General features: G+C 46.9%; 1 protein-coding gene across 1 annotated transcript; it reads right to left on the bottom strand.

Moving 5' to 3' along the window:
* Positions 1 to 15,410: 15,410 nt before the first annotated feature.
* MED19 (mediator complex subunit 19) lies at positions 15,411 to 31,972 on the bottom strand. The gene is made up of 6 exons (XM_069233065.1): positions 31,695 to 31,972; positions 25,307 to 25,429; positions 24,987 to 25,120; positions 24,123 to 24,219; positions 19,187 to 19,281; positions 15,411 to 16,694 (listed from the first exon to the last, which is right to left on the bottom strand). The coding sequence occupies exons 1-6, from the start codon at positions 31,885 to 31,887 to the stop codon at positions 16,626 to 16,628; spliced, it is 711 nt and encodes a 236-aa protein (XP_069089166.1). The 5' UTR covers positions 31,888 to 31,972; the 3' UTR covers positions 15,411 to 16,625.
* Positions 31,973 to 72,089: the final 40,117 nt, after the last annotated feature.

Raw genomic sequence — 72,089 nt, 5'->3', positions numbered from 1 at the left:
TTCCCCAGCTACACGATGGCTTCACTGAAAATAGGGTTGTTTGGTATCAAACATCTCATATTAATAAATCCTCACTGATGCCAGTGATGGATTTATTAATACATGCACCCAGAGGGTGCCTTAGAGGTGCCCCCTGAAAACCCACCATCTACCAGTCCGCGAACTGACTAGTTTTAGCCAGCCTGCCACCAACAGACATGCTTCTGACCCCCAAGGGTGAGAAACAAAACCTGCTCTGGGAGAGCTGTTTACACATCCCACCCAACAGGATGACCTGCCAATCTGCATTCCAAGGCAAGGGGCTTCAAAGAAGCCCACCGCCCCTGATATGCAGACCTGGCTTCACTCAAAGAAGTGATGCCGACCCCCCTGCCCCAGGGCACATTTGGCATCCGGACAGGTGGGAAATTTAGTATTTAGAGAGGAGTCAGTCACACCCCTAAAGTGAGCTGCCTGAGGTGGACACATTTAGAAATCTGCCATCTCGGTGTTGGCAGATTTAGAGACCCTGGGACAGGGTCATGCCCTCTTCCCACAGGAAGTGGCCATATAGGGAGTGTAGTGACCCAGGGGTAACTAGCTCATTGGTTATTACCCTACAGTTCCCTAAACATCCCTAAATTCAGGATTTAGGGGAGCCCTTGGCACCAGGAAATCAGATTCATGCTGACCTATGAAGCAGAAGGACACTCGAGCTGAGTAAAGCAAAGACTGAGGAAGAAGCACCTGACTTGGCCCCAGCCCTACAGTCCTGTCTGCTGTTCCTACCAATCTTCACCAAAGTTGCCTCATCCTGCAAGCTGTTGTGCCTCCAAAAGCCTGGGAGGACTGTCTGCCTTCAGCAAAGACCCATAAACTCCTGTGGAGAAGCAAAGCTGCTTCCCTGTATCTTGCAGGCACCCCAAGACGAGGACTCTGGACCTTTGGAAACCGGACACCTGAAAGCACCACTGCACTCGTGCCGCACAGCCCGAGTTGAAGTGGACCAACGGTGCCAGCGTGGTCCCCCAGCCCACCTTGGAATGCCCACTGTGGACTCACCACTGCCGCCTGCAGCCTCTGCTGGCAGGCCCCTCAACTGTGAGTGCTCCGGTGGAGAAAACCCGACACATCTGCACTCATCAACCCTGGCCCATGGAGAAGAGGACCTAAGGTATCCCCATGACCCCACGCATATCAAAATTTTAACGCACCTGTTGCTTCACCTCGACTGGACTCCTAGTCCAAACCTGCAGCCTCTTTTCAACCGGACCAATCGCCATTGACTAACACTGGGCACCCAAAGCCGTACTACACCTCTGCACCCTGCTGCCCCAGTGCTGCCCAGTGTGAGCTATTGGTGTGGCCTTGATCCTTGCCCAATACTTACCTTAAGCCCAGGAGATTGGTCCTGTACGTCTCTGTACTATACCTGAATACAGTACTTGTTTTTCCTCCATAGGATAATATTGCTTCTTCTGAAAAATGCAGCAGACTTTTAAAACGTGAAAGTATTTTTCTTGCAAAATGTACTTACCTGATTGCATTGATTCTGGTGACTAAGCATATATTGAGATTCTTGTTATTTTTGTAAATTAGTGTGGATCTCCTCCTTCAGTCATGTGTCTGATTTATTGACTGTATCTGTATTTGCAGCTGTCCAACACTCCTTTCTAATAAGCCTAAGGCTGATTGACCACACTACCCCTTAAAATGGCACCTTGTGATTCCTAGAGCAAGCCTGTGAGAAGCTAGCCTGGCTTACAGTTGGTACCTTGTGGTACTTACACCTTGTGCCAGGTCCAGTTACCCCTTATTAGTAGAATAGAGGTGTGTTTCTAGCAGCTTAGGCTGATAGAAGGTAGCTATGGCAAAGCTTAGGCTGAACTAGGAGACAGGCAAAGCTCCTACCATACCACTTATATCATATGCACAATATCACAAGAAAACACAATACTCAGAGTTACTAAAAATAAAGGTACTTTACTTTTATGACAATATGCCAAAAGTATCTCAGTGAGTACCCTCAGTAAGAAGGTAAGTAATATACACAAGTTATATGTACACAAACCCAAAACAGGTAAGTAATAGTAAGAAAAGTAATGCAAACAGTGTAGAATTACAATAGGATGCAATAGGTGAACATAGGTCTAGGGGCAACACAAACCATATACTCCAAAAGTGGAATGCGAATCACGAATGGACCCCAGACCTATGGGAGCTTGTAGAGGGTCGCTGGGACTGTAAGAAAACAGTGAGGGTTACCAAAATACCCCACTCCAAGACCCTGAAAAGTAGGAGTAAAGTACTCCCAATACCCCAATAGGACACAGTAGTCATGATAGGGGGATTCTGCAAGAACCACAAACACCAGCAAAGCACTGAAGCCGGATTCCTGGACCTGAGGACCTGCAAAGCAAGGGGACCAAGTCCAAGAGTCGAGATAGTGTCCAGGGGGGGCAGGAGCCCAGAAAACCCCGGATGAAGGTGCAAGGAAGCTGTCTCCGGATGGAAGAAGCTTGGAATTCTGCAACAACGAAGAGAGCTAGGAACTTCTCCTTTGGGTGGAAGATGTCCCACAGCGCGCTGGAGATTGCAGAGGTGTTCCCACGCAGAAATACCGCAAACAAGCCTTGCTAGCTGCAAGGGTCGCAGTAGAGGTTTTAAGGTGCTGCAGGGGCCCAGGAAGGACCAGGATGTCGCCACTTGGAGGAGGAGTCAGAGGGGGCGCTCAGCAACTCAGAGAGTCCCCACAGGAGCAGGCAGCACCCGCAGAAGTACCGGAACAGGCACTTGGAATACCTGAGGACAGCGGTCGACTCAGAGTCACAAAGGAGGGTCCCACGACGTCGGATGCCAACTCAGGGAGCTGGGCACTGCAGGACGGAGTGCTGAGGACCCAGGCTAGGCTGTGCACCAAGGAAGTCTTGGAAAAGTGCACAGAAGCCAGAGCAGCTGCAAATCACGCAGAACACAGGAATGTCGTCTGGCATGGGGAGGCAAGGACTTACCTCCGCCAAACATGGACTGAAGGATCACTGGACTGTGAGAGTCTCTTGGATGCAGCTCCACTGTGCCAGGGACCACGCTTGTCACGATGAGAGGGGACCCAGAGGACTGGTGATGCAGATGTTTGGTGCCTGCTTGAGCAGGGGGAAGACTCTGTCAACCCATGGGAGATTTCTTCGGGATTTCCAGTGCAGGGTGGAAGCAGACAGCCCTCAGAGCATGCACCACCAGGAAGCAGTCGAGAAAGCCGGCAGGATTAGGCGCTACAAGGTTGCTGGTAGTCGTCGTGCTACTTTGTTGCTGTTTTGCAGGCGTCCTGGAGCAGTCAGCGGTCGATCCTTGGCAGAAGTCGAAGAGGGAAGTGCAGAGGAACTCTGGTGAGCTTTTGCATTCGTTATCTGAAGAATTCCCCAGAGGAGAGACCCTAAATAGCCAGAAAAGGAGGTTTGGCTACCAAGAAAGGAGGATTGGCTACCAAGAGAGGTAAGAGCCTATCAGAGGGGGTCTCTGACGTCACCTGCTGGCACTGGCCACTCAGAGCAGTCCAGTGTGCCCCCAACACCTCTGAATCCAAGATGGCAGAGGTCTGGGACACACTGGAGGAGCTCTGGGCACCTCCCCTGGGAGGTACTGGTCAGGGGAGTGGTCATTCCCCTTTCCTTTGTCCAGTTTTGCGCCAGAGCAGGGCTGGGGGATCCCTGAACCGGTGTAGACTGGCTTATGCAGAGATGGGCACCATCTGTGCCCATCAAAGCATTTCCAGAGGCTGGGGGAGGCTACTCCTCCCCAGCCCTTCACACCTATTTCCAAAGGGAGAGGGTGTAACACCCTCTCTCAGAGGAAGTCCTTTGTTCTGCCTTCCTGGACTGGGGCTGCCCAGACCCCAGGAGGGCAGAATCCTGTCTGAGGGGTTGGCAGCAGCTGCAGTGGAAACCCTGGAAAGGCAGTTTGGCAGTACCCAGGTTCTGTGCTAGAGACCCGGGGGATCATGGAATTGTCCCCCCAATACCAGAATGGTATTGGGGTGAGAATTCCATGATCTTAGACATGTTACATGGCCATGTTCGGAGTTACCATTGTGACGCTATACATAGGTAGTGACCTATGTGTAGTGCACGCGTGTAATGGTGCCCCCGCACTCACAAAGTCCGGGGAATTTGCCCTGTACGATGTGGGGGCACCCTGGCTATTGCCAGGGTGCCGACACACTAAGTAACTTGGCACCCAACCTTCACCAGGTGAAGGTTAGACATATAGGTGACTTATAAGTTACTTATGTGAAGTGAAAAATGGCTGTGAAATAACGTGGATGTTATTTCACTCAGGCTGCAGTGGCAGGCCTGTGTAAGAATTGTCTGAGCTCCCTATGGGTGGCAAAAGAAATGCTGCAGCCCATAGGGATCTCCTGGAACCCCAATACCCTGGGTACCTAAGTACCATATACAAGGGAATTATATGGGTGTACCAGTGTGCCAATGAGAATTGGTGAAGATGGTCACTAGCCTGCAGTGACAATTGTGAAAGCAGAGAGAGCATAAACACTGAGGTTCTGGTTATTAGAGCCTCAGTGATACAGTTAGGCACCACACAGGGAACACATATAGGCCACAAACTGATGAGCGCTGGGGTCTTGGCTAGCAGGATCCCAGTGAGACAGTGAAAACACCCTGACATATACTCACAAACAGGCCAAAAGTGGGGGTAACAAGGCTAGAAAGAGGCTACCTTCCTACAAAGCCCCTGTCCAATGATAAGATAACCCATTGACTCTTTGCACAATATATCTCATTTTGATATATCGTATAAAGAGCCAGTTTCCTACAAAGCCCACCTTGGAATCACCAACTGTGGACTTCCCAGTGACGACTGAAGCCTCTTCCCGCAAGCCCCTTCTGACCGCAACTGCCCGGTGACAAAGACCAAATGCTTCAGGACAGCGCTGCACCCGGCCGCCCAGGCCCCAGGAGAAGAGGACCAAAGGTGTCCCTACGTCCGCGTGTGTCATGATGCCTGAGTCCACTCATTAGTTTAGCCGGACTGGACCCCCCAGTCCCCACTTGCAGCCTCTTTCTGACTGGACCAATCCCCACTGAATAACATTGGACACCCGACACTGATTTGCACCTCTGCACCCCACTGCCCCAGTGCTGCCCAAGATGACTTGTTGGTGTTGCCTGGGTACTTGTTCCGTACTCACCTTGAGTCTGGAAGATTGGTCCTTTAAGTCGCTGTGAAATACCTTTATGTAGTATATGCCTTCCCTCCATAGGATAACATTGCAGCTTCAGAAAATTGCAAGAAGTGTTGGCTTTGCAAATCTAAATGTATAAGAATTTCTCTATCGAAACGTACTTACCTGATAGTGAGGATGTTGGTGTCTGTAATAGGTGTGGCTCTCCTTCTTGAGTTATGTGTCTGCTTTATTTATTGTGTGTGTATTTGCAGATGTCTAACATACCTCTATGATAACCACACTACCCCCTAAGAGAACACCTTGGGATTGCTAGAGCAAGCCCCTGTCCACTACTGAGGGAACCCCTGGACTCTTTGAACAGTATACCTCTTTTGTGGTATAACATATAAAGAGCCAGCTTGCTACAATGGTCAGACATCCGGCATCATGAGCAGGTCCACCTTTCTCCTGTCCAGGATCTCAAGACTGCACATAACCTTAATCAAGGCAAGCTCTCTTCCACAAAAGGATCTAATTAATCATACATCACCAATCACCGCAGTCTGAATAGAAACACATCAAATCCAAAGAATTAATCATCTAAATTAATTAGCACAAGTAATGAAACCTCAAAACAGATTGAGGTGAACCGCGCCGGATTAGCATTCGTCGTACAGATAGCACGTTTGATAAACTAGGAGGCACAGTGCTAGTGTTTGAGCCATATGCAGCAGAAAGAAATACATTGAGATATGAGAATATTGACTTATATTTGAGGCCCTCGCTGCTGCTGACTACACCTACATCCAGTATTAGTCAACAGTGCAAGCCAAAATGTCCACAGCCAGCAAGAGGGGAGAGGGGCGGACACAGAGACGGGATAACAGCAGAGACAGACACGAGGTAGTGGAAAGTGGACCACTGGTCGGCTGAAGGCACAGTGACACTACATCAGAGCAGAAAGAGAGAGACGAGCAGACCGAAAGAGCAGACAGAGGGATGTGAACCAAGCGGCAAGTGGACAAAAGGGGAAGAAGTGGGAGAAGTGGGAGTAAAGTAGACAGAGAGAGGGGAACTTGGGGAGCACTTGCACTGAACTCGAGTTCTGGCAAAAGAATACAAAAAAGATTGCTACAGTCAAGTAAAATGTCAAGAAAATATGGCTACTTTATATGGAGAATGCAAGTATGAAAAAAATGATTGAATGGTACAAGAAGTATGTTTAAGTGTAACTTTCCCATGTAAAATAGCCCCCCATGCAATGAAAGCGCTGCATACGAAAGAAAATGTTACTCAGCAGGAATTGTAGTTCTCCAATATTGATATCTTTCATAGATTCACGTTGGAATAATCCCAGTCGTCGACCTGGGAGTCGCGAGGCAAACAAAAAGAGCAGCACAAGGTTAAACATAGGTAGAATGCTTTGACACACTCGGAGGAAGCCTATTCACATTATCTTAAAAAGATCCAACGTTCACCTGATTAAACACACAGCACCCTTCCCTCCCCAGGTCATCATGCTGAGTTTTCGTCGCACGTGTGTTGAGAATAGCAGAATGTGGGTGAGCCTGAGGGGGAAGTAGTTTCAGCTGCATGTGAACCTACAGAAGACATTAACATTGGGCAACTACATTTACAAGTAAGTATTTTTTTCTTTCTCCAATACTGGCTCTTTCTTCCATCCACATGCTTGAATCAGAGTAGCAAACAGTACATTTATGTTATGCCTAGCTGTTAATGAATCGTGGGAATAGTGAGAGGAACATTTTGCTCATCTTATTCAAAAAGAGGACGCAGCACTGCTTGGATCACTGCTGCATCTTTATTAAATGTTGAATCCAGACAGTATTGTTGCGTAAGGTGTCAGTTTTTCCAGGTTGCTGCCCTGCAAATCTCCCAATTGTCACTTCTGTAAACAAAGCTATGGAGGTTGACACATTTCTTGCAGAATGCGCTGTAATATTTCCTGGGACAGGATAAGCAGCCTAATTATGAAAAGGTTTATGGCTGCAGAGAACCAGCAAGCTATTCCCTGAGACTGTCCTTCTTGTGTGTTACCACTGGAAACTAAGAGCTGATCACTGTGTCGGAAAGATTTATTTCCATCAATATAAAATTTTGACAACCACTATATTAAGAACTCTTTCTGCTGTTTATTGGATTTTGAAAGAAAGTTATTAATACTACTGGCTTGTTCAAATAAAAGTTGGATGGTACGTTACGTATAAAACGTGGATTCATTCTTAGCATGACTCATCTCTGAACTGGTGAAAAGGTTCTAAGATAGGAATGTTAATTTTTCCTTGTGAATTGGTTTGACAGATTTCTTCATAAACGGAGATGGAATTATGTTCAAATTTCATTGACGTCTTACTAGTGCAAAGTCTCTAAATAGACCTTTAAGGAATTCTTTAATGGTTCTTGTATACCATAGAGATGGATTTTTCAGTGTTCTGCTGTAACATGAAATGGCTTCCAGATGGACTCAGACTGATGAATGACTCAATCCAGATATTGCTAAATGCAAAGGGTACAGCAATATGTTTGTAGCCAAGATGATATTGGGAGCTTAAGTCATAGGCATGGTGGAACACTTTCAGCTAGTATGGTCATTTGTATCTGAAGAGCAACGGTAAATGTGATGGGTTACATATGCTAATTCCTAATGCAAATGACTTTGGTTTATGAGATAAATTTGAATCTCTGTGATCTTATTATGGTTCTAAAGTTGTTTATACACAATGGCAGCTTCGTATAATCCTAACAATGCACGCTCCAAAGAATTGTAAGACAGATTGCACTATACATCATGTGCTACTAAAGTAAATAATATTAAGATTAAAAATAAAAAATAGACCATATTGGATGCAAATTGTCTTTGGCACATCAAGAATAGAATCCTTTCCATTTAGCTACAAAGTTTTCTTTCTTGAAGCTGCCTCGACATTAGAGAGCATTTCTTTGCAGCCCTCTGGAATAGCTAAAAGGTAGAGAACTGATTGATTTCAGGAGCTACGAAGGCAAGTTCAAAGAGCTTCAGTCCAGATGCACAATTTGGCTGCTGCATCGGATTAGTAGATTCCGTTATGGTTTCAAGAGAATCCCGGGTTGCTCTGAGAGGAGAAGTAGCTCTGTGCACCAATGCTGCCTGGGTCACCATGGGCCTATAAGAAGAGGCAAGACAGCTCTCTTCCCATCTTTAACACCATCCTGATCACTGGAAGGAATAGAAATGTGTACGCATATGTTCATGACCAACTGACTGAAAAGACATTACTCCATGCTCCAGGGTGGGCCTGCTTGCATAGTACAAGAATTCTGGTCCACATTGATCACAAGTAAGTTCAGGTTTGGTATGCCTTGCCCCAGTAAAATAAAATGCAGTTAAGTTGTGCTTGTTGCAACCACCATTAAAGACATTCTTTTAGTGGTCTACTGAGGTTGTCAGCCCAGAATTGATTACCCCTGGGACATGTTCTGCGTTTGTATGGAAATGATTTTTAATGGCCCAGTCCCATCTTTTTGGGCCTCTTTGGATAGCTGGTGGGAATGTGTTCCTCCTGGGTTGTTGGTGCAATACATAATTGTGAATTCTGTTCAGTTCAATAGAGAGTTCGTCATCCTTGGGTGAAATTATTACAGGCTAGGTTACGTTATGGCTTCCAGTTCCCGGATACAGATATGTAGTTGTACCTCCTTGGACGACCACTTGCTGCGACTACCATTTCGTACAAGTGTGAGTCCCAGCCCTCCAAAGAAGCATCTGTAGTGCTAACATAGCCTTCTCTTGGAGAATAGACAACCACGTTGTTATAGCTGTGTTGAGTCCAACATGTAACGTTTCCCTCATTATGCATTTCGCCCTTATTTGTAGCTACTGTTTGTCGAGTCCCTCGTGAAAGGGCCTCATGTGAAGGCGGCAATGTGGGATCAAAGGGGTGCAGGAGGACATAATTCCTAAAAATGACTTGAGGATTCTGGCAGTGACTAACTTTTCTTTTTGTAATCCCTTAAACATTATAGTTAAACGTTCCAGTCTCTCTTTGGATGGATGGATGGCCTTGGGCACCTGTGCACCACTGTATCTAGTAGTTCACCTGAGAACTGGATCTTTCTAGAATGGGTTAGGGATGATTTCTTCTTGCTTAGAGTAAGTTCTAATTTGTCGAAGAGCTGCACGCAGTCTCTGGTCAATGTTGTTGTGGCTTTTAGAGGGTGCGGGGGTGGAGAGGGAATCAAGCTTTAACTAGCCAGACATCTAGATATTGACACATTTGGTGGCTTTGCTTTCTAAGACGTGCTGCTACTGGACTCATACACTTTACGAATATCCTTGGGGCTGACTGAAGTCCAAACAATAGGACTTTAAACTGATAGTGGTGACCGGCCACTTCAAAACTTAGGTATTTGCTGTGAGCGAGGTGGACTGCAATATCAAAAAACGCTTCCTGCAATTCCAAAGATGTCATGTAATCCCCTTGGTGGAGAACTTCTTTCAAGGTGACCATGCAAATTGATTGAGAAACTCGTTTTGATTTTCTAGATCTAAAATTGGCATCCTTTCTCTTGATCTGTTTTTTATGAGGGAAAAAGTGTGAATAAAAGCCTAAATTTTGCTGGGATTTGAGGAATTGTTCTTTTGCACCTTTTCGCAAAATAATGCAAATCTCGGCTTGTCACAGATGAAGATGTTGGTAGGGCTCACGGACGGTGGTGCTTTCTGAATACAATGGGGCATGTGCCCAAAATTTGTGAAGTCCAGTACCCAGCGATTGGGAGTTCTATCGGGCCATTGTTTGTAAAAAGATGAGATTCTTCCACATATAGGCATTCCTTGATTCACTGTGACTGTTGCTTCTATAGTACCACTGTACTTTTTAGTGTTCACTGCCCCATGATGGATATGTCGATTTTTTCAGGGGCCTCCTTATGGTTAGACCCGTGGTACTCAGAGTACACCTTCCTTGGTGGCCCGCGGACCTTGCAGTCAATGTACTGGTGTTACACAAAAGATGGTCAGTAAACACAAACAAGCATTTGCAATGTACTAGGGTCTTGCATTTGTCCGAGTTACAGCTACTACCACTTGTAAACTCCCAACCGGATTTTTCTTGCCACGTTGAAAGAAAAAAATAAAAAAACATATGCGATCGTGCTGCTTCAGTACACTGGTAATGAAACCTATCGGCAAAAGTGCAATTATGTACGTAACCGCCAAAAGTGCAATTAACTATGTAACAGGGTCGATATTATGCAAAGCGCTCGACTTCTGCCAAGTGAGATCGCGCTGCGAAAATGGAGAAAAAGTAGTCCACAAACCTGACGGGAAACAGCGAGCCACGCATGTTTTCAGTACTTGGTCTATTTGCTAGATGAGGACTAACCATCGGAAAAGGCATGACGTATGCGTGCCTTCCACTAATGAAAGCAAGCCGATTTTAACAGGCAAGCCCACGAACCAATGAAAGTCACTGACGTGACGTGGACGGGGCACCGAGCCCTTTTCTAACTCCTAAAGCGTCTTGCAAGTGATACTCATGCACAAGCACATGCGACGCAGGCTCAACCCTAAAAAGGGCTGCTGGAGCAATGCGCGATAGCAGCTTCACTGCCTAAGCTCCAGTGGCCCTCTTCCATGTTTACTGAGAGCCTCTGTGATGTCACGCATGGCACTGGCGGGAAGCAGAGGCCCTTTAAAAGTCAGCGTTCACAGCTGACTTATGGCGGCCTTTTGGAAAGCTTCCTGCTGCCTTGTTGACGACCACATCTCTGTCCGCAGCCTGCTCTTTTGATGCTGTCTGCTCTCACCCACACTCTCGGACGCCACTGAGGACTGCAGCAGGGAGCCAGCCTGCTTCCCTCCTCGCCGCCCCCAAACCAGCTTGGTGCTCCATTCAAGGTAGGATTGCTGAGTGCTTTCTCCTTGCTTTCCCTCGTTTTTCGCTGCCATCTCCTTCCTTTCCCCCCCATTTTCTGAGTGCTTTCTCCTTGCTCTTCCCTCTTTTCACTGCTTTCTCCTTCCTTCCCCACTGTTTCCAAGTGCTTTCTTCTTCCTTTTCAGATCTCCGCTAAGCAGTTAGCAACTCCAGCGCTTTATAAATCCTCAATGGATTTGTTCTTGTCAGGTCACTCGTTTGAGACATTTATTTATTTCCGGTATGGTTAAGTGTGATATTTCAATGCTTTACGTGTGACATTTTGAGTGAGACTATTTGGAGCAGCAAATAGCAGGAATGTCCATTGACTTAAATAAATAACAAAGCTTTAAAAAATTACCCCTTTTTGGCACTTTCATGGTCTGGCGCATCAAGGTGGTGATCTTTCTTTTTTTTTTTCTTTTTTTTTTAACTCTAGTGCAGGCCCATCGGTGCGCCCCTCGGCCACAAACCAGACTGTACTTTTGGCCCCTGAGAAAAAAATTGGAGTACCCATGCATTAGACAGTGGTGGTTTATATTGCTGTGCATAACCCTTGTATTTCTGTTGGACCGGCTAATACAGTTGGTACCTATAAGGTTAGTAACCTCCTCTAAAAGGGAATTGACTCCTTCCCCGTGCTTAACAAAAGGGCTGAAGCCAGCTTAGTTGTAGGACACCTAATGATCTAGCAATGTCTGTATTGGATTTGATTCACTGGAGTGTTTTATCTACATGCCTCCAAAAGAGACTCTCCATCGTATGCGGCATTTATACGATTCTACTTTGTACATCTAGGCTAAAAGAGGTCGACCATGGCCAATCTTGCCAGCGCAGTGGAGCGGCACCAACCAACTGACTAAACTCTGTTGGTGTAATGTCTATTGCTAAGTCAATAATAGCCAAAGACGTTTTCTCCTCCTCCACAAGAATTGTTTTCTTATATCTTGCAAGAATTGGCAGGGTTTTGGGGGCCCTGATTGACACTGCTGCAAAAGAAGAAGAAAAAGAATAATAAGGTTAGCGATAGTGTCAAGCCTTTTGCCCTATCAGGTGGCACAGTGCATGGAGACTTTGGATTGCTGGATTGTTACCGTCGCTGGTCACCTGCATTTCCCCGGTCTGCACGGGGTGACCATAGAACAAGCCGGAGACTTTTGGGGTGCTTTAGCTTTATATTTTTCGTGCAGTCTAGAACGACTGCAGTTATTGGGACTGGGTTTTTCATTAAAGTTAGTGCTTCTCACGGCTCAGCAAGAAGAGGTCTGGCTGGGGGTTCTTCTGAGCATGGTTTGGGCATTCGCGAGAAAGACCTTTGTATGAAGATATGGCATTCCTTCGGTGCTGATACATTGCATGTTATGTCCTGTGATCGGTGCGTTTTGTATGTTTATAATTTTATAAAACAATAAACAGATTTGATCCTAAAGTTAGTGCTTCTAACCAAACAGCATTATTGGCATTGTTCTTATTGTCATTTGTGTAGGTTCCTTAAAGTCCCACAGAAAGCAGCCAGTTTCTTTTGTTGGCACTGGCCAACGGAATCCCTTGGACACTTCCACTGAGTGTGGACTTCTCCCTTAATGTTGTCCAGAAGAGAGTCAGCTATTGGAGTGACATTCTCAAATTGGCACTATATTGTTTATTTATTTATTTTGCTTTATTGTTGTGGAAGCTGCCGTGCCCTCACTATTATAACAAACATTGGCAAAAGCAAAAATATGTTTTGGCCTCAAAAAGCACACATTGCCACAGTAGTTCCTGGCATGGAACAAAACTACTTTGTGTACAGACATGCTCCTTGCGAGACATTAAAATGCTGCCACTCACAGGAAAGCCAGCCGATAGAATTTTAATTAAAACAAAAAGGTCTTGGTTAACACCAGGCCTAGTTAGGGGCTCAATTCTTAAAAGGAAGTCACGAAAGTGATCCCATGATATATTTCCTTGCATTAGTGCATATTTACGACTCATGAATTACAAAGAATTTACAGAGGTAGGCCAGGAAATGGGAATCCTAGAAAATGTTTGTGAACTACATTTTACCTCAAGCAAATATGTATGTCTAGATTTGCTCATGCAAAAATATACAAGGTCACTTTCCCTCTAATTACTTAAACCCCCTCTTCCCCCCAGCTGTCGGGAATAAATGTCCAAGCTTTCTCAGTATGTAAAACAATTAGAGAAAAGTTCCCTAAAAAAATCCCTAAAACGGCCAAATTTGTAGGTTTGCACAGACTGAAAGGACATTCCAAACCTGAACTGTTGCTTACTGCTAACTACAGCCTCAGTACGTACATCTGTGGAAAGGTGGCAAAATACGAGATTTGCTGGTATTCAAACGCTACTATAGTATGAGCCCTGGCATAATCAGAGATGCTATTACCAGAGCCCTTTGTTTAAGGAGACTGCTGGCATCTGTCGCCGCACTACATGGCACCAAAGGGACCAGGATATTTTGTTACAGGACAAATAGATTTATGAAGCAACCTATCCCACGGACAGGTAGATAATTTATTAAATTCCACACCCCTGGGTAGGATATAAGCAATATATGCAGTCCTTTTGGGAGGCCCTCAGAAAAAAGTCTGTCACAGGTTCCAAGTGGTCTAAAAATAACTATCCGATTCGACAATAACAGATTTTAAAGATGAATATCTTCTCTTCTCAGAATTCCACAATGAAGAAGGAAGAACCCATTTATCTGTGACTAAGCAGAGTTCACAGGACTCTCTTCACACTCAACGTGCAATAGAAATTGGAGCATGGTGACCTGGAAGGAGAAGGGTGTACGTGCGGAGTGTGGATTGGCTGAACTTCCAATCTTTTTTTAAATGACGCGAATAGACTACTTCTGTGACTATGACAAAGCATTCTGCCTATGCTTAACATTGCACTGATCTCTATGTTTAAAGTGGGACCCTCTCAGCTTGCAACGGGGATGATTCAAGCATGCAACACTATAAAAGATCCAGTATTTGAGAAATGGAATAATACACCACATAGCATTATAGTGAGAGAGAAACATTCTTCTGGGAAGAGCTAATGTGATGGACAATGTCTCTAAGCAATGGATAGTAGGGGTGGACATACAAAAGCCAATGGCTGCAGGAGGCTGATCCAAAGCTCACTTTCACACTGTGCATTAATCAGTAGGACGAGCAGACAGCTGCACTCTCAAGCCAGACCTAACTATGATGTATCAGTGGAATCTGCAGACAGGAAACATCTACGATTAATAGACAGACATTAGCTCTTGTGAAAGTGCTCCAGGATCACACAAACGAGCAGAACTATTCAGTGTTTAATTGTCACGAAGGAGAAGTCAGATTGGTTCGAGAGCACAATCTATAGAAAGTAACTAAGGAAGGAACTAATTCATTCTAGTTCCCAGCTCCTGGGTGTGAAAGGAAGGCGGCGAAGGACCCAAGGGCCAGATGTATCAAAAGGTTTTTACCCATTCTGTGTCTATGGGAAAATGTGTTGGTACATATAGACCCAAGTTCCTTAATTTGCTCTCTGACATAGCACAGGCAGTCACTCTTTGTGAGCTCAGAATATTTGTGAGTCTTTCTAGTACTAGTAAAATGAGCCTAAGTTTCCTACACTAGAGTTCACTGCTTAGCTCTGAAGAGAGGCGAACGCACTCATTGACAGACAAGAGTGACCCATTCTAGATCCAGTGTTTCCGAGAATACAATCCACTGTCTGGCTTCATCCTTAGAAACCCTGAAACCGGTCCCAGGATGCTTGTTTCCAGTCCAGGGAAGACCTGGCCTGGCAGTTCGGGCTGGACTGTTCCCATGAGGAACAGGGTGAAGACTGATTTGCATATGGCTAGGTCCGAACTGGGGTGGCATGGTGAGCAAAAGAACGATGGATTCAACCCAGATCTGTGACTGGGGGTGAATGTTTGCATTGTTCAGCACTCCGTCCATCATCCTTTTGTTTCATCCTTAGTACAGTCAGGGTAAAAGAAGCTGTGGACATCTTTTGTTGCTGCCGCCGATTTCTCTCGGTGGTTACAAGCTATTTATGCAGCAGGCACATCTTGTAGTTTAGTGAAGACTCTTTACTACATGGCTTACAATGGAAATTGGTTACTAACCGAACAACGGCACTTGTCTGCATTTCGCATTAAATGTACCCTCTGCGTTTGTTTCACCGATCCCACTTAATCAAGTCATCATGAGGCTGTACATCCAATTTTAAACAGAAAATGGGCAAATGTCTGTTTTTTTTGTATTCTTTGTTGAATGTTGCCCATCAAAGCACTCAAAGATGAATCTTGGATTTGAAAACGTACGGTGTAATAAAATGAGAGGTAAACAGTATAGGCTTGCCAAGGTATTTATTTAAAATACACATTAAAAATAGCAAAGTGTTTTATAAACATAAATAACCAAAAACATATAAGGATGATGTGAATTTTCAAACCTTCAGTTACAAATTATATATCACAAAATAAACAGAGCCAGAGCTGTTGGCTCAGATTATCACGTGGAATTTCATATTTGTCCACGACTCCTGCAATTCACAATGCCAAGTCCGGCGCACCTCAGCGTTGCAAGAGCGGCTTGTACTCTCTTTGTGCACAGACCACTGTACGTGTCTGGGATCCGTGGAGTTCCACATCCATCACGCAGGCAGTCTTCCTGCTTGTAAAAACAAATTCGCACCATTGTTGTTCTCATACACGGATCTGTGTTCAAGAAACAGCCCCTGTGATTCCTAATCCAGACAACCTGGATTCATGCAAAACATTGCAGGGGCCAAGCTTCACATAACCATGCAGAGGTCTATGACCCTCTAGGACTCACAACCAGGAGAGGTAGGATGTACACAGCCTTACCATTTATAGTCTCAATGCACAGGTTTATGCACAGTTGCAAATCCCCTGGGATTCCTTGAACAGCAGGGTTAGCAGTTCAGTCTTCACAATTGTATCCATGGTCTGAACTCCCTGCAGAGGCAGGTCTACCCATGAGAGGTCCAATATTACAATGACCAGATGTAGACTGTGATGGGGTGTGTAAGCCTGGTTCATACACTCTATGCACAGGTTTATGGACAAGCCCAAAATTCCCCAAAATGTAAGCGATTTGGATATAAACAACTTAGAGGTTTGTACTTCCATGCCCTCGGTCCATTCTGAGTTTTAGGAGCCCCAGGAAATTTCAAGTCGAGGTGGCTAGAATGTCGGTCTTGGCATTTTAACAGAGAGTTCTAAATTTAGGATAGCTTAAAATACTCCAGTATGGATGGCTAGCTTGTAGACCGTTTGGAAGCTCCGTCCAGACTCTGTACACACAAGTCCCACCTAGAATTCACTGCCTCGTGTGGAAGGACGTAGATCATCTTGGCAGGCGAAAGCATGGCTTGTTCTCCATGCCCAGGCTGTCCGCGTACAGTTCCTAAATCAGGCTCAAGCCATCAATAGCACCAAGGTGGTCTAGGAGATCACCTCTGCCTCGCAGGCTCCCTCCAGATAGGGCATCAGCTGAGGATGGCAGAATGGTGCCGGTTTCAACCATCCTTTCACAGGGCCGCTATCGAAGGCTGCTGTTGCTGCTGGCCTGAGAGCTTCCAACACCAGGGTGATCCGGGCTGTGACGGTTCTGCAGGAAACGAGAAAAATAGATATTCAAGTTTAGTGTTGTTATTGTGTCAGTCCGTGAGCACACAGCGGGCCTTTGTCCTTAATGCAAGACAAGCCAGAGGGGAGAGCCATCTGGAGATTCTCGGAGTTCACTCAGGATCAACACTGGCCAGTGAATGTTGTAATTAAGCGACCCACAAAAACACATTATTAAGAGGCAGCTGAAGAGGGAATTTGTGAACTTGTTAAAGATGGAGCATCGTTGAGTGAAGACACAGGGGCAGTACCATAAACATGCACCCACAAGGGCCAAATACAGGATAACAAGAGTGAACAAGATCCTCTTAGACAAGTAGTACAGGGAGAGGAAAACTACAAGGGTGAGTAACCCAGTCAACCCTCATCAGGAAGACACAAGAGGAAATATGGGACTAGGGGAGCAATCCTCCTACAAAACCTGCATCAGGAAAACAAGTTGAAATATGGATGTTTGACCCTCTTAAAGACCTGAGAGGACTCTTATTACCAAGACACGCTTAAGTATGGGCAGAGAGTGTGGTCATGCAGCAGCCCTTCAGGAGGAGAAGTAGAAGTATGGACATAGTGAGCAATTATCACCAGAGAACCCTGGTCAATGAGAAACCTGGTCACTGAGGCAGGGAGGAAATCAGAAATCATCACCAGAGGACCCTGGTCACTGAGGCAGGGAGGAAATCAGAAATCATCACCAGAGAACCCTGGTCACGGAGGCAGGGAGGAAATCAGAAATCATCACCAGAGGACCCTGGTCACAGAGGCAGGGAGGAAATAAGAAATCATCACCAGAGAACCCTGGTCACGGAGGCAGGGAGGAAATAAGAAATCATCACCAGAGAACCCTGGTCACTGAGGCAGGGGGGGAATCAGAAATCATCACCAGAGGACCCTGGTCACGGAGGCAGGGAGGAAATCAGAAATCATCACCAGAGGACCCTGGTCACTGAGGCAGGGAGGAAATAAGAAATCATCACCAGAGAACCCTGGTCACGGAGGCAGGGAGGAAATAAGAAATCATCACCAGAGAACCCTGGTCACTGAGGCAGGGGGGGAATCAGAAATCATCACCAGAGGACCCTGGTCACGGAGGCAGGGAGGAAATCAGAAATCATCACCAGAGGACCCTGGTCACTGAGGCAGGGAGGAAATCAGAAATCATCACCAGAGGACCCTGGTCACGGAGGCAGGGAGGAAATAAGAAATCATCACCAGAGAACCCTGGTCACGGAGGCAGGGAGGAAATCGGAAATCAGAAATCATCACCAGAGGACCCTGGTCACTGAGGCAGGGAGGAAATAAGAAATCATCACCAGAGAACCCTGGTCACTGAGGCAGGGAGGAAATCAGAAATCATCACCAGAGGACCCTGGTCACGGAGGCAGGGAGGAAATAAGAAATCATCACCAGAGGACCCTGGTCACGGAGGCAGGGAGGAAATCAGAAATCATCACCAGAGGACCCTGGTCACGGAGGCAGGGAGGAAATAAGAAATCATCACCAGAGGACCCTGGTCACGGAGGCAGGGAGGAAATAAGAAATCATCACCAGAGAACCCTGGTCACTGAGGCAGGGGGGGAATCAGAAATCATCACCAGAGGACCCTGGTCACTGAGGCAGGGGGGGAATCAGAAATCATCACCAGAGGACCCTGGTCACTGAGGCAGGGAGGAAATAAGAAATCATCACCAGAGAACCCTGGTCACGGAGGCAGGGAGGAAATCAGAAATCATCACCAGAGGACCCTGGTCACGGAGGCAGGGAGGAAATCAGAAATCATCACCAGAGGACCCTGGTCACTGAGGCAGGGAGGAAATAAGAAATCATCACCAGAGAACCCTGGTCACTGAGGCAGGGGGGGAATCAGAAATCATCACCAGAGAACACTGGTCACTGAGGGAAGGAGGAAATCACTACAAGAAGATCCTTGTCACTGAGGCAGGGTGGAAATAACGGAATAGAAGGACTTGTCCCAGAAGGTACCGTAGGAGGCAAAAGGAGAAGCAACAGGTGTCTGAAGTGGGAGCTCCAGACCATACATGCAGCAGACAACTCGAGCTACAACAAGCACGTGTAATGGGATTGTACTGCCATCAGTACCAGGGGCATGTGCAGACAGGCTGAAGAGGAGTACATGGTTTCACTGTGTAGTAAGCCCATTCCGAGACTGGCAGCAACTATGTCAGGAGACACTTGTCACACAGGGAGCCGACTCATTAGGCAAATACCAACAACAATCAACAAGTTCATCGCACAGAAGCAAGTCAACCCAAAAGCACAATATGCCACAGGGAGTTAATCCAAATTTGAGGGCGCAATGCTCACAACGGATTTGTGAAGGCACAAAATCGAAAGGTATGTTTCCTCTTCCCTGCCCCACATGCAGTGCCGGATTATGCCCAGCGGAGGCCCCTAGGCAGTCGAAATTTCACCCCCCCTTCACAAATTATCTCCCAACACATTTTTAATTTTACCAACCTTTTTTTTCTTTTTTTCCTTCTTTTTTTTCTTCCGCTCTGGATCTTCCTCCTTCTTCTTTTTCTTCTTCTTGTGGTCAGAGTCCGAGGGTGTCTCTAGGGAAAGCGTTCATAGAAAGAGATGTTAAGAGAATGAAACCTGACAGCCCTCAACATCCCACCATTACTCCTCTGGCCTTTACACTTATTTTGTGCGCGACTTGTGGTGCTTGTTCTTCAAAGGAGCCACAAGCCAGGAACCGACAAGATGGGCTCTCACACCAGGAAGCAACACTGCAGATTCATCCTCTGCTAGAGACATGCAGTGAGAAAAGCTCTTGTACAGGATATCCCATGCCTCATCATTAACGCTTTAATCAGACACATTTCCATCTCTCCACAGGACATTAGAAGCCTCTTCTTGGTAGGAAGACAGAGGACTTCTACCTGTGACCTGTTTGGGCAATGTTTGCTGGAATTCTACCGGTATTCACTTTATGGTGCCCCAACATCATCGCCTCTCCCTTACAATCACACCTTGGCCAGATTAGATCACGCATGAACTAAAAACATGCTTACGTTGAACTGCTCTAAGCCAGTGCGAGCGAAGATGGAAATAGTCACTCAATGCAAGCATCTTTTTGGACTCCCAAGGATCCTGCCAATCCAGACTATTGAAGGTCCTTAACTCGAGCCTCTGCTAGATTCAGATCTTTTCCTTGTTCCTCCTGTTGCATCAGCTATGAGCGGCTTCTGCTACACTTCATTATCCAATGTGTAGTCCCTCTCGACATTCTTTCGCAAACTGCAGTTGTAAATGCCTAATTTTTCTAGTCGAGAGTCCAGCAGTGCATCTCCAGCCCTGCAAGCGAGCTCTGGAGGCCACAGGAGTGTAGATTACAGCTCCGCAGGTTCAGCGATGTCTGGTGAAACAAGCAATATCTGGAAGTGACAGGAGCGCAGACTACAGCCCTGCAGGTTCAGCCATGTCTGATGAAACAAGCAAGCTCGGGACAAGCGAGCTCTGGAAGTGACAGGAGAGCAGACTACAGCTCTGTAGGTTCTGTCATGTCTGATGAAACAAGCAAGCTCTGGAGGTCACAGGAGTGCAGACTACAGCTCTGCAGGTTCTGCCATGTCTGATGAAACAAGCAAGCTCGGGAAGTGACAGGAGTGCAGACTACAGCTCTGCAGGTTCTGCCATGTCTGATGAAACAAAAGCTCAGCCCTGATGAAACAAGCAAGCTCTGGAGGAGACAGGAGTGCAGACTACAGCTCTGCAGGTTCTGCCATGTCTGATGAAACAAAAGCTCAGCCCTGATGAAACAAGCAAGCTCTGGAGGAGACAGGAGTGCAGACTACAGCTCTGCAGGTTCTGTCATGTCTGATGAAACAAACAAGCTCAGCCCTGATGAAACAAGCAAGCTCAGCCCTGAGGAAACAAGCAAGCTCGGGAAGTGACAGGAGTGCAGACTACAGCTCTGCAGGTTCTGCCATGTCTGATGAAACAAAAGCTCAGCCCTGATGAAACAAGCAAGCTCTGGAGGAGACAGGAGTGCAGACTACAGCTCTGCAGGTTCTGCCATGTCTGATGAAACAAAAGCTCAGCCCTGATGAAACAAGCAAGCTCTGGAGGAGACAGGAGTGCAGACTACAGCTCTGCGGGTTCTGTCATGTCTGATGAAACAAACAAGCTCAGCCCTGATGAAACAAGCAAGCTCAGCCCTGAGGAAACAAGCAAGCTCGGGAAGTGACAGGAGTGCAGACTACAGCTCTGCAGGTTCAGCGATGTCTGATGAAACAAGCAATATCTGGAAGTGACAGGAGCGCAGACTACAGCTCTGCAGGTTCAGCCATGTCTGATGAAACAAGCAAGCTCGGGACAAGCGAGCTCTGGAAGTGACAGGAGAGCAGACTACAGCTCTGTAGGTTCGGTCATGTCTGATGAAACAAGCAAGCTCTGGAGGTCACAGGAGTGCAGACTACAGCTCTGTAGGTTCTGTCATGTCTGATGAAACAAGCAAGCTCTGGAAGTGACAGGAGTGCAGACTACAGCTCGGCAGGTTCAGCCATGTCTGGTGAAACAAGCAAGCTCGGGAAGTGACAGGAGTGCAGACTACAGCTCTGCAGGTTCTGTCATGTCTGATGAAACAAGCAAGCTCTGGAGGGGACAGGAGTGCAGACTACAGCTCTGCAGGTTCTGTCATGTCTGATGAAACAAGCAAGCTCGGGAAGTGACAGGAGCGCAGACTACAGCTCTGCAGGTTCTGTAATGTCTGGTGAAACAAGCAAGCTCAAGAAGTGACAGTAGCACAGACTACAGCTCTGCAGGTTCTGTCATGTCTGATGAAACAAGCAAGCTCGGGAAGTGACAGGAGCGCAGACTACAGCTCTGCAGGTTCTGTCATGTCTGATGAAACAAGCAAGCTCTGGAAGTGACAGGAGAGCAGACTACAGCTCTGCAGGTTCGGTCATGTCTGATGAAACAAGGAAGCTCAGGAAGTGACAGAAGCGCAGACTACAGCTCTGCAGGTTCTGTCACGTCTGATGAAACAAGCAAGCTCTGGAAGTGACAGGAGTGCAGACTACAGCTCTGCAGGTACAACCATGTCCGGTGAAACAAGCAAGCTCTGGAAGTGACAGGAGTGCAGACTACAGCTCTGCAGGTTCAGCCATGTCTGGTGAAACAAGCAAGCTCGGGACAAGCGAGCTCTGGAAGTGACAGGAGTGCAGACTACAGCTCTGCAGGTTCTGTCACGTCTGATGAAACAAGCAAGCTCGGGAAGTGACAGGAGCGCAGACTACAGCTCTGCAGGTTCAGCCATGTCTGGTGAAACAAGCAAGCTCTGGAAGTGACAGGAGTACAGACTACAGCTCTGCAGGTTCTGTCATGTCTGGTGAAACAAGCGAGCTCTGGAAGTGACAGGAGTACAGACTACAGCTCTGCAGGTTCTGTCATGTCTGGTGAAACAAGCGAGCTCTGGAAGTGACAGGAGTGCAGACTACAGCTCTGCAGTGTCTGCCATGTCTGATGAAACAAACAAGCTCAGCCCTGATGAAACAAGCAAGCTTGGGAAGTGACAGGAGCGCAGACTACAGCTCTGCAGGTTCTGTCATGTCTGATGAAACAAGCAAGCTCTGGAAGTGACAGGAGTGCAGACTACAGCTCTGCAGGTTCAGCCATGTCTGGTGAAACAAGCAAGCTTGGGAAGTGACAGGAGCGCAGACTACAGCTCTGCAGGTTCTGTAATGTCTGGTGAAACAAGCAAGCTCGGGAAGTGACAGGAGTGCAGACTACAGCTCTGCAGGTTCAGCCATGTCTGATGAAACAAGCAAGCTCTGGAGGTCACAGGAGTACAGACTACAGCTCTGCAGGTTCGGTCATGTCTGATGAAACAAGGAAGCTCAGGAAGTGACAGAAGCGCAGACTACAGCTCTGCAGGTTCTGTCACGTCTGATGAAACAAGCAAGCTCTGGAAGTGACAGGAGTGCAGACTACAGCTCTGCAGGTTCAGCCATGTCTGATGAAACAATCAAGCTCAGCCCTGATGAAACAAGCAAGCTCTGGAGGTCACAGGAGTGCAGACTACATCTCTGCAGGTTCTGTTATGTCTGATGAAACAAGCAAGCTCGGGAAGTGACAGGAGCGCAGACTACAGCTCTGCAGGTTCGGTCATGTCTGATGAAACAAGGAAGCTCAGGAAGTGACAGAAACGCAGACTACAGCTCTGCAGGTTCTGTCATGTCAGATTAAACAAGCAAGCTCGGGAAGTGACAGGAGTGCAGACTACAGATCTGCAGGTTCAACCATGTCTGATGGAACAAGCAAGCTCAGGAAGTGACAGGAGTGCAGACTACAGATCTGCAGGTTCACCCACGTCTGGTGAAACAAGCAAGCTCGGGACAAGCAAACTGAGGAAGTGACAGGAGCACAGACTACAGCTCTGCAGGTTCTGTCATGTCAGATTAAACAAGCAAGCTTGGGAAGTGACAGGAGCACAGACTGCTTTAAATAGAGCGCCAATTCTAGTTACAAAAATGTAAACACCATAATATAACCTTTTACTTTCTTTGGATTTTACCTTTTCGCCTTTTGTTTTGCTGACCCTTTGCATAAACCCATGTGTTCTCATTCTAACATAACGACCTCGGAACCCCGAACTTTCATCCTGTGCGGATACTTTTTATTCCTGTGGTTCAAGTAAACAGCTCTGCTTTTGGCTGCATTCAGTCCAGGCTGCTGCCTCCAAGACCACTTTCCATCCTCATTACATTACTCAATTCTTCCTCTTCTTTAGGGTGATCAACCCTCATCACCTGCTTTATTCACAGAGCTTCTCTGAAATATGAAAGCACCGATGAGTGCAGACTGAGGGCGAGCCCTGTTTTCAGCCCCGTCCATCACCTCTACCCTCAGACTGGACTCCATTCAGCAGCACAGCAAGTAAACCTACAACTTGATACAGCTGACCGATGAGTGCAGACTGAGGCTGGGCCCTGTGGCAGTCCATCCATCATCTCTACCCTCAGACTGGACTCCATTTACCAGCACAGCAAATAAACCTACAACTTGATCCAGCTGACGCAGACTGAGTGCAGACTGAGTGCGAACCCTGTGGCACTCCATGACCTCTACTCTCTGAGTGGACTGTATTTACCAGCATCGTAAGTAAACCTACAACTCAATCCAGTTGCTTGAGGAGTGCCCAGCCCATGCTGTACTGAAGACCAGCAGTCGCGTCACGCACTCTGCTCCAACTTCATTCAGATTACAAGGCCATTCGAAATGAACAATTCTGATAAATTGGTCTTCCATGGAGTTCAGTATGAAGGCCCAGTGTTTATCAGGACACCCGCATGTGTCCATCTCTATGCGCTGGTGCTTTATCTCCCCCCAGTAACGAAGTGAGACGGAGGAACTCACTGAAGGTCCGGTCACAGTCTACTCCACATATTACCTGGTGGCACAGGGTCTTGCGTTCGGCTCTGCTTGTGCTTGTGTTTGCTCTTTTTCTTTGGCGGCTGGATGTGCATCAAGCGACACTGCTCTGGTAACTGCAAAAAAACAGAGGCAGAGATGCCAAATGGTTGAATCACGAAGCAGCAGTGCATGCTCCCTCTACAACCACATATGTTTAGGTCACCCAGACAAGCTGCGATGACATCTGAAAGAGCCTCCCCTCGACTCCCAGCAATTGCCAGGCCCCATCAAGCTACCCCCACCTACTAGAGAGTGACAGCAAACCTGTTCCACCATGCCCCTGAAGCAGAGGAAAAACAACAGCGGTCCCATCAAAAGTGCCACATCTACGTGGCACCTGCTCTTTTCAAACCACCAAAAGACTGAAATCTAGGGTGTACCTCACTTAAAGAATGGTGGCCAAGAGGAAAGATCATGATGTCTGAGAATCTCACCCCTGGGAGGATCAAGAGCTTGGGATGTCTTTACTGCCAAGATGGCAATCGTATACAATGACCGGTGGGATGCACGTTGCGCCCACATCCATGATCCAGCTGCACAGAGGTCATGTGTGTGCCCCAGTTACGTACGCGTCTGGTGAAATGTAACTGCATCAGTGCAGGTCACTTTTCTTCTACAAAACACATGGCAGTAGGTGGTATGATTAATACTGCAATCCACTGGCATGTAAATTCTCTGCTGCGCTCACCTGCTTCATGGCACTTACTCCAACCCACAACCAGGAGCCCATGCAATCATTCCACACTGTCGCCTGAACCCCCAATAAAGGCTCCTCAAGCACATGAAAGAACCAGTGGCTATTTGATGAATGAACCTGCTCTGACAGAAGCAGCATTCTTACCGGGCCTGGGTGAAGCCGGAAGCCGGTCAGCATGGTCCCCGTAAGGGGATTGAAGGAGTTCCCACAGATGGGAGGTTTCTCAATCAGGGAACGGAGGCTACTGTTATCATGCGATCCTGGCATGTCAATCGTACCTGTACAGGAAGTGAACAATACACATCAATACATCTGCAGTAACCCTCTTCCTGTGGAGGCAATACCGGTTCATGGACCTTCCTCATGCCCATTGGCCCAGTGCCCCCTCACATACCACCCAGCGTCTCTCCCTCTGACAGTAGCTTCTGCCAGGGTCCCATGGGTGGTCCTCACCCTGTGCTCACCTGGCAGGTCCGGCAGGAAGTTGCTCAGCTTCTCCTTCACCTTCTTGCCACAGAACTTCATGAAGGCATGCTCCAGGTTGAAGTGTAATATTAGGTTTGTGCTCCCAGTCAGCTCGGTAGCCCCTGTAACAGGATAAGAAGAGCCTGGTTCAGCTTCCAACCTACAAAGCCTCTCAGCTTAGACCATATCTGGGGCCCAGCAAGACGACAGAGGACCATCAGGGGAATGTGGCGAGCTAGGGACGGGACAAGAAGACCTAGACACTACACTGGGTGTAACCAGACAAGAAGCTTTAGCAAATGTAGTGCTTTAGAAGTAAAGCACCACAGACGATAAGCCAATACATTACAGCTCTCACAACTAACAACATGAAGGGGAGGGGGGGGCCCTAATGATCAGGCAGGAAAGACCTCAAAAGTGAGGGGTGCCTTCCCCTCAGCTACCACAAATAAATAATGTAAAGACCAACTTGGTTTGAGGTCTAGAGACGAGGTGGTCAAGCAAAAAAAAAAAATCATTCAGCTCTTTTTTTTTTTTTTTATGAAAACTGGCCAACAGCTGTTTCACAACATCAAGGTAGCTTTATCAGGGTCAATATATAATCCATTGCTATTTAACATCAATATTTCAGAGCTACAAAACTTAATCTCTGTGGTCTCATCAAACAAAAACTCAATGACATAGAAGCAATAATTTCTGCTAATCAAACTGTTACAATGGACAGAAGTTGATGTGATATGTTGAAAAATCAGTCTCTCCTTTAATACCCAACGGCATGATAATCAACGCAAGTGTATCCTGATAATATCAAGGGCATGCGTTTCCTTACCTTTTGTTAAACATACATTGTTCAAGCCCTAGCGTTCTAAGAACAAGGTAAGTTACAAGCTATGGGAAGTGGGGTGGGGCTAGGGTAAAAAGGATGATCATAAAAGAGAGAATAAGAGGTAAAGAAAACGCAGATAGAGAACATATCATGACAATATACTAGAAGTGTACATGAACGTTGGAGCAGAACACCCTAGAGGGCTAGCAGGCTAACTGCACCTTCTCTGGAGGATCCGACGTTACATTCCTGAAAAGACCTAAAAACTCTTGTCCACTTCTTGGTACTCTCCAGACAGGACTACTGTAATCCTCTCCCTGCAGACCTAACCAAGACCTACCCATCTCCTTTAAAATCCATCCTCCACTCGGCTGCGCGTTTCATCTACAGTGCCAGAAGAAACAACCACATCACACCTATGCTGCTGTTTGCTGGCTTCCTATAGAAGCCAAGACTATATTCAAGACTGCTTGCATCACCCATAAAGCCATTCACACCTCCACCTCTCGCTACCTAGCCAACAAACTCAAGGTATCAGGTGGCTTGAGACCCTCACGAAATGCTGAAAATCTGCTGCTGGAATCTCCAAGCTTCAAAAGGGAAAGATTCATGGAGCAGTCATTCTCAAGCAACGCGTCTAGAATTTGGAATTCGCTACTTCCAAACCTTCGCACCATCACCTCATTTTGGATCTTCAAAAAGGACCTTAAAATTCTTCTCTTCTAAAGACATTTTTCTCAACAGTACTCCTAGCCAATGCTCCCAGCAGGCAGCTTAACCATGACTGTTACATGACACCTTTGAGAGCTATAATGACCTTTTGCTTCAACTTTGTATATATGTGTGTTATTTTTATTAACGTAACCACGACTGTTTTATCCTTTCCATTATGTAATTTGTTTTGATTATCTACATATGTAACTCACCAGGAGCAACTGCAGTAGCTCTATGTATTGTCATATACTACCAAGTTTCTTAAGATGTTTTTCATGTAACGTTACTTCATTCTATTGGGAAGTGCTTTAACACCTGTAGGTGATGTCTGCGCTACATAAAAACACAAAAATAAATAAGGCTACCTGTGGGTCAGCTAGGTGTGGGGTCTCCTGGGGAGCTCCCCGACCACTCCAGAGGGCTAGCACTGAGATTACTACCGGGTCAGCTAGTTGTGGGTCCCCAGGCGAGGTCAGCTAGTTATGGCGTCTCCAGGATGCACCCCTATTACCCCAGAGGGGTAGTGCGGAGGTTAGTAGTGAGTCAACTAGTTGTGGGGTCCCCTGTAATTATAACTGGGGGCCAGCTAGTAGTGGATTCCGCCGGGGAGCCCTTTTATCACAGCTGAGGGCTAGCACTGAGATTACTACCGGGTCAGCTAGTTGTGGGTCCCCAGGGGAGGTCAGCTAGTTATGGCGTCTCCAGGATGCACCCCTATTACCCCAGAGGGCTAGTGCGGAGGTTAGTAGTGGGTCAGCTAGTAGTGGATTCCGCCGGGGAGCCCTTTTATCACTGCAGAGGGCTAGCACCAAGGTTACTAGTGGGTCAGCTAGCTGTGGGGTCCCGTGGGGAGGTCGGATAGTTGTGGGGTCCCCTGGGGAGCCCCCCCCTCACCCCAGAGGAACAGCACTGAGGTTACTAGTGGGTCAGCAAGTTGTGGGGTGCCCTGGGGAGCCCCCTCTCACCCCAGAGGGCTAGCACCGAGGTACTACTAGTTGGTCAGCTAGTTGTGGGGTCCCCTGGGGAGGTTGAATAGTTGTGGGGTCCCCTGGGGAGCCCCTTTCACCCCAGAGGGCTAGCACCGAGGTTACTAGTGGGTCAGCCAGTTGTGGGGTCCCCTGGAGAGATCAGATAGTTGTGGGGTCCCCTGGGGAGCACCCATCACCCCAGGAGACTAGCACCACCGGGGTTACTAGTGGGTCAGATAGTTGTGGGGTCCCCTGGGGAGGTCTGCTGGCTGTGGTGACCCCTGGAGCCCCCCCTATCACCCCAGAGGGATGGCACCGAGGTTACTAGTGGGTCAGCTAGTTGCGGGGTCCCCTGGGAAGCTGATAGTTGTGTGGGTCCCCTGGGGAGATCAGATAGTTGTGGGGTCCTGGGGAGATCAGATAGTTGTGGGGTCCCCTGGGGAGATCAGATAGTTGTGGAGTCCCCTGCGGAGGTTGTAGTGAATCCTAGTTCGTTTTAATGGGATAACAGGAGTTAGGTTAGCCTCTGGCTTGCAGACTCGTGCCCCGTCACCTAGTGACTTTTAACCTACTTAGCTTGCTCTGTCTTAGCCAATTTAAATATTTATTTCTTCTAAGATGGCTGCCTTGTTTATAGTTAGGCCACTTGTTATGGGTAACATTTATTAGTGTCACTGCGAGAAGGCGTCAAGATCAAGCACCAAAGACAAACAAACAGTAGGTGTTCACACTTAGGGATTTTCCCCTCTCTATACTTTCGAGGGATTGTTGATAATAATTGCCGTCCCAAGCATGTCTGTTATCTATTGTTTAGGAACACACCTACATCAGGGGTCCTTGTAGATCTGTATAAATACATCACACTTTAGATAGATAATCAGAGGGATTCCGACCAGAGGGCATCGCCACCATCGCTGATACCGATGCTGCAGTCGTCTTGACGCTGACCCAGTCTTCGTGTCCCTGCGGAGTCTGAGATAGAGACCTCATTCCAAGGTAACGAGGGTTGGGGGCTCCTCTCATGGACACAGCTTTGGCAGATTAGGTTTAACAAACCCAGCTCTCCTTTAGGTAGGAGGTTAGGCCTTTCGCATTAGGGTATTAGGGCATATTACATCTCGTATGTCTTTTCTACGTATTGCAAGATGGTGGGGGTCTTTGTAATAATGACTCTCGTTTTCACAATTCTGTTTCTTGCATTATTCATTATCCTAATCATTGCAGCCCATGCAACTTATCGCAAATTGCAGTTATGTTAAATAAAAACTATTTAAACTCTACTGCATCTTTGTCATTGCCTGTGTTTGTATGAAACATGATATATCTGTGAGAAAGGGGTAATCTCCGTTTAACCACGACACTCCCTGAGATGTCCTACTCTCGAGTCCATGCGTAAAGGCTGCCACAAATCACCTTTTACTATTGTGTTTCTGGTGAGGTGCAGCTAGGGAGCCGGTAAGGTTGGGACAACAGTTGCGACCTGTTGTAGGATAGGCATAGTCGCCTACAAACATAAGTACTGTCATCCGTTAACCAGCAGTCTTGCTCAGAGCAAGAGTCCAAACTACGACTGGTCGGATAGTTGTGGGATCCACAGGGCCCCCATCACCTCCTCACAGGGCTAGCACTTATTATTGGTCAGCTAGTTTCGGGGTCCCCAGGGAGATTCACCTATCACCCCAGTGGGCTGGCACCGAGGTTACTAGTGGGTCAGCCAGTTGCGGGATCCCCCGGGGAGGGCGGATCGTTGCGGGGTCCCCCTGGGGAGGGCGGATCGTTGCGGGGTCCCCCCGGGGAGGGCGGATCGTTGCGGGGTCCCCCCGGGGAGGGCGGATAGTTGCGGGGTCCCCCGGGGGGGGGGGGGGCGGATAGTTGCGGGGTCCCCTGGGGAGGGCGGATAGTTGCGGGGTCCCCTGGGAGGGCGGATAGTTGCGGGGTCCCCCGGGGAGGGCGGATAGTTGCGGGGTCCCCCGGGGGGGGGGCGGATAGTTGCGGGGTCCCCCGGGGAGGGCGGATAGTTGCGGGGTCCCCTGGGAGGGCGGATAGTTGCGGGGTCCCCCGGGGAGGGCGGATAGTTGCGGGGTCCCCCGGGGAGGGCGGATAGTTGCGGGGTCCCCCGGGGAGGGCGGATAGTTGCGGGGTCCCCCGGGGAGGGGCGGATAGTTGCGGGGTCCCCCAGGGAGGGCGGATAGTTGCGGGGTCCCCGGGGGAGGGGAGGGCGGATCGTTGCGGGGTCCCCCGGGGGAGGGCGGATAGTTGCGGGGTCCCCCGGGGAGGGGCGGATAGTTGCGGGGTCCCTGGGGGAGGGCGGATCGTTGCGGGGTCCCCCGGGGGAGGGCGGATCGTTGCGGGGTCCCCCGGGGGAGGGCGGATAGTTGCGGGGTCCCCCGGGGAGGGGCGGATAGTTGCGGGGTCCCCTGGGGGAGGGCGGATAGTTGCGGGGTCCCCCGGGGGGGGCGGATAGTTGCGGGGTCCCCTGGGGGAGGGCGGATAGTTGCGGGGTCCCCTGGGGGAGGGCGGATAGTTGCGGGGTCCCCCGGGGGGGGGCGGATAGTTGCGGGGTCCCCTGGGAGGGCGGATAGTTGCGGATAGTTGCGGGGTCCCCCGGGGAGGGCGGATAGTTGCGGGGTCCCCCGGGGGAGGGCGGATAGTTGCGGGGTCCCCCGGGGAGGGGCGGATAGTTGCGGGGTCCCCCGGGGAGGGGCGGATAGTTGCGGGGTCCCCCGGGGGAGGGCGGATAGTTGCGGGGTCCCCTGGGGGAGGGCGGATAGTTGCGGGGTCCCCCGGGGGAGGGGGGGGGGCGGATAGTTGCGGGGTCCCCCGGGGAGGGCGGATCGTTGCGGGGGGGGGCGGATCGTTGCGGGGTCCCCCGGGGGAGGGCGGATAGTTGCGGGGTCCCCTGGGGGGAGGGCGGATAGTTGCGGGGTCCCCCAGGGAGGGCGGATAGTTGCGGGGTCCCTTGGGGGGGGGGCGGATAGTAGCGGGGTCCCTTGGGGGGGGGGCGGATAGTTGCGGGGTCCCCCGGGGGAGGGCGGATAGTTGCGGGGTCCCCTGGGGGAGGGCGGATAGTTGCGGGGTCCCCCGGGGGAGGGGGGGGGGCGGATAGTTGCGGGGTCCCCCGGGGAGGGCGGATCGTTGCGGGGGGGGCGGATCGTTGCGGGGTCCCCCGGGGGAGGGCGGATAGTTGCGGGGTCCCCTGGGGGGAGGGCGGATAGTTGCGGGGTCCCCCAGGGAGGGCGGATAGTTGCGGGGTCCCTTGGGGGGGGGGCGGATAGTAGCGGGGTCCCTTGGGGGGGGGGCGGATAGTAGCGGGGTCCCTTGGGGGGGGGCGGATAGTTGCGGGGTCCCCCGGGGAGGGGCGGATAGTTGCGGGGTCCCCCGGGGAGGGGCGGATAGTTGCGGGGTCCCCTGGGGGAGGGCGGATAGTTGCGGGGTCCCCCGGGGGGGGCGGATAGTTGCGGGGTCCCCCGGGGGGGGGGCGGATAGTTGCGGGGTCCCCCGGGGAGGGCGGAGAAGGATAAAACAGCCACACAACGCGCAGGTAAAAAGAACTATCGGATCGTCCAAAACTTAGACACAACTCTGCCCGAGCACAGGGGCAGTACAGTGCCCTACAGTACTCGGGCGCCGCCACTGGGTACGTTTAGTGCCCCCGAAATGTACAAATATCCGCGACTCATAGAGTTCCTGTCCGACTCGAACCCCTCCGAGCCCCAGCCCCGCCACAGAGCAAACGTCGCCCTAATTGGCCGATGCACACGACACTCAAAAGATTGTTCCTTTGTGTCCGGTCAGTCTCGACGTCACTCAAAGGTCTCGTTTCAAAACCCTCTCATGACTCGCTCATCGCGCCCGCCCTCTGTTCTGATTGGCTGTTACCTGGCAGCTCACGCATCAGATAGAAAGCCCCGCCTCCTCCAGAGCCCCCCTTTCGAGCGCCGTCTTCAGGTCCGGGAGGAGGCGGCGGTCCCGGTCCTCCTTGCGAAGGGGGCTTCCCGAAGCCTGAGGAACCACCGCCGCCTGGCGAGGGGTCCGACTGCGGGGACCCGAAGAGCGTAGAGAAGTGGTCCATGGCGCTGCGACTCCGGCAGCCCTGAGCTCGTGCACCGTAACAGAGAGGTTCCCGTGACCAATCACCACGAGACGTTCACACAGTGGCTAAGTTGTCCAGCCAATGAGAGGATTCAGGAACAGCCTGCAGCCAATCATCGGGAAGAATTCTTACTAGAGGCGGGGCAACTGCTCCAGTCGCCTGAGCTCGACTGCGCATGTGCATGGTCAGCTCTACACGGCGGACACCTTAGGGTCAGGCAAATAACTCACAGCAGGATGCTCTATGGGGACATTTAGTAACTGGTATATTGACAGGGTATTTGTACAGTACATTTGTTGTACCTAGGGAGTCATCACTTATAACACACACCAACACTGGCATAAAAGCTGGACCAAAAGTTATTAGTTACTATGAACAGCAGGAGTACTATACCAACAGCACTTATCACCATGGAAAAGTTATGATATGTGTATTTATCCATAGCTGCCAAGCTTTCCAGGTCCATGTTTGATGTGAGGCTTCAGCCCAGGTGTTTTCCTTTGAATTCTGGGACTTGTAGTCCTGTTTCATAATGAAATAAACAAGACTACAACTCCCAGAAATCAAAGACAAGACCTGGACTGGAGAAGCACATCATGCATGAGCCTGGGAAACTTGTCAGGATTGCTTATAAAGCTTCCCTATTCACCAGCAAGGGTATACCGACGTTCTCCAGCCTAGTCTACATTTATCAAGGACAGAAGTTGTGTACATAGCTCCTTTTACTATTAATTTTATATTGTGTTGTAGAATTCTCGACATACGTGCGTATGTTGAGAATACTAAATTCCGAAGAGGGATCGTTGGAAGAAGCAGAAAAGACGGAGGTGGGCGAGGGAGCGTTTCCGTTGCTGCGTTTACAGAATAAACTTATTATTGACAACTTTCTTCTGGAGCAATCACCATTATTACATTGGCGACGAGCGCCTACCTCCACCTCAAAATTACCGTGGCACGGAAACGTGAGAGTGGACCCGCGATCCTGGCGGTGACCGATGAAAGCGACTTCCTCCCTGATTGAAATTTGGAGGGCACGAAGGAAAGGAGGATCGACGCGCATGTATTTTGAAGAGTATTGAGGCTAGTAAGCTGAACATTTATTTTCTAGAAAAACAACCCCTACCGTCTGATAGAGCGGTCCGTAGTAATAATTTTACCTGTGTTCGGACGCTCTTTAGGCCGATGAATCTTTTGACTTAGTGGGAACTCTCTGTACTCTTATATCGATCAATCCATCAAATCAATAATCAATAACGTACATAAGCAATACCCTGCTCAACATAACACTTAACAATTAGTCCAGAATACATTTCGGCGAACCCTGACCTTTCAGTCAGGAATAACCACACCAGTTTATTCAAAGTTAGTGAATTTTATTTCCCTATATTAACAAAGCTAGCACAATATAGATGTGTCTCAACACCAAATGATAAACATATATGAACATTAATAGCTGTCCATAGCGGCGAAACAAGTGTAATCTATGTAGCATTTGAATCACAAGGCATTCGATAATAGCTATGCAAATCACTAATACGATAATCTGTAATGAACTAATTCCATACATTTAGTCAGCATAACAAGATCTCAAACTGCATCGTGCGACATATGGAATCCTCATCTAACCTCAAATTAGCATCGGCATGTGGGACTTCATGCAAAAACAATTTAGCAACATTAATTTAGAAAAACTCCTAACTAGGGCTCTTATCAAAATCAGCAGTTGGTTACCTAAAAGAAACACAATGCAATTTTACAATTTCCTTTCATATTTACCAATTACGATCAGCATTCAAGGAAGTCTTCGTCTCACAGGTACCGTTTTTCGGTCAGCATGGGTACCGTTTCGATCGGCATGGGACGGGGCAAAGGGGCAGGGGTGGACGGGGCAATTGCCTCACGGCGGCAAGGTAAAACTACTTCATGCAAAGGGAAAAATCAAAGTTAAAGTCTCTAGGGCAAGAATCATTTAAAGTCTCTTTCTCTCGATTAGAGAAAGCATCAAAGTCTCTCTCTCAGAATGGCGTCGCAGCAAAGTGGGCCATAATAGCTACGAAGTCAAAATGGCGGGTATCGAGCTGGTAATGTCTGTAAAGATCTAATATCTTCTCGTGCACCTGGTTTTTATAGACAACAGTTCAAATCCAGTAGGGTCTTCCATTGGAGGGTTCATAGGTTAGCTTCAAATTGTCCAATCAAAAACGACAGTTCTCAAGCTTTTACTTAAGCATACATTATCCTTGGAGATGGGTACGCAAGTTGCAACATTTTATATTAATTAGCTCACTTTCAGAGCCTCCATTGTCCGCACCTGCAAATCGACCTTGGAGTAAAGAGAAAATATGCCAGGCTGGCACGAAACCTTAAGATAAGCATGTGAACAGTTTCTGTGGAAAAGTACAGCTTCAAGCAAAAATACACGTTTATTAGCACAGTGGAAAAATACGAGCATCTAAACCGTGAGACCAGGCAACTAGGCCAAAGCCTCCACTAAAGTCATGCTAAGCTAAAACATTTCAAACAAGCAAATCGTAGCACACGTTTACGATTATGTCGGATTAGTGCAATTCTAATACACCACGTTATATAAAGCACGCTTATAATTGTTGGCAAACTACTCTGAGGGCACATTTTGTCCCCGTACAATCTTTATTAGTTCGGTTAAAGTCACACATGATTATTTCACACTACGTTTACGCGTTAATAAAAGCTAAACCTTCATTTTCTGCTTCATCAATCCCTCCTCTGATGACTACTTGTCATCACACCAAACCATGCCCACAAATTTTATTCCATTAAAATTCTGTCAGTTCTCTTTTCCTTTTAATTCCCCTAGTTTGCGCTTTGTATTCTTCTGCCATTCTTTTCATAATTTTCTCTTCTTTTCTTCTTTTAATTCTTTCCATAATCATTATTATTCCCCTTTTTATTCCCCAAATTCCAAATACACAAATTATTACTATTAAAATTCCCTCTATTATTTTCATCAATATTCCATTCCAAATTCCCCCAATCCAATGTCCCACTGAAGCAAGTCCTTTTCCAACCTTCTCCCACACTCCTGGTTCTTTCAATTCCTTCAAATCTGCACTTTCTTTTGTTAGATTAGCAAGCATAGTTTTAATCTTCACACTGTTGTCAGGAATATATGTACAACAGTGGCGCGCACCAAGCATTTTGCAAACACCGCCATCCTTTGCTAAAAGAATGTCTAAAGCAAGCCTATTTTGAAGAGTCATAGCTCTTTCCGCTGCAAGTTCAGCATCTATCAGGATTATAGCACCTGAAAACTTTGTCAACATGTTATCCACTATAGTAGACAACTTTCTTATTTTGATGGAATTCAGCACAACTCCCAATGAAGGAATCATTGCTCCAAATATATCTCCTACCACAGCAGCTGCGGTCTCTCTTTTCTGGATACGATGGGATCCAGATGTCTTTTGAATCATCGATAGGTCATCCAGTTGATAAACCTTTGGGAACACTATACACAAATAACATCTCCCCCACCATCCCTTTGGAAGACGATAATAGGCATTATACCCACAAATGTAATATACACCTGGAATGACAGGGTCAAGTCCGTTCATCATGAATGTCCATTTGGCCTTAAAAATAAACGTATGTTTACACTCACTTGCTCCTACAAAAATATTGTCATAATAGAATTCACCTCGATATATACAAAATTTCCCTACATGCCAGGCATCTAAAGCTATTTTCCCTTGTGTCTTTATTGCAGCAAAATCATAATTATCTACTGAAGTCCTCTTATGTAACTCCTTTTCTAATTTCGCATTCATTTGTGCCCTTCTATCATCTGTGCTATCTAAAAAGCTTATTTCTACTGCAGAGAGCGAGCAGGTAATATTTTCCCTATGAGCGTGAGCCGTTTCAAAAGGTTGCATTGGCTCGAAAAATTCTCTCATTATTTTAGCATCCCAATCTTTAGCAATCTGGCTTAGCTGAGCTATTATAGGAACATAAGCAAAGGTAACATCATAATTCGAGTAAAAATACTGTATGTTAGTTTGACCATAAAACCTAGACATTACTATACTACACGTAATCCCGTAGGTAAGAGGCATGTGGTGATATGTCACCCCTTCCTTCACTGATGTCGGTATCTGTGTACACACATAACAATCTTTCGCATCCATAGTCTCAACATATTCTGTTAGCAAGCGATAGAAAACGTTATACGAAAGCTCTTTCTTATCGTGCAAGAGCCTCTCATCCAATGCTAGTCTTTTCAATGCGGTTAGTTCGGTAACAGTAACAGGAGCAAAAGTAGAAGCATCTATTCTCTCATCCTCACCCTTTCCATGCATTCCAAGCACTATTGCCATTATTATTAGTACGCATGCAATTACCAAGCCTATACACACATATTTACAATATTTCTTTCTATTGTTTTGCGTCATGATCTGTATAGAATCAGAGAGCTAGAAGCACCTATAAAAGAAACTATTTAGCAATTCAGTTACAAAGCTGAACGAGCACAATGTTCACACCGTCTTGTTCAGGAGGGCAGTCACTTATCGGTTAGCAGCATTTGTCTCAATTCGGCAATAACTCAGTCTTTATCGGTTTAGCAAATGTCTCATCCAGTTTAGCAATGTCTCAGCTGGTTTTATCACTTTAGATTGTAGCAGGCAATATCATTTATCACCCTTTCAATCAACAGAGTCCATAAAACTTTTCTTTTCTATTGGTATCTCTTCCTCTTCTTCGTTCTCGATGCTTAGAGATACAAACTCGTCAGTCCAATCATCATTGACTACATATGCCCATTCTGGACCGGAATATCTCCTGTTTGGTATCCTTTTCCTTTTCAATTTTGCTTCTCTTTTCGATTCTGCCTCGCTGGTACTTTCCTCTTTTGTCAAGTCTTTTTCTTCACTCGAGGTTGGTACCACGAGAGACACTTCTTTTCTTTTCTCCTTCACTTTTGGCCTTTCCCCGTCGTTCAAACCTTCTTCGGTCCTTTGTTTTACTGGTGATATACTTAGTCTTCTCTTCGCACCATGTCCATTTGATGGACCTGCGACCCTTTCTGAGGAAGCTTGAACTTTTCCGTTCTGTTCTGCCTGGTACTTTCCTCTTTTGTCAAGTCTTTTTCTTCACTCGAGGTTGGTACCACGACAGACACTTCTTTTCTTTTCTCCTTCACTTTTGGCCTTTCCCCGTCGTTCAAACCTTCTTCGGTCCTTTGTTTTACTGGTGATATACTTAGTCTTCTCTTCGCACCATGTCCATTTGATGGACCTGCGACCCTTTCTGAGGAAGCTTGAACTTTTCCGTTCTGTTCTGCCTTTCCTTGTCCCCTTCTTCTGGGGAATCGATCACGTTCTCTTTTTCCTTTTCTGTATCGTCTGCTTCTGGGAAAGCCCTCCTCTGATCAGGCTCCCCTGCCTTTTCACCTTCTTCGAGCCCTTCGTCACCGTTACTTTCGTCAGGCTCTTTATCACTTTCAGCTGCTTCAAGTTCTTTGTTACCTTAAGCTGCTTCAGGCTTTTTGCTACCCTCAGCTGCTTCGGGTTCTTTGTCACCTTCAGCTTCTTCGTCGCTGTCTGAACTTTCTCCTTGGTCTTCCCCAAGTGAGTCGGACTCTTCGCCCTCCAATAATATCTCTCTCTGTCCTGCTTCTGCCTGTTCGCTTTCAGTTCGGTTTTGCTCTGTCTCAGCACTCTGCACTGCTTTGTCAGGCACTGGCAGTTTCAGCGCTTCAACTTCCTCATCTGTGGGACACAACACCTTCTTTGTGTGACTGGCGTGAATCCAGTTGGGAACCCCCGCACACTTCACAGCGGTAGTTGTCGTCAGGATCACTTGGAAAGGGCCTTTCCAACGGGGTTCCAGACACGACTTCCTCACGTGCTTCTTTACCACGACCCAGTCACCTGCTTTCAGTGCGTGTCCTGGACCTTGGATCGGTGGCAAGGTGGTCGCTTCCACCTGGTGAGAGAAAGAGCGAACCACGTCAGCCAGACCCTTGCAGTAGTCTAACACCATATCATCTGTAATATTCAAAAGCGCGTTTGCGGGAACTGCAGGAAGTCTCATAGCCCTGCCCATGAGAATTTAGTGCGGAGACAATCCAGTCTTTCTATCAGGGGTGTTTCTCATTGACATTAGCACTAAGGGCAATGCGTCAGGCCATTTCAAGTTTGTCGATGCACATATTTTCGCCATTCTTTATTTCAGTGTACCATTCATTTGCTCCACCAGTCCTGATGCTTCAGGGCGATAGCTACAATGCAGCTTTTGCTCAATGTTCAGCGCATCGCAAAGTAACTTTATCACCTCGTTATTGAAGTGACTTCCCCTATCTGATTCTAAAGAGATCGGGAATCCGAAACGTGGTATTAACTCTCTCAACAATAGCTTTGCAACTGTAAGGCTGTCATTTCTACGTGTGGGGTATGCCTCAATCCAGTGACTAAAAATGCACACAATCACCAACACATACTTTAGACCTCCATGCACAGGCATCTCAATGAAGTCCATCTGCATACGACTAAAAGGCCCGCTTGCCCTACCAATGTGGCTCGCGTTCACAACTGTTCCCTTTCCAGGGTTCATCTGCTGGCAAGTGACACATCGATGGCAAACTGCTTCTGCAGCTTGACGAAATCTGGGGTTAAACCAATCAGTTTTGAACAATCTTATCATGGCATCTCTCCCTAGGTGAGCTTGCCCATGATAGAACCGCGCAAGCTGTGATAAGAGACTGTTTGGCAAAACAAATTTTCCCTCATTTGAAACCCATAACTCGTCTGGTCTCTTTATACTTTGTGATTTAATCCAGGAATCTCTTTCATCCTCCCTGACATTATTTTGCAATGCTTTTAATTCATCTATTGTATCTACGACCTTCAAGGCAAATGCTTCAGCTGGTTCGAGTTCTGGTTCACTTATCGAATTCCATTCATCTCTGAGTAATATACAATTCAAGGCACAAAATCTTGCGACTTGATCCGCATATGCATTTCCCAGAGAAACATAGTCCTGTCCTTTTGTATGAGCACTGCACTTTACCACTGCAACTTCGGCTGGCATTTGAATGGCGTTTAACAATTCCCTTATTCTTTCCCCATTTTTCACTGGGGATCCTGAAGAAGTCAGGAAACCTCTCTGTGACCATAGTTGTCCAAAGTCATGCAAAATCCCAAACCCATACTGACTATCAGTGTAAATGGTGACTTTCATCAATGCAGACAGTTGACATGCTCTTGTAAGAGCTACAAGTTCTGCTACTTGTGCAGAATAGACTCCTTGGAGCCATCCCGCTTCCAAGACACCTGTTACAGTACATACAGCATATCCTGCTTTCAAAATCCCCATCCCGTCTCTTAGACATGAACCATCAACAAAAAGAATTTGGTCATTTTCATCAAGCTTAGTATCCTTAATGTCCGGTCGGGGTTTTGTGCAAAATTCAGTCACCTGAAGGCAGTCATGCTCGACGTCTTCAGCGTTCTCAATTTCAGCATTTTCTCCAGGAAGCAAGGTTGCTGGATTCAACGTAGTGCACCTTTTCAGCTGCACATTCGGTGAGCCCAGAATTATCGTTTCATACCTTGTGAGTCTTGCTCCAGTCATGTGCTGCGTTCGGGAGCGGGTCAAAAGTATCTCAACTGAGTGAGGGACCATGACTGTTACTGGGTGTCCCATCACTATTCCTTCACTCTGAGTGAGGCTGATACCAACTGCTGCTACGGCGCGCAAACACCCTGGGAGTGCTGCTGCGACCGGATCCTGTTTACGCCACCATGGGCTTGGGTCAAGACAGACAAAGAACATGCATCACGTTCATGGCAAAACAATGTGAAAGGCTTTGTGTAATCAGGCATACCTAAAGCTGGAGCCCTGCACATGCATTCTTTCAGTTCAACAAAAGCATCCATCTCATCTCCTTTCAGCTCAATTTCATCCAAGGCATCCTTCTGGGTCAGTTTCAGTAAAGGCTTTGCTAGAGTCGAGAAGTTGGGAATCCACTGGCGACAGTAGCCCACCATTCCCAAAAACTTCCTCACCTCCTTCCTTGTCTTTGGTGGACTCATTTGGAGTATACTCGTTATTCTTTCCTTCATTATTCTCCTTGACCCTTTCTCTATCTGGTGACCCAAGTATTTCACTTTCTTCTGACAAAACTGCAATTTGGAAGGAGACACTTTATGTCCATTCCTTCCCAAATGGTTCAACAGAGCAATGGTATCGGCTGTGCAGCCACTTTCTGTCTTTGATGCAACCAGTAAGTCATCAATGTACTGTACTAGAGTTGACTCGAATGGCAATTCTAAGGCTTCCAGGTCTTTCTTTAGAATCTGATTGAATATTGACGGTGACTCAGAAAACCCTTGAGGAATTCGACACCAACTGTACACTCTGTCTAAGAATTTGAAACAAAAGAGGAATTGGCTGTCCTCATGAAGAGGCACCGAGAAGAACGCTTGTGACAAATCGATGACTGAGAACCACTCAGCATCGCAAGGGACCTGGAACATTATCACAGCTGGATTCGGTACTACTGGGCAGCATTTGACTATGATGTCATTTATTTTTCTCAAGTCCTGCACAAGTCGGACCTTTCCACTCGGCTTTATTAGTCCCATTATTGGTGAATTACATGGACTGCTCAACACTTCTTTCAGTACTCCCTGCTTTACAAATTCGTCAATAAGTTGGGCAACTCTCATGAGGGTGTCTTGTGGCATGTGGTATTGTGGGGTCTGGGGAAAGATTGCATTGGGCTTTACAGTCACTTTCACTGGTTCCACTCCTTTCATCAATCCCACCTCTTTCCCTGTCATATCCCACACTTCCTTTCCGACTGTCTCCCGTAATTCAGCTGGAATATCTTCTTCAGTTATCATCGGGAAGAGACAAATCAGAGGATACTCTTCATCGACAGTTTCCATCTCATCCCCCTCTACACTGTCCTCTTCTTCCCCATCACTGCTCGTTTGGATTGTTATTCCTTCGTTCGAACACATGATCGAACAACCCAATTTGCACAATAGGTCTCTCCCTAACAGTGCTATTGGGCTTGAGTCACATACCACAAACTGATGTACCCCTTGATAGTTACCGATGCTGACTGGTACCGGATCTGTAATTGGGTTTGTCAGATGCCTGTTTGCTACTCCCACCACTTGAACTGCCCTCCCTGAGAGTGGCAAATTCGGTACTTCACTACTCTTAACAGTTGAACGTGTGGCTCCTGTGTCAACCAAGAACGAGACACGATGACCCATTACTCTTCCCTCTACGTACGGACCCTTTTGATCAACTTCCAAGGATGCTGCAAGCACACAATCTCCTTCTTCTTCTGAGCTCTCACTCTCCCATACATTGTTTATTCCACTCTCACTGTGTAATGGGAACTGTTGTACGGTGCCATTTGTACTCATTACCTGACCCGAGACCTGTGGAGGAACCATCACTTGCTGCTGACTCATTGGTGCCAAAGGTATTTGCATTTGCTGATTAGGTACCATGGGTAACTGCTGTTGCATTGGCTGCATTTGCGTCATCTGCATACGGGGCATCTGCATCTGCTGCGGCTGCATAGGTTGCAATCCCTGCAATTGATTTACGGTCTGAAAATTTGGGCTTGGACCTCTCATTTTCGGTCCTTTCATTGTCTGAAATGCATTGACATCATTGTTTTGCTGACCAACACCTACACTTACACCTGCACCTGCACCTTCCTGCACCACCATCGGGCACTCGCGTTTCCAATGACCTACGATTCCGCACACGTGACACGGCATCACCTTCTTCATTGCCTGCACACCCGTCACAACAGTGTTCAAATCAGGATCATTATTCACAAAACCTCCTCTGCCTCTGCCTCTCGCCTGTGGCTGAAACGCCATGTTTCCTTGCAACTGCGGCTGCGGTTGCGGTACCTGCTGTTGGAACCCTTGCATCCCTTGCAAACCTTGCAGACCTGTCTGAGCTGCCTTAAGCTGCATCATCATCACCTTCTCTTTCAACCTTTTCTGCTTCACTTCAATTTCGTCGCTACAGTATTTCGCATAAGTCAACACTTCGTCAATCGGTTTCGACTGCCAGCAAATCAAATGCGACTTTATCATCTGACTTATCTCCGGTCTCAGCCCTTCCACAAATCTGAAGACAAAATGGAGCATGTCCTTCGCCTCTATTGTTTCCGTCCCACTGTAGTTCTTAAACGCCTTCAACAACCTCTCATAGTAACTATGAATCGATTCTTTAGTCTCTTGGGCAGTTCGATCAATCTTCTGCCAATCCACATTTTTCGCGGGTACCTTAGTCTTCAAATGCTCAATCACCTTATAGTACAAGCTCATCACCATAGGTGATGGTGCACCCGTCTCCCTGTGTCTCTCTGGTTCACTTGTCGGCCAACCTACAGCTCTTTTGCAATCCTCCCACAAATCTGCCGGAACCACAATTTCAAAGAGCGTATTCAGGTCTTCCCAGAGACATTTTGCAAGCTTCACAAACCTGTCAGTCTGCTGATACCATTCAATCGGCTTCTCTCTTAGTTTGGGAAAATCGTCCGTAAAAGACTGAATGTCACTTCTGTGCCATGGTACATGTATTAATTTTCCCCCTGCTGTCTCCCTCATTGGTAACATGGTTACTGTCTCGCTACTCTGTGGTCTTTTCTCATTATGCTCTGTAGCACTGTCCCTCCTCTTTTCCTTTCTCTTTACCCATCTGCTTTCCCACTTGTCTAGACACCTCCACACTTGGGCACTCTGCAGCAATTCTCTAAGGTGTGTCTTCATGCCTGCTGACCTCATGTGTTCAAAATCTGTGGTCCCAAAATCCAACCTGTAGCTTCTGCTCAAGTGTTTCATCTTGTCTATGTCAACCCCGTTTCTGTCAGCTGCTTCCTGCAAGCTCTTATGTACCTTGTTCACTTCCTTCGTAATCCTGGGACATAGATACCTCAGCTCTTCTTCTGTGTAGGACTCTAACCTATTCACAACCATAGTCCCTTCCACCAATTCTTGTGCTTCCATGTTCAACCTGACCCTATTCATATAGTCTTCTCCTTTCCCACTGGCTGAACTTTGTGTAGAATTCAGACTGTTGAACCACTGTGTCAGCTGTTGCGCATTCAACCCCATAAGTGTAGCATTCACATCGACTGCCATTGATGGTTGCGGCAACTTTTTAGTGTTCGATGTTAGAGGTATTATCAGTGGGGGGCTCGACCTCACCAGTGTTGGCTGAGCACATGTGGGGCTAAACTCCATCAAGGATCCGGGTCCATTTGGCTGAACCGCTATCGGAGTTATCCCTGGAGTGTTTTCTATGCACCTCCTTTCTGTCCCGTTCTGTAGCATTGGTCCCTGACTGCTCATACCTAAGTTAGGCTGACTATACAAAGGTACCGGTGGACCTACAGTAATGGGTAGTGATATCGCATCCGGGTTTTGTCCATTCTCCATGTTCTGAGGCATGTTCATTCCCACACCATGGGTCATCATTGCCGGCATGCCCATCTGGCTCCCCGTCATCTGAGTATGTGCGTTTCCCCCTTGTATCTGCTTTTGAGGCATCAAAAACTGGGTTGATTCGGCTTGTGACAATGTCTGGTTGTGACCATTCTGTCCTCCCCTTACGGTTGGATCTAGAATCATTCCTACACTGTTATCACTGTTGTAGTACCCTGGCATCTGCGGCTGATAATTTTCTGCTGGTTTCAACACGGGCACATCTGGATATATTCTCCTAACCTGCGGTATCTGCGGGGTGAGCAATAAACTCGGGTCCTTAGACCCCGATGATGCTCCTGAACTCTGAGTTTCACTGTTCTGTACCGATGCCGGAGGGGCAGAACTGGTACTTGGACCTTGTCCATTCTCCGCATAAGGTGGTGGACGGTCGTTCAGCAATTGCATTATTAACTCCTCATCCTCTAACTCCTCTTCTCTTCTCAACTTTTCCTCGTCCTCTCTATCCTTGGAACACTTTCTGTCTGTCTTACAGGTAGCTTTCTTACCTGTCTCCTCTTCTTCCTTAGTAATTGCTGGAAACAATTTTATCCCCTGCAATACATCTGACCTCCACACCTTTTGTGCATTATCCCACCTAGCATCCGCTAGTGTCTTTTCTACCTTTCTCATCCTGGTCTCAAACTTCTTCTGCTGTTGCTGTCTGGCCATTAGTTCCCAAATCGCTAGAGCCTCAAACTGGGCTGGCCTTGGAGGCACCTTCATGTCGTACATCGTGAATCTCAAATTCTCGAGGATCCTTATATTGAATGTCCCATGTATCGGGAACGCTACGCTCCCATGTTTCTCTGTCAACTTGTGCCATTGCTTTAGCCAAAGACACGGAGCTACCCCTTTTTCCTCCATTACAATGTAAGCTGGTGTACCTTCGGGCGGCGTCTCCTCTCCTACGCTCGCTTTAATATAAGACTCCCCCTTCATCGCACTCCTGAATGCTTTAAAGAATTTCATTTTGTCGTCCTTTATTTCACAAAGTTTGTAATCAATAGGTGACTTTAATTCCCGGAATACTCTTCACCTGCCTTTCCCCTTCCAATCGAGCCCCACGGACTGCGTCCAATCCGTGCGCGACCCTTCTCTGCAACCAACCTATCCCAGCGCGGCTCCTAGTGACGTCACTCTCACACACACTGCGGCTGACAAAGCCTCGCGGCTAGTCTTCCTTCACTCACCTCCTCTCGTAACAACTTCTTGCATGTATCGCGAGCTACCAAAAAATAAAACAGATCTGTCGGTTTACTACAGGAAGGGTAACACAGTCGCTTCAGGACCTTAGGGACCTTTCACTAGCCTCGGCCGCTATTCCGTCTTTCTCGGTCCCCACGTTCGCAAGCAAATCTGACCCGCAGACCTACTCTCAACTTGTCAATGATCTGTTCTAGTGCACTTAGAATCTTGTCAAAGCCCGAAGTCGAAGTTTCTTTCACTCCCTAACACACGTACCGACTCGTTGACCACGCCCGATCAACCTACTAAACCGCCCAGACCACAACATGGATCAACATACTTCGGAGTCTCTTGACCTCGCAGGGCCCGTCTCAACAACAACAACCACGTGGACCTTTTTATGCACAAAGCGCCACACGCACATGAAGTTCGACGACTTCCCTACTCTCACACTCGGAGTCGCACCTCCGCTATTTCTATGAAGTTCGACGACTTCACTACTTCTACACTCGGAGTCGCACCGCCGCTACCCTCTAAAATAGAAAAAATCCTCACAACCTTTTCACACACCCTGCGGCAATAAGCTGTGCAAGCGCAAAACCCTAACTTCACTCATACCATCACTAGTACCGCCAACGCTGTTTCCACACCTCCGTTCTCTCCATTCGCAAGCTCCGAGATCCCGGGAAAGTCGCGGTGGACCTAGCCCATCATCATTCTGTCAATCTGTTTTACCCAAGAAAAATCTAATTCAACTTGTCAAGTGGGGTCTCAAAATGCATAACCGTTAATTCAACACCATGTACTTTAAGAGTACAAGGTCCCAAAAGACGTAACCGTCCTCTGCTACCATCTACTGATAGAGCGGTCCGTAGTAATAATTTTACCTGTGTTCGGACGCTCTTTAGGCCGATGAATCTTTTGACTTAGTGGGAACTCTCTGTACTCTTATATCGATCAATCCATCAAATCAATAATCAATAACGTACATAAGCAATACCCTGCTCAACATAACACTTAACAATTAGTCCAGAATACATTTCGGCGAACCCTGACCTTTCAGTCAGGAATAACCACACCAGTTTATTCAAAGTTAGTGAATTTTATTTCCCTATATTAACAAAGCTAGCACAATATAGATGTGTCTCAACACCAAATGATAAACATATATGAACATTAATAGCTGTCCATAGCGGCGAAACAAGTGTAATCTATGTAGCATTTGAATCACAAGGCATTCGATAATAGCTATGCAAATCACTAATACGATAATCTGTAATGAACTAATTGCATACATTTAGTCAGCATAACAAGATCTCAAACTGCATCGTGCGACATATGGAATCCTCATCTAACCTCAAATTAGCATCGGCATGTGGGACTTCATGCAAAAACAATTTAGCAACATTAATTTAGAAAAACTCCTAACTAGGGCTCTTATCAAAATCAGCAGTTGGTTACCTAAAAGAAACACAATGCAATTTTACAATTTCCTTTCATATTTACCAATTACGATCAGCATTCAAGGAAGTCTTCGTCTCACAGGTACCGTTTTTCGGTCAGCATGGGTACCGTTTCGATCGGCATGGGACGGGGCAAAGGGGCAGGGGTGGACGGGGCAATTGCCTCACGGCGGCAAGGTAAAACTACTTCATGCAAAGGGGCAAATCAAAGTTAAAGTCTCTAGGGCAAGAATCATTTAAAGTCTTTTTCTCTCGATTAGAGAAAGCATCAAAGTCTCTCTCTCAGAATGGCGTCGCAGCAAAGTGGGCCATAATAGCTACGAAGTCAAAATGGCGGGTATCGAGCTGGTAATGGCTGTAAAGATCTAATATCTTCTCGTGCACCTGGTTTTTATAGACAACAGTTCGAATCCAGTAGGGTCTCCATTGGAGGGTTCATAGGTTAGCTTCAAATTGTCCAATCAAAAACGACAGTTCTCAAGCTTTTACTTAAGCATACATTATCCTTGGAGATGGGTACGCAAGTTGCAACATTTTATATCAATTAGCTCACTTTCAGAGCCTCCATTGTCCGCACCTGCAAATCGACCTTGGAGTAAAGAGAAAATATGCCAGGCTGGCACGAAACCTTAAGATAAGCATGTGAACAGTTTCTGTGGAAAAGTACAGCTTCAAGCAAAAATACACGTTTATTAGCACAGTGGAAAAATACGAGCATCTAAACCGTGAGACCAGGCAACTAGGCCAAAGCCTCCACTAAAGTCATGCTAAGCTAAAACATTTCAAACAAGCAAATCGTAGCACACGTTTACGATTATGTCGGATTAGTGCAATTCTAATACACCACGTTATATAAAGCACGCTTATAATTGTTGGCAAACTACTCTGAGGGCACATTTTGTCCCCGTACAATCTTTATTAGTTCGGTTAAAGTCACACATGATTATTTCACACTATGTTTACGCGTTAATAAAAGCTAAACCTTCATTTTCTGCTTCATCACGTCCATAAAGAAAACGTTGAATGACGTGGCGGCCATCTTGGGGGTAGGAAATACATTGGATCAAATTGTACATTAATGTGGCAACCATCTTGGGAGTATAAATCGCATTTCTAATAACGTGGCGGCCATTTTGAGAGTAAAAATTCGGATTTCAATCGTCTATTGGTGTGGCAGCCATTTTGGGAGTACAAAATTGGATTTCTCATACGAAGTGGCCATTTTGGAAGTAAAATTCGGATTTCTATTTTAAAAGTAGACAATTTAATCTTGAAGGACATCAAGATTCTACACAAAAGTGTGACTGTCTATCAACAATATTTGACATTGTTTAGATTTATGTTTTAAAGACTTATTGGGCTGGTCTTATAAAATATATATATTCAACGAAGGGAAAGGTCCAATATTTACATTGTGAATTACCATGGCTACCAATACTCAAGGTATAGTACCACCTCCCCCGTTCCTTGCACAATCAGGTAATCCACCTATTCCTTGGAGTGAATAGATTGACATTTTTGAAAATTATTTGGTGGCACTTGATGGCCAGGATTTGAGACCAGCGAGGAAAAAAGCTATTCTTTTGAGTACTATAGGACAGGAAGGTCAGCGCATATTTAAATACTTACCTCAACCATTAGTAGAAGAAGGTCAACCGGAAATGGATGTGTATAAGGAGGCGAGGAAAAGACTGGAAAAAAGATTTTCGAAAGAAGTCAACATTGTCATGGCAAGACATACATTTTATACCCAACCACAAAGATCAGAGGAGAGCATTGATGAATTTGTCACAAGGTTGAGAGAGTTATCCACTAAATGTCAATTTGGTGCGATGACCGAAGAATTAATACGAGATCAATTAATCGTTCAGTGTCATAGCAAAAAAATGCAAGAAAGATTATGGGCAACCAAAAATCCGTCGTTGAAGGATGCTATCGATATAGCAAAAGTTGTTGAACAATCTGAATATTGTATGAGAGAGATGGAAAAGAAAGAGAGAGTGTCCAATGGTAGTTCTGATACAAATACCACTTGTGTTATAAAAGAAGGCAATGATGTCTTGGCAGGTACAAAAGGTGGGCGTGTGTTCAAGGGTGCAAATAAGAATAACGTCAACAAGTCTTATAGTAAGGTGTGTACGAGATGTGGGAGTAAGTTTCACAATGCAGATTCAAAATCATGCTTTGCCTTGGGTAAGGATTGCATGAAATGTGGTAAAAAGGGGCATTTTGCACGCATGTGTAAGAATAATGGAAAATCTAGAGTGGGTATCATACATCAAGATTATATGGAGGAGGCCGAAGAAGTAGATAGAGTTTTATCCATAGAGAACACTAGACAGGAGGTGAAAAGTATACATAGACCTCCCAGACCAACGGCAAATTTTATAGTACGTGGGAGAAAGGTACGCCTAATGATTGATTCTGGTTTGCTATACACAATCATACCCAAAAGTTTATTGGTTAAAGAATGGCTCAATGTGCGTCTTCTACCAAAGGATATCAATCCGGGTGGTTATCAGGGTGAGAAAATAGATATAATTGGTTACATGTTGGCCAACATAAATTTTGCTGAGAGACAAATTGAGGGTAAGGTTTATGTGGCTACTAATGGTCCTCCAATTCTGGGTTGGCATCACCAGTATGATTTACACATAAGATTGGACCCCAGGACAGATGATAGGGTCATGGCGTTGCAAGACGATAACATTGGTAAAGTATTGGAGGAATACAAAGAAGTTTTCACCAATAAAGTAGGAGCACTTAAAGGGTATACACACAAAATAATGTTAAAGAAAGATGCAGTTCCTGTACAGCACAAATTGAGGAGAGTTCCTATTAAGGCAAGGAATGAGGTAAAGAAAATGATTGGTGACATGGTACAAGAGGGCATCATAGAACGTATTGAAACATCAAGTTGGATATCCCCAGTGGTCATCACAAGTAAGTCTGATGGGTCTTTGAGATTCTGTGTCGACCTCAGGTCACTTAACCAGAATATAGTGGTTGATAATTACCCATTGCCCAATATTAACGAATTAGTTTTACTCCTGAGAGGGGGGAAATATTTTTCCAAGTTAGATGTTAGGAGTGCGTATCATCAAGTCAGATTGCACGAGGAAACCAAAGAGTTAACAGCATTTATTACTATGGAAGGGGTCTATCAGTTTAATAGGATGCCTTTTGGTTTGGCCTCTGCGGCAGGGGTATTTCAGAGAATAATGTGTGATGTATTTGAAGGGGTTGATAATGTGCTGTACTTTCAAGATGACATCTTGATTTTTGGTGAAACGTTGGAAAAACATAACCAAGTATTGAAGTGTGCATTAGAGAGAGTTATGAGGGCAGGTCTTACACTAAAAAAAGAAAAATGAAAATTTTTAGTTGAAGAAATTGAGTATTTGGGATATACCCTCTCTGAACATGGAGTAAAACCAATGAGGAAACTGTTGGATGCCACTGAAAAAGTTCCATCCCCCCAGGATAAAGAACAGCTGAGATCATTCATGGGACTCATTGAGTACTACTCCAAATTCATAAAGAACTTTGCTGATAAAACGGAGAGTATAAGAAAACTTTTACGAAAAGGGCAAAAGTTCCAATGGGGGGATGATCAGGAGTCAGCTTTTCAAAACATAAAAAAAGAAATGTGTGAAGCTAAAGTGTTGGTACCTTTCAATCTTGAAGTCAAGACTATTGTAACAGTAGATGCGAGTGCAATTGGTCTAGGAGTTGTGCTTTCACAAATCTCTGACAAAGGAGAAGAGACTGTTGCATTTGCGTCACGATCATTGACCAAATCTGAACGGAATTACTCGGTCATTGAAAAAGAGACATTGGCTGCATCGTGGGTCATTGAGTATTTCAGAACTTACATTTGGGGACATAAGATAATATTACGCACTGATCATAAACCATTGTTGAGGGTACTGTTACCTGGGGGTGCCAACAAAGTGTCTCCACGCCTGGCTAGATTAGCTGCAAGGTTGCAGGAGTATCAGTTTACTATTGAATATATTCCTGGATGGCGTAATGTTCAGGCGGATTGCCTATCTCGCTTGCCTTTGAATTGGCAGGAAGTAGATAAACAACGCATACAAGACTATGAGAGTGAAGGTGCTGTTGCAAGTGTTGAGGACGTGCTTGAATGCACTCAGGGTGTGGTGTCATGTGAGGAGTGGTGTGAGGAAATGGAGAAAGATGAGGTGATGAGAGACGTTATTAATTTAATTGTTAGTGGAGAAAGGAGAGAGAGTACATCAAACTCTCAGGTTCGACCCTATGCAAAGATTCTAGAGGAATTGTCTATTGTCACTAAGGGTATCGTGGTGAGGGGTGACAGGTTTGTTCCTCCGGTAGGTGTGAGATACAAACTGTTTTGGTTGGCTCACGAAGGCCATTTAGGGCACACTTTAACGAAAAAAAGACTAAAGGAAAATTTTTGGTGGCCAGGGATTGATGGTGACGTTTGCAATTGGGTTGAGAGGTGTGTTGATTGTGTGGAGAGTGAGAAGAGAATGAAAGTGGGCAGACAAGCTTTATTGGGTTCCATACCAGATCCTGGCATAGTGTGGCATACATTGTGCATGGATTTCATTGGACCTTTGAATGGTGTTCCATGGGACTTAAGATATGCTTTAGTGATGATTGATGTGCATTCAAGATGGTTGACAGTCAAATTTTTGAAAGAGATTACTACCAGAGCAACTATTAGGACAATGCAGGAAATATTTCATGAAGAAGGTTTTCCAACGAAACTCATTACAGATAATGGGACACAGTTAGTTTCCCATGAGATGGAACAATTTCTCAAACAGACAGGAATACATAATTCCTGCACTGCATTATACAATCCACAGGCCAATGGTATTGTAGAGAGGTGCAATCGGATGGTAAAAGGTGTTATCAACATGGCTATTAGATGTGGTAAGAATATACGTACCATGGTGGACGACCTTGTATGGGCGTATCGCACCACAGTGCACAGTGTTACGGGTAAAATTCCTTTTGAGGGGATGAGAGGCAGGAAAGCATGTACAAAAGTTTACTGACCATGGTTGGTTTCAGTTTTAGAGGAAAGAGACGTGATACATAAGAGTGGAGATACATCACAAACTATTTGGGAAAATAATATTAAGAAGGGAGATTTGGTTAAAATCAGAGCAGTGAATAATGGAAATAGTTGCATGAAATTTCGGGGACCCTACTTAGTTAGGAATGTACATGAATTTCATGTTGTTTTGGAAAATGGTGAACGGTGGAATAAGAGGAAAGTAGCACTGTATTGCAGAAGGGATGGAAATGAGAAGAGGAAGTTGGGCTCTGAGAGATGGGTTTCTGATGAGAACAGTGGGTTTTTACTTATGAGTGATGAAGATATATTAGATAAAGGAAGAGTGGGTGTATAGGGGAGAGATTGTTTGCAAAATGAATGTCAACAAGAGACAGAGATGGAACCACTTACAGATATGAATAAAGGGAATGTTCAAAACAAAAGAGTAGGGTTAAGACCTCGTAAACCCCCAAAATATTTACGGGACTATGTTGCGTGAAGTTGTCTTTAAGTTATACTATTGATGTTGTTTATTTTGTACATAGTTTTAAGTCATATAGAATTTGTGCATGTCATCCACTGTTTGTAAAGGGGGTGGATATGTTGTGTTGTAGAATTCTCGACATACGCGCGTATGTCGAGAATTCACATTCCGAAGAGGGACGGTTGGAAGAAGCAGAAAAGACTGAGGTGGGCGAGGGAGCGTTTCCGTTGCTGCGTTTACAGAATAAACTTATTATTGACAACTTTCTTCTGGAGCAATCTTCATTATTACATTTTAGTATCACAAATAAGCACTAGCTGTGATTTTCCCATATCACACATTAGCAGCTCATTAAATTCACAATGTATTTATATCAGTGTTTCTCAAACTTTATAGAACCACAACCAAATTTTTGAACAACAAATTGTCACAACCCACCTATCTCCATAGATATGAGGCGAGGGGATTGTTGTTTGTAATTGTCATGTCAATCCACTTCAATATGTATTTGTCAGACTGGCCAAGGGATTGATCTGCCAATAAAAGTGGTAGCTGGTGAACTGCACTGGATTATCAAGCTGGAACACTTTTCAGAATGGTGTGCTGGCCTCTGCATCCGTTCGCTAAAACCACAAGCCTTCTGAAACACCTCGATGTTGATATCATTGATTTTAGCAAATTTGAGAAACCTCTTCTCCAGCAGAGAAAGGCCTCGTATCTATTTTTGTAGTATAGCAAGCATAGCAAGATTTTAGACTATACATGTGTATTGCATTTTTAAAGAGCATAGGCATGGCTAAGGGCGTTGGAGCATTTTACTTGAGTCCTGCATTACATTACACAAGGTCAGATTCATTTTCACTATAAACACAGGCGATTAAGTCATTTGCCCAGAATCAATGGGTGTTGAGCCAATGCTGGGATTTGAACCTGTTTACCTTAGTTCAAAGTTGTCAGCTTTGGCTGTTAGGCCATATCAATATTTCTCAATTTATGTGTGAAAGTCATACACAAGTGGGATGGTGGTGTATGATCACGTATAGCAAGTACATCTGAAGGTGAAATGGATTTGTGAAGTAACAAACACAACAGGACAAATACTGGAAAGTTTACCCAGAGTTTTGCTTGGGAATAATTGCAAGGGTATGTTTTGGAACTGGACTAAGGGACATTGTTCAGCATCTTTGCACAGGTGCACGCACAGGGCTAATCGGTTTAAACAGTACTTACACATAGGCCATGGGCCTCATTTACCAGTTTTTGCAGCAAGTCACTTTGCTGCGCTGCGCTGCGTCAAAAGGAAAGGGCAGGAATGCGCAGCATTAATGAAATCCAGCGCATCCCTGTCCCTTTTTCCTGCGCACAGATTGGTGCCTAGCACCAATGCAAACACCATGGTGCAATGGTGTCTGCATTGTTGGCACAATTGCTTTTGTACAGGAAGCGACACCTTCCTGCAAAAAAAACAATCAATGGAGGTGTTTTCCTCTTTCTAAAGTTATTTTTACTTGTTAAGCTCCCCCTGGGGAGGCGCACAGTTTTGACACATTCCCAGGTTTTCAGATCCTTGTAAATCTGGGAATGTGTCAAAACCCATGAGTGTTCATGATTGAGTTTGGCTTAGGGTCATTTTTTCTCCAGGAAAATCTGGATCTTGTTGTGGAGCTTTATGTTTTTAGTAACCTAGGTTAATAGTTGCAGGTGTCAGGAATGTTCCCTGAGCTGTCCACAAAGCACAAAGTCCTGGTACCAAAGAACGCAGGGTGTTTTCAGTTACTATGATCTGGAGAGTATTCAAAAGGTGAGAAAACCATAGTTAAAGTATCCACCAGAAAAAATGTTGCGAAAGGAAGTTGTTATTCCACAGCAAGCCACAATAATGACGTTAAAGTTGAGAAAATCATAGACACCATTCTACACTGACAAACCTTCGTCCCTAATAAGTTGGCCAGATGTTGGTGGAAGGCGTGGAGGGTATAGTCCTGACAGACAATTTGCGGGACTTGTCCGAAGTGATTGACTGCTACCCTTAAAGAAAATGCTAGAGCTTGCCTCCAACACAGTGACTGTGTGTCTGAAAGGGCATATTAGAGTGTTTTTGTGGCTATAGCACTGGTGCGGTGGAGTCCTGGGCCTCTACCACAAGAGACAATAGGACATCGCCTGAAAAACGAGTGGACCCCAACCAAGCAGGGTGGCGAATGGTGATGCTGCTGCCAATGGTCCACCTGATGGAATCAGTTGTGTCCAAACCACAACAAATTGTGAACTCGGCCAGATGTGTTCTAGGATACCTTGGAGACAGCAAATCCTAAAGTGTGTTGGAATAGAACCCCATTAGGCAGCAGATTTAAGGCTCAAGCATGTGGAAAAAAAAGTCCCTCTTCCCTGAAGTTTCCACGTTTGGAATCTATCTGGGGAGATTAGTCAGAAATTATTTGGGCTTGTCCAACTTGTAGGTACCTGCACCACCAAGCTATGGGGGTGAGGGGACGGGTGCTGAAGTAAAAACACAAGGTTGCCGGGACAGGGCATTGTTTTCCCTCAATTTGGCAATTGACTAGGGGCCAGAACAAGGTTTGCCCCAGGCCCATAGCAGGGTATCTGTAAGTTCCTCACTGAAGGGCAGGAGGGGCTTCTCGATGTTTGTTCCAGCTGGAGCACTTCCATTAAGACATTTGTTTTTGCCTCTAAAATGGGAAGCTGGAGGTCAAGAACTTTGGCAGGACTATTGCAAAAGAAGCATTCTCCTCAGTGACAGGACCTTGAGGGGAGAGAAATCCTGACTAAGAGGAAGTGTCAAGGCCACTGACTTTTTGAAGGTCATCAAACCAGCTTTTCTTCATGGTGTGGTTCCCCTTTTTTATCACCTGCATTGTAATCATTGGGCAAAGCCGTACCAAATAATGAATGCAACTGACGTAAAGTCCCTAAGATCTGACTGCATTTCATGTAGGCCCGACTTCATCTTGACTAATGGAGGTTGGCATCTTCTTACTCTCAAACAATGGAAGTTGCCCTCTTTCCAATTTATGCAAAATGATTGTCATGTCTGGCATTAGACCCAGATGTCGTCTGACCTTATTTTCTTAAGTACTGTGAAAATGTCAAGTCATTCGATTAATAACATAGATACAACTCGTAATGCAACATTTGTCTGGGTCAGATATCTACTCTTTACCATACCACGGTTAAATAAGAACACATGCAGACATATATCCAAAATAGTGTAGTCTGAATTAACGTCCTTTTACCGTATATGCTCATAAGAAAACTTCTGGGAAGCACACCTTGATGCACATGATCTATATCAGAAATTTCTATTTTCTGATAAGATTTAGTTTTTAAGGACTGCCACTTGACCACGTCAGGAGAGGTCCTTCATCCATTTTATTTCCCAAGTTTCTGCCAGAGACGACCTTACCTACTGCCAGTACACTTTGCAGATGCTACATCTCGCTTGAAGCTGATAAAGCTGAGTCCCGGAGGAAGAACGTCTGACTGCTACTGTAGCGTGTTTGCTCCCTTCACAGGGAACACTGTCTTAACACCCCCACTGATAAGGACAGCCTTTGCTGTCAACAAAGTATGCAGTGCATCTCTTCTCCCTCGGAAACTCCAGATTGCATGTTGCGCAGCCTTCCAAGCTTCTAGTGTAGCGCATAGAAATAGACCTTAGGGTGTTAGGTTTTAGATGACATTTTAAATGTGCTAGAAATGTTCATTTTATTTTTGTTACTTATAATGTGTCTGCTTGCAGTTTTTATAATATTTTGTGCAGTTCTTTTAGATGTACTGAGAAAATGATTATTCCTGTAATAAGAAATACTTTTTACTGAAAAGTGTGCATTCTTCTTAGTACAGTGTGTGTGAGATAATGGGAATAACAAAATAAGGTTTGTTACTGTTACCACGGTGCCCCGATTCCCTTATGGGATTGTTAGTAACCCAAAAGCAATACTTTTATGTCAATTACATATTGAATGGCACCTTGTGGGGCTATAATAACCTGTCTTTCACATTCATCGCTGGTGCATTTGAACCAAGTTCACCTGTGTCACCAGTGGGAGGGATAGCACACCTTGTAGAGTTATGCTAAAGCCATAACTTAATGTATGTGCCCTTCCATGCGGAGATGCAAGTGTCGCTTAGAAGAAAGTCCAGCTGGACTTCGGCCGATGTAAGAGCGCTGACTCAGACAGCACAATGGGCACCCTGCCTTCCAGCATCTATGAAGTCTGCATCAGAACTAGCATGGAATGAGTCAGTGTAGAAGCCGGAAGGAGCCCAGTGGTTGATCCGGAGGATCCAACTGGCACTGAGGGCGAACCTGTCACTGGTATCCCAAATAGGGGGTCTCTGCTTCCTTAGGCACGCCAGAGGAAGTCGGTAAGGATCTGAAGAATCGGAGCATGCTCTTGCAGAACTGTTCAATGTGCCTCAGCATTGCAGAGAGTCCCAGAAACTCAGGTTGTGCCAGTACAAATTGGGGGATGGGCAATGAGTTCTACCGACTTTGGGAGCAAGATCGAGAGTTATGGCAATGTCCTCGGGCCCTCTTGGGGCAATATGAGTGGTGGGAAGGGGGCGAATCCCGTTAGGATTCTTTAATGTTTTTTCATCAACTTACATGAAGACTTGGCGTGCAATGACACCCAACCTCGGGAACAACTTCTGGACCAGGACCAACCTCTTGACTTTGACCAGTTGTTTTGCAGAGTCTTCTTGTACATGGCGACAGAGTTTTGCTTTGCAGTCCCATATGGCCTTCAGGTTCATCAACACACATTCACTGAAGCTCTTAGACACATGGCTTGACCTAACGCAAAACTGATGAGTAGCGGTCACAGACATTTGTTTGCGACAGTCCTTACAGGGTTTGAATCCTGTTGTCTCAGGTGGTGACATATCGCTTTAACACTGTTAAAATTTTTGTTGAAAAGCTGTCTCAAAGAGAAAAGGCAAGCAGTAGCTCAGAATAAGCATCTGGGGGCGCAGAAAGGAAATAACTGATGTCAGTGCACAGGAGATGTGCATACAAGGGCCTCACGTCATTTCTGGAGTGGAACAATGTCAATGCAGAGCCGCACAGCACCACCCACCAGTGCGCAGAGGTAGTGCAAAAAAGTTTCCAGATCCAGTCTGACACCTGGTGAATATTCATAACATGAATAATCTATAGTTTAAACTCTCGATCAGAGATTCTCCCTTAAGCATTTTTACAAAGCAGCCACATTTCAAGGGCCATGACCTGATGGGGTAAACAGAATTTGTGTGAAAATGCTCAGTATTTGTTGTGACTGTGGTGACCAGTTATTATTTTCATTATCACTTCATAGGCCACCCTAATGTGTCGATTCATTGCAAACAGGGATAAACACTGTGCATGCATCAGATGATGCTTGGGAGCTGGGGATGAATTCCCACAGCCCATCTTTGGGTTTCATTCTAATCCCCATCGTCTGCATCAGTCGTAACTCAGCTGACCATTGGGCTTCTCAGGTGTAAATATTATTCATACTGTATTATATTTGAATTCTAATCTCTTAACCACATTCAAGAGCAGTGGCTCTTAACCTGCAGTCCGTAGACATCTCTTACATTCACATTTGGATTGCTTCCCGTATGTATTGCGCAGGTTTAAATGAACACTGCAAAGGTTAGCCTTCACCTCGAGATAAAAAATACCAGCAAGTTGGCAACCATAAGTACCTCTTCACCGTCAGCAGTCATTAGTTTATCCAAGGCCACCCTGTCAACATGTTTAGTTTGCTCTATTTATTTCAGAGCAAGGTTTGAGGGCACGTAGGGTGTCTTTATGTATTTACTAACTGTCAAGTTGCAAACATAACTGTACGTATACCTTTTTAGAACATGATTCTCTGATCTTTGTGAACGGATCAAGGCCAGTATGTGTGTTAACAACTGAGTGCTTAAAAGACATGTGCATTCCTCACATTTATCACCATTCTTTATTTTTTAACAAATAGCATCACTTGGATGTTGCTGTATTTGTTGTGTGCAGAAATCTAGAACCCAGGCGCCCGGTCATGTTAGTTAGCCTATAAGCATCTGTTCATGGCATATGGTGCTGTAGATTCACATGTTGGTAACATTTTCCATTTGTGGTATGTGTAATTGTAAATACACATGCTGTGCAGTCCTCCTAAAAGCAGTGGCGTAGCCAGAGGATATTGCAGAAGACAGAAAAAGTGTTTGTAGGACAGCTTGGCGAACCCTGGCTTGCTGTCTGGCCAGAACATCCACACAGCAATATTTTGTGATGGTTTGTGGGGTGGACCAGGTAGTCTTTGCAGATGTCAGCTAATGGTATGTTACACAAGAAAGCCAAAGAAGCCCCTTTCTTATGCATGGAATGGGGGGGGGGGGGCAGAAAGGGTACTCTTAGCTTTGGCATAACACGTTTGCATGCATTTGACTAACCAATGTACTATGCCTGCTTTGGAAAGAGCATGTCCTTTGTGAGGCTTGTCGTATGACACACACAGTTGCTGGGTCTTATGAAATGGTTTTTGTTCTATCAATATAGTACATGAGTGCTCTTTTGACATCAAGAGTATGCAGAGCATGTTCTGCTACAGATTGTAATTGCGGAAAGAAGACTGGCAGTTCAATCATCTGATTAAGGTGAAACATGAAGACCACCTTTGGAGAGAATTTTGGATTGGTTTTGAGGACCACTCTATCTTGATATACTTAGAAAAAGGGCTCATTTAGAGTAAGAGTTTGTATTTCACTGACTCATCGTAAAGAAGTGATGGCCACAAGGAAGGCCACCTTTCAAGACAAGAATTACAGTGGGCAAGAGTAAATGTGTTCAAAGGGAGGACCCATGAGTCTACTGAGGACTATGTTTAAGTTCCAAACTGGAGCAGGGGGTGTCTGGGTGGAATAATTATTTCAAGGCCTTCCCTGAATGTTAATAATAGGTATTCTGAATAGGGATACCTGTTTTCTGTTCTGTAAATAGGCAGCTACAGCAGCCAAGTATAAGTAGATCGAGGTATGGACCTGGCCTGATTTCTGCAAGTGCAGAAGGTAAAAACAGTATTCTGTACCGGTGCTGTGAGGGGATTAATGCATTTTGGGAGGCAGTAATGTGCAAAACATTTCCATTTGGCTACGTAACAGGCCCTAGTGGTTGGTCTGTGTGCCTCTTCAAGAATAGACATACGTTCCTCTGGAAGGTTGAAGTAACCAAATTCTAATCACTGCAGGAGCAGAATCGCAAGGTTGTGTTGCTGAGGGCTGGGATGTCTGAGAGAGACATGGTGCTGTGTGAGAAAAGAAGGGGGGTGGGAGTACACCGCCTCACATCATAGCATAGTTTGCCCCTTTGTATTGTGGTAAATCCAGTACAAAGTTAGAGCTTACTTGAATATTAGCTGTAGTTTTTCACCAGAGTTGGTGCAGATAGTGCTGTACATTTCCAGAAACATGTTTCTGGATTTTAGCCTTCATCGGTAGAGATCAAAAAAACAAATGTTATCAGGGGTTGCTGAGAAAGATCTGTGTGAGACGGTCCAGCCTGTTGGGAAGCTTCTCATGTGGGACTAAGGGAGTTCTAGCAGGTTTGGCATACCATGACCGGAGTACCCGGTTGGTCCACTAGAATGAGCGTGAGGGATGCTTGTCGCAGTCTCCTCCCCATGGAGGAGTGGGAGAGGGGGAAAAGCGGAGGCAAAAATCTCTTACCAACTCCCCTAGGCGGTTTAACACAGGAGTGACAAAACCCTTCTGTGTCTTCAGACATCTGGGGCCAGTGAAAGTGTCAGACAAGTCTGTCCCAAGTCTTTCTTTGCTCAAGATGTCCTACAAGTGGAATGTCATGGGCTAAAGTCAAAAGGAATTCCCTAAACGTCTGAGGTATGACCAACCTCCTGGTGGCACTAGGTCTGGGCTCTCTAGCCTCAGAGTAAAGAAGCCCATTTTCCCAATAGACCTCGTGGGGTCCACTGACATCGCCGTGTCTGAGGCCTTCAAAAGAAGGGCAGGGTGTTTGCTCCAAACTCAGTTTTTCCCTGCAGGCCCCCCCTGCATCCAAGAGCTCTGCTGTGTCAGCACCCAGCTAATCTGATGCAGGTTCCTCAATAGGGGTGAGATCATCTCCCTGAGAAGATTGATCATTAAGTGAGTCATGGGCAGAGGTAAGTTTTTACCCTTCCTACCTCTCTTCTTGGGAGCTGACTGGTCCATACTTTCAGGCTCCAGTGCTCCTGATTTCTCCCTGTTTCCTGGCCTGTGCTCTTGTTGACACAAAGACATTGGCAGAGATACCCAGCATTGCTGCAAGGGTCTGCAGCTCCACTTCACCCCAGGCTGAGGTCTCCAAATCATTGCCCATCAGACAATCAACAGGAATGGAAGAGGACACTACAACTCTTTTAGGGCAAGTAACATCCTCCCCCCCAGGTAAAGTTAACAATTGCCATGGGGTGGCACTTAGTGATGCTGTCTGCGTTGATAACTCTGACCAAGTAGGATTTGCTCAGGGGTCGCCAGTTTTTCAGTCACCATGGTGACACTAGCACCTGCATCCCTGTAAGCTTCTGCCTCAATACCATTAATCAAGGGGTGCTGCTAGTATTTCCTCATATTAGGAGAGGCCAGGCAGCCAGAGTGACAAGGCGAATGCCACCCTCTAATACTGCCTCAGTAGTTTCTCTGACCAGGCCAGAGTACACTGCACTCCCTAGGGTGAACCCAGCTAACCCTTGGTTGAAGTACTGCCACCAGTGCTATTGTTAGATCACTTGGAGGAGTGGTAGTAGTGGTCTTGGTGCCTTTCTTAGGACAGGTGCTGTCACCTGTCACATGGCCTCTTTTTTTTTTTACACAAAAATCACCATTTCTTTTTAGAGGGGGGAGTGAGACGGGGGGAGGGAAGAGGGTTGGGACCCACCCCCAGAAGAATTTTGTGAGCCCGATGAAGAATCCTTGTTCTCGTCAGTATTTATCTCCCCATCTTTCTCCTGGTTTTGAGAAGAAGAACCCTTCTTTTTCTGGTCACCCCACTGTGAGTTTTCTTACCCATTTGTCTGCCTTCTTTCCCAAGTCTTGGGGAGAGGTCAGATCTGAGTCCACCAGGTAGTGATGCAGTTACGTTAAGGATGTGCTGTCTTGTCATAAGATTGGACATCCCTTCATAGTCATGCATATTACCACCATGTAAACAGCCTTCCAGAGCCTTAACTGCAAAGTCCACAAAATCTACCCAGTCTTGGGAGGACTCTTTCTGAGTTTCTCTGAACTTAATCCGATACTCCTCAGTTGTGAGCCCAAACCTATTAATCAGAGCCTCTTTCATGACCTGGTACTTATTTGCATCTTCCTCCCTCACAATAAAAAGCTTGTCTCTGCCTTTGTCAGGAAAGGAGAGCCACGGGATAGCTGCCCACTGCCTCTGAGGGACCCTCTGTACTTTACAGCCCCTCTCTAAAGCAGTGACCCACTTATGGATGTCACCCCCAGACTTGTACGGAGGGACTATCCTGCTGAGATTCCTGGAATTGAAGGAGACTTCCCTGACCCCAGACTCTCCTACAATGCCACCAGGGGGCTTTAACCCCAAACTGTTTCTTATTCCTCTACATCTCCAGGACCTCTCTCTCTAGAGCCAGCTGCTGTTGTTTCAACTTGAGCTTGGCATGCTCAAGTCTCAGCAAACTGAACCCTCTATCCAGGGATCCCTCATCAGGGCTAGTGTATGGCACCCACAGCAAAAGCTGAGGCAAGGGAAGCGGAGGACGAGGCAGATACACTCCTCCTGGGGATTCTCTTTACTAACCCGGGCGGGGGGGGGGAGAGTAAAAGTGGGCCTGCTGCTTCAACCCTCTCTTGTGCTACCAACACAGCTGCCTGGAGTTTCAAGGTTTACCCCAGCATCATTGTCTTGCCCAGTGTTTTCAGAGGAAGTACCTGGTACCTTCTTTTCCATCACTGGGGGTTTACCCTCATCATCTAATTCTCTCTCTCTGGATTCTGTATGTCATCCTGAATAAGGAGATTCAAGAAAATAGTTTTGTTAGGGGTACTACCGGTCTTAAGTTTACTAGCTGCACACGGGGCCCTGAGTTCTTTGAACCTAAGGACATCAGACCTAGACTCCTGAGTCTGCTCAGCTCCCTCGGCTAAAGACATGGTGTTATGGTAGTGTATGTGATGCACCTACGTACTCTAAATCTCTAAACTTTTAAAAGGCTTGGAGAAAGAGCTATGCTAGACCCCTAACTACCCAGGCAAAAGGTTAGTGTAGGAAGTTGGCTCTGTATATACTATTTCAAAGTAAGAAATAGTGTGCACAGAGTCCAAGGGTTCCCCTTAGAGGTAAGATAGTGGCAAAAAGAGATAATTCTAATGCTCTATTTTGTGGTAGTGTGGTCGAGCAGTAGGCTTATCAGAGGGTAGTGATAAGCATTTGTTGTACACACACAGGCAATAAATAAGGAACACACACTCAAAGACAAATTCCATGCCAATAGGTTTTTATATAGAAAAATATATTTTCTTAGTTTATTTTAAGAACCACAGGTTCAAGATTTACAAACAATACTTTAAATGAAAGGTATTTCACTCGGGTATCTTAGGAACTTTGAATTATCACAATAGCATGTACAGTTTTGACAAAAATGGCAATAAGCTGTTTTAAAAGTGGACACTGCAAAAATCAACAGTTCCTGGGGGAGGTAAGTAAATGTTATGTTCACAAGTAAGTAAAACACTTACAGGGTTCAAAGTTGGGTCCAAGGTAGCCCACCGTTGGGGGCTCAAGGCAACCCCAAAGTTACCACACCAGCAGCTCAGGGCCGGTCAGGTGCAGAGGTCAAAGTGGTGCCCTAAACACATAGGCTTCAGTGGAAATAGGGGTGCCCCGGTTCCAGTCTGCCAGCAGGTAAGTACCCGCGACTTCGGAGGGCAGACCAGGGGGTTTTGTAGGGCACCGGGGGACACACAAGCAGGCACAGAAAGTACACCCTCGGCGGCACAGGGGCGGCCGGGTGCAGATTATTATTCATTCAAACAGGCGTCAGGTTTTCAATAGGAATCAATGGGGAGACCCGGGGGTCTCTTCGGCGATGCAGGCGGGCACAGGGGGGGCTCCTTGGGGTAGTCACCATCTGGGCTAGGCAGAGTGTCGCCTGGGGGTCGCTCCTGCACTGGAGTTCGGTTCCTTCAGGTCCTGAGGGCTGCGGGTGCAGTGTGTTTTCCATGCGTTGTGTTCCTTGAAGCAGGCAGTCGCAGTCAGGGGGAGCCTCTGGATTTCCTCTGCAGGCGTTGCTGTGGGGGCTCAGGGGGGGGTCAACTTTGGCTACTCACGGGCTCGCAGTCGCCGGGGAGTCCTCCCTGTAGTGTTTGTTTTCTGCAGGTCGAGCCGGGGGCGTCGGGTGCAGAGTGGAAAGTCTCACGCTTCTGGCGGGAAACGTGTGGTCTTTAAAAGTTGCTTCTTTGTTGCAAAGTGTTGCAGTTTCTTGAACAGGGCTGCTGTTCTCGGGAGCTTCTTGGTCCTTTAGATGCAGGGTAGTCCTCTGAGGCTTCATAGGTCGCTGGACCCTGTTGGATGCGTCGCTGTTGCAGTTTTCTTCGAAGTAGGGAGACAGGCCGGTAGGGCTGGGGCCAAATCAGTTGTTGTCTCCGTCTTCACTGTAGGGCATCAGGTCAGCAGTCCTTCTACTTCTTTAGGTTGCAGGAATCTATCTTCCTCGGTTCTGGGGGCTCCTAAATACTCAATTTAGGGGTGTGTTTAGGTCTGGGAGGGTAGTAGCCAATGGCTACTGGCTCGGAGGGTGGCTACACCCTCTTTGTGCCTCCTTCCTGTGTGGAGGGGGGCACATCCCTAATCCTATTGGGGGAATCCTCCATCTGCAAGATGAAGGATTTCTAAAAGTCAGAGTCACCTCAGCTCAGGACACCTTAGGGGCTGTCCTGACTGGGGAGTGACTCCTCCTTGTTTTCCTCATTATCTCCTCCAGCCTTGCCGCCAAAAGTGGGGGCAGTGGCCGGAGGGGCGGGCATCTCCACTAGCTGGAATGCCCTGTGGCACTGTAACAAAGGGGGTGAGCCTTTGAGGCTCACCGCCAGTTGTTACAGTTCCTGCAGGGGGAGGTGTGAAGCACCTCCACCCAGTACAGGCTTTGTTCCTGGCCACATAGTGACAAAGGCACTCTCCCCATGTGGCCAGCAACATGTCTGGTGTGTGGCAGGCTGGCAAAAACTGGTCAGCCCACACTGGAAGTCGGGTATGTTTTCAGGGGGGCACCTCTAAGATGCCCTCTGGGTGTATTTTGACAATAAAGTGCACACTGGCATCAGGGTGCATTTATTGTGCTGAGAAGTTTGATACCAAACTTCCCAGTTTTCAATGTAGCCATTATGGTGCTGTGGAGTTCGTGTATGACAGACTCCCAGACCATATACTCTTATGGCTACCCTGCACTTACAATGTCTAAGGTTTTGCTTTGACACTGTAGGGGCATAGTGCTCATGCACCTATGCCCTCACCTGTGGAATAGTGCACCCTGCCTTAGGGCTGTAAGGCCTGCTAGAGGGGTGACTTATCTATGCCATAGGCAGTGTGGGGTTGGCATGGCACTCTGAGGGGAGTGCCATGTCCACTTAGTCATTTTCTCCCCACCAGCACACACAAGCTGGCAAGCAGTGTGTATGTGCTGAGTGAGGGGTCCCCAAGGTGGCATAAGACATGCTGCAGCCCTTAGAGACCTTCCCTGGCATCAGGGCCCTTGGTACCAGGGGTACCAGTTACAAGGGACTTACCTGGATGCCAGGGTTGTGCCAATTGTGGAGACAAAGGTACAGTTTAGGGAAAGAACACTGGTGCTGGGGCCTGGTTAGCAGGCCTCAGCAAACTTTCGAATCATAACTTGCCATCAGCAAAGGCAAAAAGTCAGGGGGTAACCATGCCAAGAAGGCATTTCCTTACAGTTAGGATTCCCTGCAGTTACCAGTATAATATGTAACCAATAGTTAGTAGTGATGTTTCCTATGGAAAGTCACTGCTGACCAAGTGGTAAAGCAATGCAGTGTCTTATCCCATCGCTGCACCACCAATGTAGGATGCTGGCTCAATTTATGGTGTACACATTTATGGTGTGGCACCCTATAGAGTCCAGGCAACCCTTAGTGATAGTGAATAGGTGTCCTGAGAGCTGAAACTCTCTAGGGGTAGCTAAGGCGAGCAGCTGAAGCTTATCCAGGAGGAATATAAAGCACTTGCAATACCACAGTAGTCAGACAATAGCATAGTCACAAGAAAGAACCACACAAGTGTTGCAAAAATAAAGGATATTTTATTACACCACTATTACTAAACTGAAATTGGTATGTCTCCCTTTGGAGATATTACACACAAAGGGGGGTTATTACAACTTTGGAGGAGGTGTTAATCCATCTCAAAAGTGACGGTAAAGTGACGCATATACCACCAGCCGTATTACGAGTTCCATAGGATATAATGGACTCGTAATACGGCTGGTGGTATATCTGTCACTTTTGGGACGGATTAACACCTCCTCCAAAGTTGTAATAACTCCCAAAATAACCATCAGAAATAGCATAGAGATATACAAGGCCTTAGGGGCGGGCCAAACCATATACTAAAAAAGTGGAATGTGAAATAGTGACTCCAGCCAAGGTAAGTGTGGTAGTTAGTTAGAGACTGGGGGCAGTTAGGAACACCAGAGGTAAGTGCCATAAGTGTCCCCAGCAACCAGGAGTAAGGTAGTTACCCACCCTGTTGTCCCATAGACTAACACAGAGAGTAATGGTTGGAGTTTGTGGACCCAGAAGGAACCATCAGACGAGAGGACGGATGGAGAGTGCCCCAACCCCAGGATACCCAGAAGACAGGAGTAACTACACCAGGGACCCGGATGCAGAGGGGAGAAGGGTCTCTCTCTGAAGTCAGTGGATGACTCGGATTGTCCAATTGCTGTCATGACCTGTGGACCAGGCGGGTGGAGACCAGGGCCAGGTTCGACATGTGGAGGACCTGCAAAGTGAGGGGACAGGGTCCAGCACCCTTGGAGATGCCCAGGTGATGCTGGTGGCAATGCCCACCCTCCTAAAGATGTAGTTCCTGCAAGTCGGTGGAAGAGGAAGTCCTGCTGTGGGGTCCAGGAGCTGCAGAAGATCCCAGGAGTCACCTACAAGCTGTCCTTTGATGGTCGCCGGATTGCAGGAGGGTTAGTGACCAGCCAGGTCACCAAAAAGCACTGGCAAATGCAAACATGGGTTGAGGAAGAGGTTGCACGGTTTTGGGGGACCAGCAAGGCCCATGAGACTCTACCCAGGAGGGGGAGTCTGAGCTGGCCCTCAGCACACAGGAAGGCCAACAGAAGTTGATTGAGCCCCTACGAGTGACTCAAGGTGTTGGACACAGGGACTCACAAGAAGGCCTCACCAGCCCACCAAAACAGAAGACCCACTTTGTAGGATTTCAAGACAGGACCTGATCTTTGGTTTGCAGAATGCTGGAGGCCAGGGCTTCTTGGAGCCTGAAGATCTCCCAGAGGAAGACAAGCAGGACCTGGAGGAGGCCACACACTCACCACCTGTGAAACAGGATATTCAGATGTCCATGCACAGCAGACCACACCAACCAGTCCATGTTGTCTTGAGGTGCCTGCTGACGCAGGGGAGTGACCCCTTCACTCCAACAGAGATTCCTTCATGGTGCAAACAGAGCCCTTGTGACCCTGGACGATACACAGCCTTAGAAGTTGCAGAATTCTTGCAGGACCCACAGAAACAATGTTGCAATTGAAGACTTCTTACCAGAAGCAGACTTGTTTGATTCTAACGCAGACCAGCAGCGGTTCAAGAGACCGGGAGCAGAAAATGTCTTGCAGAGAGTTCCTTGAAGAGACTTGCTTGACGAATCTTAGGACCCACCCGCAAGGGAGCCCTAAAGTAACTCTAAAATGGGGTTGGTCACTCTCTGCAGCGACCCACCTATCAGAAGGGGTCAGGGATGTCATCTACCTGGCCTAACCGGTCAGATGCACCCAGCGGCCTTTGCACATCTTATTTCTGTGAAGGCAGAATCAAGTGGCCACCTGGCAGAGCTCTGTTCACCTACATGGGGGGAGGAGCTAGGCAGGGGGGTGGTCACTCCCCTGCACTTTGTGTAGTTTAGTGCCAGAGTGGGAACTGGGTGTTCCTGAATTGATGCAAACTAGATTATGAAGGAGGGCACCAAATGTGCCCTTCAAAGCAGTCTGGTGATGCTCAGAGGCCACCCCACCCCAGCCCAGCCCTTAGACTGATCACACCTCTCCCTTGCAGGAAATCTTTTGTTCAGCTCCTTTGGCCTAAGCCTGACTAACCAGCAGGAGGGATGAACAGTGTCTGGGGTCAGCAGCAGTGCAGGCTGGCAGCTCGACCCCGTAAGGCTGCACAGGCAGAACTGGGTGATCCCCTAGGGAACCCCCAGAGTACATGGTATCAGGCAACTAACACTGGAATTGGTGTAGTTGCATGATTCCAACATGTTTGATACCAAACATGCCTAGGCTTGGAGTAACTATTATGTAGTTAGACCACTCATGTTGACTAATGTCCACTTCGCCACACTTACAGAGTCCAGGAATTGGCCAAGGGTCTATAGGGGTGCCCTGCTCATGCAGGGGTACCCTCACAGTTAGAGGCATGTACCCTGCCTTTAGGCTGAAGGGCTGCCAGAGGGGTGACAAATAGGGGGTCATTATGACCCTGGCGGGTGGCGATAATGTAGCAGTAGTACCGGCAACAGGATGGCGGTACTTACCACCACATTATGATCCTGGCAGACCCGCAATGGTAATACTGCCGATACCGCCAGGCTGCCGCCTGCTGGACCAGCAGAAATTTCATAATAGGACGCCAGACATATCGCCAGCACTGGCGGTATGTTGGCGCCCACAGCTTTGGCGGTCGAAGTCGTAATGAGGGCCATAATGTCCAAGTGCAGTGGTTAGGTTTGGCAGTCAAAGAAGTCCATCTGCGAGGTCCAGGAGCTGCAGATCATCCTAGAAGTTGCCTACGAGCTGCCCCGCGACAGTCACAGGATTGCAGGAGGGATAGTGACCAGCCAGGTCACCAACAAGCTATGTAAGTCTAAGAAATGTAATGGTTCCTCTGATGTAGTTGGATTTGGGAACAATAGACACTGTATGACTAGTTCATTCAAGTCAAAGTCAGTCTGAACCCCAGGTATGAATTTGTTTTCAGGATGACTTTGCCCTTTCTGAACCAGAGATATGGGTCTTTGACTGTGAATGCTTGCAGTTCCCCTACTCTCATTGCGGATGTTAGTGCGATTTTCCATGAGCCAAAATATAAATGCACCTTGTGTACTGGTTCAAAGGGAAGTTGCATTAATTGACCGAGGACAGTGTTGAGCTCCCAGCGAACTGAAGGATGACAGGTGGCAATGCTCTGATGAGTCCTTTCACAAATTGTTTTATGATTCTTTGGGAGATAAGAATAGATGATACGGTTTCTGCTCTTCAAAATCTTGATACTGCCAATAAATGGACTGTAACCCATAAATACTGTTCGCCACTTTTAGCATGATCTAATATGTACAGGAGTATTGGTTGATGTTTTACTTGTGGTGGAAGGAAATATTTACTTTTGCACTAGACACAGAAACTACCACTTTGCATTGTAGGTTTCTGTAGTTGCTGGAGTTGTTGTCTGTGCTAGGATGTTTCAACAGTCATGTGATAAATCCAAGTGGACAAATTCTAAGTGGTCAGGCACCATGATGCCAGGTTCAGCGGTTTGGGTCATGGTGCATGCTGGAAACTACACTTTCTGCAGGGTTATCCCCAAACTTTTTACCTTTCTCATCCTATTTTTCTGACCCTGTTTTGTTGGCTTTAGGACTCTGGGTACTTTACCATTGGTAACCGGTGCTCTCTCCCCTAAAACTTGGTATGATTGTTTTTACACCTGTTTGGAATATTTAATTTACCTGTAAGTCCCATGTAATATGTTATACCATATACCCAGGGCATGTAAATTAAGTGCTGCTAGTGGGCCTGGGGCACGGATTGCACCACCCACAGAAGTAGTCTTTCAAACCTGTCTCAAGCCTGCTGCTGCAGGGCCTGCATGCGTAGTTGTAGGAAGCTGGCAATTTATGTGGTATAGCACTAACTAAATACACCATGTAAAGAGTCCAGTGGTTCCCCTATGAGCGGACAGGGTCTTGCTATGCAATCCCAAAGTACTCTATTTGGCGGTAGTGTGGTTGACCAGCCTTAACACAGAGGAGTACAAGACATCCACAAATACATACAATAGTCAATAAGTGAAATGGATGACTCAAGGAGGAGATCCACACCAATTTATGAAAATAGCAAGTATCTTTATATATTGTTAGGAATTGGGTCTGTAGTTGGTAGTGGTTTGCACCCAGTCCAAGTAGGAACCACCACTACCACTACTAGCCAATCTTAGTATAGCACTTAGAAACCCAATAGCTCCAACTGGGGTTACCACAATGCCTTGACGGAGTCATTCCCAACAGTCTGACAAACTCACGGGAAGTGCGGGCCGGTCAAAGAGTTGCATTGACCCCAGATACAGTACCTTGGAAAACGAGGAAACAAAGACATTGCACGGAGTCGGGGAGGTGAGGCGTCGCTAGAGCCAGTGCAGCTTCGGTTCCTTACGGCTACCTGGGAGATGAGGCGTCGGGTCCTTATGGTTGTAGGGGAGGTGATGCGGTGTCAGTAGCAAGATGTTTCTTCCTTACGACACGGTGAGGTCAATGAATCCAGCAGGTCAAGATGTAAGGCATTGACTTTGTGGTGTTGCAATTACACCACAGGGCCACATGTGCTGCGGCAGAGTTCGGTGTCACAGACGTCAGTGACACAGCACTTGAAACTCATGCTGTGGCGGGACTTCAAAGGTGCTGTGCTGGCGTCAGGCTGGTGTTACAGGTCGCAGTTATTGCATTCAGCTGGACCACGGCTCTGGTGCAGGTGGCCGTGCAGAGTAGAAGAGCGGCACCAGGTACACTTGCCAAGTTGAATTGGCAGTTTAAAACTGCACTCACAAACACTGCAGTGGCAGGTCTGAGGCATGTTTACAGGGCTACTAATGTGGGTGGCACAACCAGTGCTGCAGGCCCACTAGTAGCATTTGGTTTACAGGCCCTGGGAACACATGGTGCACTATACTAGGGAATTACTAGAAAATCAAATATGCCAATCATGGATAATCCAATCACCAATACAATTTAGACAGAGAGCACTTGCACTTTAGCACTGGTCAGCAGTGGTAAAGTGCCCAGAACCATAAAGCCAGCAAAAACTAAATTCAGCACAGGATCAAAAACAGGATATTAGAAGCAAAATGTTTGGGAATAACCCTACAAAAAGGGCCTTGTCCAACACAATCCCCTTCCAGCCTAAAGCCAGGATAGTCCAATCAATACCTTGCTAGACTTTCCTGCTTAGGGTGACAGAACCCAGACAGTGGCCCGCTACTGCAGGGGCTCTTGTCAGTTCTACGCTTTTCTGAACCCAGGTGGATCCCTTTGGCTACACACTCAGGGCCCACTGAGCTAACCGGGGGAACCCTTCTCCTCATCTGTGGACTCCATCTCTGCAGCACTTCTCCTTACCTTGCTCACAGATCATGGCCAACAGTGTGATGTGGCCCATTCCACACCTTGTGTCTAACTTCGGTCCCCAACCCAGTGAAAACGCTGACCACAAGGCCAACAACCAACAAAGGCCACTGTCAGCTGTCAATGTCAAGAGCCAGGCCCAAGGACATCCCGGAGTCTCAAGCCCTGAACAGTGGGGGAACTAGCCCCAGGGCTGCTTTTCATCATTTTTCCACTTCCCCACCCACCAGTTCAGGGGTGGTATTCTGAGACTGGTCACTCAACCTAGGGTCTATATCCTTAGGCTGTACCCTCCTTGAGGGGGGGGGGGTGGGAGGGGGTCGTGGACCTTCTGCTTTGGAGTAGTACTCCCAGAAAACTGAACTGTTAGAGCGCCTTTGGCAGATGTCCCTCCCAGTTCCCCTGACAAAGGGGGCACCTCATTCCCCAGAATGCTGTCTATGGACATCTGCGGACTAACGATGACCCTTCTCTGGGTCACCTCCCCACCCCACTCTAGAGACACCAGAGCCATAGGGTGGGAAAAGATCTGCTGGAGTCACTCTACACACCTGGCTGGTGTACTGTTCTGAGGGAACTATCCTTTCCACAACCATGGTCTGGCTAGCCCCAGTGTCCCTCAGAGCAGGGACTTGGACCCTCTACACTTTTACCTGTTGGAAGTGATGTCTCCCACCTTCTGGGATCACCAACTCACCCTCTGAGGTTATCTCCCAACTAAGGGAGATTAAGGCATGGTCTGTGCCTTGCCCCTGAGGATTTTCACCCCCTCAGAACACATTGGCCACCCCTGTAGAGAGGCCACAAGTGGGGGTTTTCTTAGGACAGCCAGAGTCACTTTTCTTGTGCCCTACCAGAGAACACTCAAAGCAACAGGGTTGAAAATGGGGTGCCCTGGGCCATCGTCCACGAGAACCTCCCTCTGTCTGGTCAGAAGGGACATCGGAACCTTTTTCTCCCCCCATTATCCTGGGACCTGGCTCTCTCTCTTGGAATCCCCCTCTTTCTTCTTTTGGGGGCCCTGCCCACCCTTGGCTGAGTCTCCCACATCCAATTTCTTTTGGACCCTGGTGCTGAGTCAGTGGTCCACCTCCTTGGCAAGCTTCCTGGGGTCAGTAAGCTTGCTGTCAATCAAGTGCTTGCACAGCTCTGGAAAATGACTGAACAAGTGATGCCATGCAATCAAACTGTACAGCCCCACTGTTACTGCGCCGCCCTTCACCCAACCATCCAGTGCTCTGCAGAAAGAATCAGCATACTCCACCCAAGTTTGGGACCCAAGTTTAGTGCTCTCCCTAAATTTTAGCCTGTAACTCTCTGAGGTGAGACCATAACTCCCGGTCAGGGCATCCTTCATGGCAGGATACCTCCTCTGATCCTCTGGATCTAATGCCAACAAGATGTCCCTCCCCTCCAGTGAGAAGTACTTCCACAGGCCTGTCCCCCCAATCTCTCCCAGGGACCCTGTGCCTCCTTAGTGCCACTTCATAATCCCTGAACCACTGCTCTATGTCAACCCCCACAACAAAATCCTTCACCTCATCCATGGGTATGTGTACCTCCCCCTCATGCCACACTGTAGCACTGCTGCCACCATCTGGCCTGGATCTGCTCTGTATATCCAGCTCCTTTAAGCTCAGTTATTGAGTTAAAAACCTTTTCTTTTCCTCTATGGTGATTCCTTCTTTCTCTGCCTCTCTTTTGAACCCGGCTAGTCCCAATTGAAGGTCTATCTCACAATTCAGCTTGAGCTTCTCCAGCTCCATCTGGAGCCTAATAGCCTTCCACCTGTCCTTCAGCTCCTCTGGGGTGATACCTCTTGAGGAAACAC

The sequence above is a fragment of the Pleurodeles waltl genome, chromosome 4_2, assembly GCF_031143425.1.
Source record: "Pleurodeles waltl isolate 20211129_DDA chromosome 4_2, aPleWal1.hap1.20221129, whole genome shotgun sequence".
Classification (NCBI taxonomy): Eukaryota; Metazoa; Chordata; class Amphibia; order Caudata; family Salamandridae; genus Pleurodeles; species Pleurodeles waltl.
Note: the sequence above shows the minus strand (reverse complement) of the source record. Positions and strands in the feature narration are given on the sequence as shown.

Bases quoted from the DNA above. Each gene is read 5' to 3' on its own strand.
- MED19 (XM_069233065.1), bottom strand. From the start codon at position 31,887: ATGGACCACTTCTCTACGCTCTTCGGGTCCCCGCAGTCGGACCCCTCG. The intron at 25,430-31,694 runs GTAACAGCCAAT...ATCCTGTTACAG, and splicing joins TCTGATGCGTGAGCTGCCAG to GGGCTACCGAGCTGACTGGG. The intron at 19,282-24,122 runs GTAATATGTGGA...CGCTTTCCCTAG, and splicing joins GCAAGACCCTGTGCCACCAG to AGACACCCTCGGACTCTGAC.